General features: G+C 32.7%; 5 protein-coding genes and 1 long non-coding RNA gene across 11 annotated transcripts in view; 4 read left to right on the top strand and 2 right to left on the bottom strand.

The window, feature by feature from the left end:
• Positions 1-1,733, top strand: part of LOC130896557 (uncharacterized) — a 3,577-nt gene extending 1,844 nt beyond the window's left edge. Inside the window, exons 1-3 of the mRNA XM_057804736.1 lie at positions 1-17; positions 76-209; positions 1,680-1,733. The exon at positions 1-17 is cut by the window's left edge and continues 1,844 nt beyond it. Coding sequence (XP_057660719.1) covers positions 1-17; positions 76-209; positions 1,680-1,733 — 205 coding nt within the window. The remainder of the gene's footprint in view (positions 18-75; positions 210-1,679) is intronic.
• A 29,237-nt stretch (positions 1,734-30,970) lies between these two features.
• Positions 30,971-35,359, top strand: LOC130896670 (mesencephalic astrocyte-derived neurotrophic factor homolog). 2 transcript variants are annotated; one of them, XM_057804921.1, is made up of 4 exons: positions 30,971-31,348; positions 31,477-31,573; positions 31,634-31,758; positions 33,219-35,359. In XM_057804921.1, exons 2-4 carry the CDS (start codon positions 31,495-31,497, stop codon positions 33,519-33,521), a joined length of 507 nt encoding a protein of 168 aa, XP_057660904.1. In that variant the 5' UTR covers positions 30,971-31,348; positions 31,477-31,494; the 3' UTR covers positions 33,522-35,359. The 2 variants fall into 2 exon arrangements, with proteins under 2 accessions (XP_057660904.1, XP_057660903.1); XM_057804920.1 differs by having other exon boundaries at positions 31,232-31,348; positions 31,467-31,573.
• A 1,986-nt stretch (positions 35,360-37,345) lies between these two features.
• Positions 37,346-39,501, bottom strand: LOC130896667 (uncharacterized). 2 transcript variants are annotated; one of them, XM_057804917.1, is made up of 2 exons: positions 38,817-39,377; positions 37,346-38,210 (listed from the first exon to the last, which is right to left on the bottom strand). In XM_057804917.1, exons 1-2 carry the CDS (start codon positions 39,031-39,033, stop codon positions 37,396-37,398), a joined length of 1,032 nt encoding a protein of 343 aa, XP_057660900.1. In that variant the 5' UTR covers positions 39,034-39,377; the 3' UTR covers positions 37,346-37,395. The 2 variants fall into 2 exon arrangements, with proteins under 2 accessions (XP_057660900.1, XP_057660898.1); XM_057804915.1 differs by having other exon boundaries at positions 37,346-39,501.
• A 418-nt stretch (positions 39,502-39,919) lies between these two features.
• LOC130896669 (uncharacterized) lies at positions 39,920-53,639 on the top strand. Of its 4 annotated transcripts, none has more exons than XR_009059600.1 (7): positions 39,920-40,129; positions 40,422-40,579; positions 43,528-43,672; positions 43,764-44,050; positions 44,220-46,931; positions 53,184-53,395; positions 53,458-53,639. XR_009059600.1 is itself a non-coding variant. In XM_057804919.1 (5 exons), exons 3-5 carry the CDS (start codon positions 43,880-43,882, stop codon positions 53,274-53,276), a joined length of 543 nt encoding a protein of 180 aa, XP_057660902.1. In that variant the 5' UTR covers positions 39,920-40,129; positions 43,528-43,672; positions 43,764-43,879; the 3' UTR covers positions 53,277-53,542. The 4 variants fall into 4 exon arrangements, 1 of the variants encoding a protein (XP_057660902.1); XR_009059599.1 differs by having other exon boundaries at positions 40,422-40,661; positions 44,220-44,498; positions 53,184-53,400; positions 53,458-53,585; XR_009059601.1 differs by lacking the exon at positions 40,422-40,579.
• A 2-nt stretch (positions 53,640-53,641) lies between these two features.
• Positions 53,642-54,703, bottom strand: LOC130896671 (uncharacterized). The gene is made up of 2 exons (XR_009059602.1): positions 54,242-54,703; positions 53,642-54,146 (listed from the first exon to the last, which is right to left on the bottom strand). It is a non-coding gene; the product is annotated as an uncharacterized LOC130896671 (long non-coding RNA).
• Positions 54,704-54,784: 81 nt separating this feature from the next.
• LOC130896668 (elongator complex protein 5) lies at positions 54,785-64,604 on the top strand. The gene is made up of 5 exons (XM_057804918.1): positions 54,785-54,989; positions 55,040-55,366; positions 57,265-57,440; positions 63,658-63,845; positions 63,907-64,604. Exons 1-5 carry the CDS (start codon positions 54,935-54,937, stop codon positions 64,007-64,009), a joined length of 849 nt encoding a protein of 282 aa, XP_057660901.1. The 5' UTR covers positions 54,785-54,934; the 3' UTR covers positions 64,010-64,604.
• The last annotated feature ends 7,485 nt before the right edge of the window (positions 64,605-72,089 follow it).

Below are 72,089 nucleotides of genomic sequence, written 5' to 3'. Positions count from 1 at the left end.
ATATCTGGAAAAGTTGGGTAAGTGTCATTTTGTTTTGTAGCAATTCTTAAGTTATAGTGTTATACATTTTTTTAGGGATTTCACTACCAACTCTGGAGGAGTTGGCAGTAGTCAAGGATTACATGCGCAATAAACCAAAGTCAGATATTTTTGCTGAATTATATAAACAAAGGGAAGTATTTAAAAATACATACGCCCTGTTTGCGACAGTATATACCCTTGGGTGTAGTACTGCAGTAAATGAATCTTCGTTTTCAACATTAACTGCAATTAACAGACCACAGAGATATTCTATGAGTCAGCCTCGTATGGCCGATTTAATTTACTTGGCTTTTGAAAGTCGAAGAACAGAGTCCCTCGACATGGAGTCATTTTTAATAAAATTTAACAATCGTAAACAAAGAAAATTGCAACTTTTTTAGTTTTAATCATTTTAATTATCTGTCTGAAAATTTATTTTATTTGTATTTGTGTTGTTTTTATGATTTTCTATGTAGATATTCTAACAATAAGTGTTAAATGTTATGAGTTTTAAAAGTGTTCTGTTATTTTTGTTTTTTATCAAAGCATATTTGTTCACATGTAAAATATATATAATATATAATATATATAACTTTATAAATATATAAATTTATTCTTATTTAATAGAACATGTTTAACACTCAATTTGGTTTTATTTCTTAGGGAAAAAACATATTTAATGGCGGTGTATGTTTCGTCCGTAAATCGTCCCTTAAAATTAAAATATCAGTATATTTCAATGTGAAAATATGGGCCCTGGTAAAAAATCTAATAGCCCTGCTAAAATTTTGGTTCTGACTACGGCCCTGGTTAGAGTCAGTAGTGGTTTCTAATAATAAATTATTCAATGCTCGAGTTAGTTCGTTAATAGTTACTTCAGAATTCATAAATTGTACTTACAGAACATAAAGGATGATTTTAAATATGCCTTATTAACTATGAGAACTCACGACAGGATTCTCGCAGATTTTGGACAATATGGGTTCCAGATCTCGTTGAATAGTTGGTAGCGGCTTGAACACATCCTCAGTGGATGGAAGAGACCAAAGATATGGTAACTCACTGCACAAATATCCTCTACAATAATTCAGCAAATGTAGCTAAGTGTTCGATTTATTTCGGTAAATCGTTAAAACGAAATCGCACATACGATATGTTCGACCCGAAAAATCCTACTGACTGCGCCAAATAAATCACCGAAGGTGGAAAATCAATTTTTAAAAAAAACTTTATTTATTACTTTACACTTAAAATATTCCCGACAATAAAATTTACATTTTCTTATATGACAACTGACTGACTGCTAATTAACATGTCTCTTTTATTTATATATAATGTGTATGTTATGATAAGCGAAATTTTATAGTGTCGTCAGCTTCTTCTATATGGGGTTCTTGGAAATAAGTGCCATAACTTGCGAGTGATATTTTATTTTATTAATAGTAACGGTATAAGTATACAATAAATTTATGTTTATTCACTTATAATCATTAATAGTTACAATATATTGTTGAAATTCATGCTAGAAATAACTTTGTCGTTTAATTTTAAATGAAAAACATAGGACTTATAGGACTTTTGGGTTCACCACAAGATTTACCATTGCTATTACAGATAATAAAATGTTTGTTAATTTAGTATGAAAGCTGTTGTTATAGGCAGCTATATTTACTTTCACAATAGAAACTATTCTGTTTAGACCTAATCTTTGATAGTACATTTGCTGCTTTGATTATTCAACTATAATGGAGATAAGTTATGATTTATATACATTTTGTAAATATTGCAAAGTTCAACTGATATACAAAATGATCTAGGAATATTTGTTTTTATGAAAGGTATCTTTACTATAAAAGCTACTTTGTAATCTCTATATTCATAATATAAATAAATTGATTGAGTAGCGGCTTGATGTACGAATATGTTTATCACTAGATATGTATCATCTGGTAATTCTTTAATAAATTTACTGAATTTTTCGGGGTCTGTAGCTTTATATTTCTAAGGAGATAGTTGAATGAATTTTCAATCTACCTCTCAGCATAGAATAATTTGCTCACAATTTTGATTGCTAGATAGACGATGTTTTTGGATCAGTTTCAGATCTATAATGCTTTTTTGAATCCTATCAGCATATTTATGACTTTCACTATTCAGGTAGTGCTAAATATAAAATATTTGGCGCATTACAAAATATATCTTCTAAATAATTCACTAGAAGAAATTTATCCAATAATACCAGATATGAGAATGATACACATCAACCAATAATTTATAAACCACTGAGAGTAGGTAAACCTACAAATACAGTGAAAAATAATTAAAATACTTTTTGTCAAATATGACACAATGATTTAATAATTTAGCTCTGTTTATTAATTAGGAATTTTGAGAAAACAGCTGATTTATGCTAAACTGCCAGAAGAGGGGTAAAAAATTGATTTTACCATACCCATGTTAGCAAGGAAATAAGGGCAGGGAATTTTGTATACGTTAGATAATGATAAGTTTTAGTGAATGATGTTTAATATTGATTGGTAAATTTATTAATTATAACATTAAATTTCAATAGGTTAGGTCGTTATGAATGTAGTTGAATATTCTAGCCATTGGCAACTATTAATGGCAAATTTAATGTTATCCATAAATTTACCAATTAATATTAAACATCATTCACTAAAACTTATCTTTATCTAACCTATAAAAATTCAACGTCATTCATAATCTAACCAATCAAAAATTCCAATAGTAACCAGAATCAATATTTCAATTAATCAATATTTCTATCAACGTCAATTTGAATATTGAGTTTTGAATTCTTTGAGTTTTAAATCCGGAAATGTTAATTAATGATTGTAAGTAAAATAAAAGTGCAAAGATATCGCAATAATTTTGTTTCTACATGAAAGCCTGTACCTTAATCTACTTTTCTACATAATTTCCGTGAATATTGAGGCACTTGTCATAACGTGGCACTAGTTTTTGAATACCTTCCTCATAAAATTCTGCCGCCAGACATGTGTGTGTGTGTGTTTTTTTTATTTATAAGAGGGGGGAATCCTTTTTACGGATTCCAGGCATAGAATTAGCTGCTGCTCTTCCTTCTGGTAGCTAAGATTTTATATCTTCTTTCTTCTAGTGGACGTCATTCGCTCTTCTTCTTTCAATGGAACGCAGTTCCGTAAGGACTTCCGTGACATACGAATTGATAGCGTTCCAGGCAGCTTCTGATGACAGCATTTCTTCTACTATTGTCTCTGGCTGGATTCTCTCCAGCTCATCTCGTTGTGGATAGAATCGTGGGCAGTCAAAGAAAACGTGCTCTGCGTCTTCATTGATTCCTGGGCAGGACGGGCACTCCGGTGAATCATCATGCCTGAAGCGGTGAAGATATGTCCGAAAGCATCCATGTCCTGACAACATCTGCGTCAGATAATAGTTGACCTTGCCATAACTCCGATTCAGCCAAACGTCGATCTTTGGTATGAGCCGGTATGTCCATCTTCCTTTTGTTGCGGCATCCCACTGCGATTGCCATCGTGTGATGCTGTTCTGCCGTTCTTCAGCTCTGAGTTCCTCGGCACTTAGCGTAGTTGACCTCTTTCGTTGGTAAAGGTTCCTTCTTTCCTTAGCTAGAACTCTGAGTGGCAAAGTTCCGGAAATGACACAGACTGCTTCCTCCGATATTGTGCGGAAGGCGCTGGCTACTCTTACAGCATTTAGACGATATACTGGTCCAGCCTTTCTCCATTACTCTTGCAGCTCCAGCGCATCTGCCCAAATGGATATTCCATAAGTGAGCACCGATGTGACAACTGATGATAATAGTAGTCTTCTGCTCTGCTTTGGGCCGCCGACGTTAGGCATCAGTCTTGCGAGACTAGCTCTTACTACCGATGCTTTGACACTGACGTGTTCTACCTGTTGCTTGAAGTTGAGTCGGGCATCAAGCATCACTCCCAGATATCGGATATACGGTTGTGATGTGATTTCTTGTGTACCGACTTTCAGCTTGATGGTCTCTACTGCTTTTCTGCTGTTAATAAGCACTGCCTCAGTCTTGTGCTTCGCCAGTTGGAGATTGGACGACCGCTACATCATCTGTTTGACATCTATCAGTTTGACGTTACTTGGTAGTTTCAGTCTTAACAGTCCGTCGTACATGACATTCCACAGAAGTGGGCCTAGAACAGAGCCCCGAGGTACACCTCCTGTAATATCGTACTCCTTAGGACCATTCTTCGAGTCATATTTGAGAACTCTATCGGTAAAGTAGCTGGCTACTATCCTACACAGATATTCTGGAACGCTTTTCTCTCGTAGAGCTTGCATGATGCAGTTCCAGTTGGCGGAATTGAAGGCGTTTTTGATGTCTAATGTCGCCACCAGGCAATACTTCTTTATGCCGCCTTTCCATCTGGTTCCTGCGATCGCTTCCTTATCGATATTAACAACCAGATTAATCGCGTCCAGTGTTGATCGTCCTTTCCGAAATCCATACTGGTTGTCTGCTAGGAGTTGATCGACTACTTCTTCTATTCGTTGATGAATTATACGCTCTAAAATCTTATCTGCTGTATCTAACATGCAGAGTGGACGGTAAGATGACGGTTCATCCGGCGGCTTTTTTCCTTTCGGAAGCAGTACTAGTCGTTGCTGTTTCCACTTCTTTGAAAAGGTCCCTTCTTTGAGGCAGATGTTGTACACGTCTAGGAACAATGTCGGTGCTACCTTTAAGATGGTTTTCAAGGCAATATTAGGGATTCCGTCCAATCTCGGCGCTTTATTATTTCCTACACGGTTACAGGCCTCCATCAGCTCCTCTTCAGTGACAGATGGTATGTCGTCCAGTTCACTTGGAGCCAACTGGTAATCGAAATTTCTTTGCTGTGGGAACAGCGCAGTTACGATTTTTTGAAGGAGATGAGGACACGTAGGTGATAGCATTTGTTGCTTTTTCAAGTGGGTCATGACCACCTTATAAGGCCTACCTCGTATATAAGTTCTTTCCAGCATCTTCTTTTGCTCTCTTTGATAGCTTTATTCAGCTCATGACGCGCTTTTTTGTACTCCGCGCTGAGAGATTCTTCTCTTCCTGTGACACTCTTTACGAAGGCTGCTGATGTGGTCGTTCCACCAATGCACTGAAGATCTTAATATCATGCCACGTTTACGAGGCATACTTGCATCACAAGCATGTGTTACTCTCCTCATCAGGTCCTTAGTCTGTTCTTCCACACATCCAAAGTTGATCGGATCACTGTCGAGAGCTATTAGCAATAATTCTGGGTCAAAAGACTTTACTTTCCAACCAACGTTGTTAGATAGCTTGATATGCCTCCTGAAGTTCTGGTTGCTTGATATTTCCCAGAATATCGCATGATGGTCGCTGGCGGTGTAGATATCCAATACTTCCCATTTGTCGTTACCTTTAGCAAGGCTACTACTGACAAAAGTGAGATCTACAATCGAGCTTGCGTCGCCCTTGGTGTAGGTCGGCGTGTCACCGCTGTTGAGCAGGACTACATCTAGTGTAATAAAAGCCTCCAGCAGTGCCTTCCCTCGTGCGTTGGTATGTTTGCTACCCCAGTCGACTGCCCAGGAGTTGAAGTATCCGTCTATCGCTACTGGATGGTATTGCTTCGCATCTTCGATTAGTCGATCCAGGAAATCAGTGAAGTCACCAATAGAGAGGCTAGGTGGTGCATAGCAGCTATAGAAGCGGATGCCCTCTACTGATGCTGCTACAAAGCCGGCATTGTTGTTGTCGACTGCGTTCTGGAAAGGGAGCTTGCCACATGACCAGCTGTCCGATTCCCAGGGTTGGGTGCTTAGATGTTTATATGGCTCCGCTATCAGTACCAAGTCAAGCTCTAATTCGCGCACCGTCTGCATGAGCAGGTCATGCGCAGCCTCACAATGATTGAGATTGAGCTGCAGTATCTTCATGCTCTTTTGCTTGTCATCCTCTGAAGCGCCTCTTGGAATACCGGGCATTTGTGACTGCCGGCATTGTGAGCAGCATTCTCTGCGCCTTGGTTCTCGGCGCATAATGCACATTTGGCTGGATTTTTACACCCGGCGATCTTGTGCCCTTCTTGTCCGCACCTGATGCAAAGCTTAGAACGATCTACTTTGCTTTTGCATTGAGATCCATGATGCCCAAAGTGCCAGCACTTGAAGCATTGGATCGGTCTCTTCGTTGCTCTAATTCTGCTGTTTATCCAGCCGATCCGGATTTTATCGCTTCCTTCCAGGATCTACTTCGCTGCAGCTGCTGGTAGAGTCACAACAGCAATCTGAGTACCTCTGTAGGCTTTTCGGATCCTAATTGAGTCCAGTGGTATCTCGCAAGACTCTCCAATTGCCATCTGCAGGGCGGCTTGGATATCCTCCCTGGTTGTGGTATCGTCAAGATCTCGAAATTCGACATCTTCTTGTGGGCCTTTACAGATTACTTTGGTGTCTTCCTGTAGGATATCCACGATAGTTTTCTGCAAGGCTTGGCCTTTGTCGGTACTTTTCCTAGAGAGCGTTATCAGCATATTTCCGGCCCTGGTTTTGTGGATCTTATCCACGGTGGTACGGACCTGCTCTTCGAGGACGTCCTTCTTTATTCGACGCAAAATCTCTGCGTACTTCACCGGCTCAGATGGGCGGATGATTAGTGCATCTGGCTTGATCCGCTGACGCGGTTTACTGCGCTTAGGCTCCGGCCGGGGCTTCTTCGTTGGCTTCTCCTTCCGTAGCTGTTCTTTCTTCTGCTTCTTCAAGTCTTTCTTTGACTGAACAAGCTTCCAAGCCGTTTTGGTCTGATTCTTGTCAGCGTCGAGCGACGCTAGTTTCGCCGACGGACTTTGTTTCGCGTCCAGCTTATTCGTCACTTGCGTGTCCACAGGATCAGGTGAACTCCGTACCCTTTTGTTATTCTTCTTGGGGACATTTTTATTGAGGTCACCAGCAACTGACTCAATGTCAGCTACTGCTCCGGTGTCCATCGCTTCAACAGGTGGTAGTTCCGCTTGTTTTGGCGTCGCCGTCTGCAGTGACTCGCTTGGTTTTAGGGTGACGTGGCCATGCCGCTGTTGCATTTTCTGCCATTGTTGATCCTGATTTTTGAACCTTCTCAGGGCACTGCAGAGGTTCATTAACGTCGTTTTGATTTCCTTGTGGACATTTAGCATCATCATCTATCAGCCATCTTCCATCCACTGCTGGATATAGGCCTCCTCTAGTTTAAACTAGAGGAGGCCTACATTTAGCTTATTTTGAAGGAAATCTTGCAGTCCATTGACTAGCTTTTCCAAATGTTCTAGCGCATCTGTTCTCTTCTTCTTCACACTGAGTAGTCTTGCTGAGCATGAGGCCCATTTCCTCCATTCTTTTATGATTGTTGATTAAGGTTCTCCATAAACTATGATATGACTCCAAAGCAAAAGGTCGTCTCCGAACGCGATGCCTCCGGAAGTGGGGGGAGATCCCTCCTACAGCTACCCCCATTGCTGTGAGAGTTTCTGGCCCTGAAGCGGGAAAATTCAACCGCTTCGACCATGCACCTGCTTCCTTCATCGGCTTCCTCTTGCTTCCATGGGTGCGGCACTTAGATGCCGGGAGTTACCACATTCACCGCGCTATAGGGATCATATCGCACATCTCTTTCGAACAGCGTCACCCGTATCCGCTTGTGTATGTGACCCGCTGGTCAGATGTATTTCTGGCCCTCCTCGGTCCGATGGTGATGACCGACCCTTTTTGTCCACGGGAGCGTATTTTATTTGGCTCCTACCTTCTGCCCTCGTCAGCTATGGAAAATAAGCTTCATCCAAGGACATAGGGCATCCTCCCATCCGCTCGGGGAGACGCGCCTGCTAGCAGTTTCTCCTCTGCTGGAGGTGTGTGTGTGTGTGCGTGTGTGCGTGTGTGTGCGTGTGTGTGCGTGTGTGTGCGTGTGTGTGTGTGTGTATGTATGTATGTATATATATAATTATGTTTCCAAATCTTCTTGATTCCAGGTCTGTTCTGTTTCAAAATTAATTTTTTAATAATTTTTGAAAGATAGATAAAATTGACGTTTCGACTTTAAGTCTTTATCAAAATATAATATTGACACTGACAATTCGCATATTTTTATTGATCAATAGATCACCTTCACCATGAATATCAAAATAAGAATAAAATCAAACTATATTTCAATTAATCAATATTTCAATCAACGTCAATTTGAATATTAAATTTTGACTTAGTATAGATCCTTGTGGAATCCGCCTTTCTTGTTAGTATATGTTTATGTTTGGATATCAAACAAAATGTTGGTATTAATCAATAATGTTTTCATTTTATTAGTTGGTATCAGTTAAAAAGTGTGAAGTATGACATGTTATGTTAATAAAAAGTCGTGTCAGTCTTTTGCTGATTACCAGAAAGTAAACCACGTCGCGTTTTATTCCACTAAAATATTAAATTATTTTAATTTTTCTTGACTCATTATTTGGATGTAACTTTTCTCTCTAAGTATTATAATTGTTATAATATGATGTGGATGAGATATTTTTTTCCTTTAGTTCCCTGAGTAAAATATTCAAGCTCGCCGTGTTTATGTAATGAATAAATTTGTAGGTAATAAGAAATGTTTTTTCATTTGTTATAAATACTTGTAATCAAATTTCTATCTCGGGACACCCTGTGTATATGATTCTTGTATCTACAAAATAACGTTTGGTAATACTAATCGGTGGGTATGAGTATTAAGAAAATAGAATTGGAAGTATTTTAATGGAGGACGTGAGCTCAACAACCAATGGGTCAAGGATTTTTGTAATCGTTTCCTGCAATTATCGAATGGTAATAAAGTTTAATATAAAGCACTTCGATTTTCATTGTAATAATGCTATTATTCACATATTTTACTTCCAGTATAATATACTTCCATGATTTTATGTCTTGATAATGTAATTTTAAAAGACCTTCAATATAGATAAATTATTAAAGAATATTCCACATCTATACGAGAGCTACTGTGAAGAGAAATGATGACTATTTCATAGTGAATATAATTATGTTTTTAATCAATCATCACCAACTAATGCGAGTAAATGACTAATAAAAGTATGAAATTTATTGTTCATTTATAATATGATTTGCACATATAATCAATTTTCTCTCAGAAAAAAGAATCTAACTAAAGAAACAATTTTTACGATATTTGTTATAGAGACCCCCATACTTTGGTGACAAGGAGAAGAGAGACCTAGCAAAATTAAATATCATATGTTCATAGTACACAGTATTTCAATCTGAACACTAAATGAAACCTTGAAATAATTACAACCTAATAAATGTGGCAACAATTAAAATGAAGATCTCGATTGCTAAAGTTTTTCCTCTGCTCGTGGCCTAGTCCCGTTATCACATACATCTTGAAGAAGTGGTTATATTCAGTTTTTTGCTTATGGTTCTAGGCTTAAGATTTTCTTCGAAAATGTCAAAACGTATGTTCTGAAATTTGGTATTTCTAAGACCTACAATGTCGTTTTGGTCTTCCATGCGCCGTTTCGATTTAGCCACTCGCACCGTTATATGCACAGGTCAAAGCAGATGACAAATAAATAGACCAGACACATAATTACACAAATTTAATAAATATAATTTATTGAACAATCAATTTATTTGTGTAGCTAAAAATAATAATAGTTCAATGTAATGTCCATTATAATTCAAGCAAATAACGGAGCAATTCTTGCTTTACTGTAGTCACAAGCAGTCTCCCACTTGTCTCACAGGATTTTTGAGACATTGGTATCATTGGTAGTAGGGAGAGGTGTCTTCATTTGCAATGTGACGGAATCACTTGCTTATCACCGCCGCGCCGTATAAGGTAACAATGAATCGCTATTCGGCAGAAATTAGAACCTTCGGACCAATTTTTCAACACATGTCGCTGTTGATGCATTGCTTTCAGCATTTTTTTAATTTTTCGATCGATATCTCAATGACCATAAACAATTTAGAGGATCTAGATTTTACAATGAAGAAAAGTGACAAAAACCTAAACGTAATGACTGGACTATTCTTGCAAATGACATTCTAGTACTTCGAATGGAAGTGATAAGCGTAGGAGAGCTCTCGGTCATTTTAAAATATATCCTTATGTTTTTATATTGCAATTTTCTGTTCAGTTGTGCTGTATTAACCTAATATATACAAATATTTCTATTATCCAATAACTATTTATTGAAACATTCATTAATTATTTAATTCTTATTCGAATAGAACAATATTTTCATAAACCATTAGATCTCATGTGAACATTTGTTTAACCAATAACTATACACTAAAGAGATCAGGGACATTTCCATAACGCTTGGCACGTCGAAACTAAAGCCGTGTATATTAATATGTGAGAGGGTTTAGAATCTAAACAAAATATAATATTGGAAAATGAACGACATCATCTGGGTCACTGGGTTTATAACTAAACTGAATAGAATTTCTATATATAATTATATATACCCTTCTGTATACGACTACGTACAACTATATACAACTACATACTATATACTTGTATATATATATATATATATATATATATATATATATAATATATTTTCTTTCATGGTCCCTACCTGAGACTTATAGTAAAAGAGTCGCGATTTGTTTAATTATACATATTGTGTTTTATAATTATATATATTAAATCCTAAATGTACAACTATCTTTTAGATGTTTAACCATATTATTAACATAATTTTGATTTCTATTAACCTTGTTCTTTGTGTAAGTCTAACTGACTTCGTATTGGCATAAATATTTAAACCAGAAGCTCTATATAGCCACATCTAAATTATTCATCTTTGAAAATTCTTAAAGTAACAATTAATATGTCAATTCAATAAACTTTCATTTTCTACAAGACAGACCTATTGTTTGCAACAACTGAATACTGGAGCTTAAATTAGCCGGTAGTTCTTACCTCTCGCGAACTTTTGTTAAATTTGTCAGGTCATGTTATAATTCTTCAACAAAGAGGTGCAATCTATACTTTCACTTCAAGACCCTTTGAAAAAACAAAATCTATCATTTGTTCTGAGTGGAATTTAAAACTAATAGGGACGCAGTTTTTAACTATGAAATACGAAGAATTTTATCTATTCACTTAAATTTTGGTAGGTTCTTATGATAAATAGAGAGTGGCAAAATTATTTAAGGAATGTTCCCTTAAGCCGTGCGCTTAAGTCTGCCATAGAGTAGGGATTAAAAAAAATTATTATATTATTATGATTGGTAAAATCACAATATTATGTTGGTATAGTATCGTTATTTGACATTGTTTCACGATAGTTACGGTACACATTCAGTAATGAGTTGAAATAAATAATTATTACGATGGTTAAGGGTTAATTAGAAACGAGTGAAGTGAATCATGATAGTGATACAATGCTAAGGACAAATTTGGAATTTGTCCCTGTTCGCAAACCTTAGGATAAAGTCTGTCGCCGGCGGTAGATTTTCATAAATGACCTTGACATTAAGAGACTACGCTCACACAAGAACAAGTAGCTCCACTCACGTTAGTAACAGATTGGTAATTTAGTCCTCTTAGAGTCATATCTCCTATCAACAATGGAACAGAAGCGGTTGAAAAAGTTGTTGTTTTATTGAAGCCCACCGAGATGTTACTAATAATTATCAACGACTTATTCAGTAACCCAGTCGGTAAGAGAGGCAGTAGAAACAGTGACGACGAGAGAGGGGGGCAAAGGGGGCAGATTGCCCAGGGCCTCAGGTCCAGAGGGACCTCACAAAAGGTCTAATTTTTTTTATTTATGCATTTCCTTAGGTCACAATGAGTTACTTATGAAAAATATGAGAAATTTTAAGCCACATTTACTTCCGTCAGAACTGTACGAGCTCCACAAATCCACGTACAGGTTGATACGCAGAAACCTACTGCGCTTAGACCTCAGTAACATCGTGTGTTTACTCAATTTTACTCAACCTGTTATACAAACCTTGACAGTAAACTTATTTCAAACATAGCTAGAGTAACAAATGATGTGTGAAGGCAATAAAAATTTATATTTTTATTAAAAATGTTCAGACTACATTATATTTTTTTAGTCCTGTAGGTGTATTAACCACGAAATTTTAGACGGATTTTGGAAAAATTTGGAGACATTGGGACAGTTCAAAAACAAGGTTACTTTGAATTCTCGACTTTGTCCATTTTGTCACGGGGGGGGGGCTCGGTACCCACGGCACCAAAAAATTATCTTCAAATTCAATACTTTTGGTACTTAACCAGTCAATAATTTCTTGTTTTCTCCAATATGAAGTTGGAATCTTCTCTAAGCGTCGAGAATGATAACTACTATTGAATCAGCCAGAAGATACCATTTTTGGTACTGTATAATCTTCATTAATCTACGTCTCATCAAGATAAAAGATTTTCTTCTGCTCTGTTCTGTACTGCTTTATCCTTCTTAAGTATTTTCGTCGCCAGCAAACAATATCATCGCTTTCCAGTAAAAATGCTTTACGGCAAAATCCATATTTCTCAAAGTGGTCCATAAAAGTTTTTTAGTTATCAACGGAATACTGTCATCCTGGCCAAACTCCATTAAAATCTTATCTAGGGTGGTATTTCTTTTTTAAAATAAAAAGAGTGAACTTTTCTTCGAATTACACTTTTGGTGTCTTTATCAAGGACTTTTACTGGTCTGCCTAGACTTTTCTTGGGAGGTTCCACTTGGCCTGTTATCTTTTTCCCCCGCAATAATTTAACATCGATCGACAGTTTCTTGTACAGTAAACTTCGGGTAATCGTATTTTATGGAATTGTGTACATTTAAAATAATAAGTTTTTCATTCATCGATAATGGAGAATTATTATAACGTAACATTTTTTCGTTGATGTGAATGTCCTCATTTTATTACTAATCTTATAATACTGTGAACACTATTTACGGCTTAACAACAAATACTGATGCGTTAAACTAGATAAATATACTTATAAAGGTCTAACAATTTTGGGTAAGGCACCATTGACCTTACGGCGCATGGTTAAGCCGAATCTGAAATAGGGTTGAAATTAGGCAGAGGCACTAATAGAAGGTTAAACGGTACCAGTTAAACGCAAAACGTAACTGTATAATCTACTTCCTAAGTAATCCCTACACAATATTTCAAGACCTACACCTATGGCCGACACCGAAATTGATCCAAACTGGACGGAATTCCCCATTTTATTGCTCTATACATTTCTGAAATAGACTATAACAATAAGTTTTAAATAGAGAAAGTCGTGATAATTGTATGATGTCGCCCTTTTATTACCGTTAATATAATACGCCTCTCATACAACTTGAATAATGTAGTCGTTCGAAGGAAAATTTAAATGTACTCACTGTATGAGACTCAATTAGGTATTGAGCTCAGATGTTGACTAATGCGGCATTAACCGAGGCATTGCAATCTGAGCGAAACATATAAACCAATATTTTGTCTCATTTACAAAATGTGTTAACATATAGTGGAATGCTATAGGGAAGCTACGTTCAATATGTGTCTATTAATTTACTCATAAATTTATTCATTCTAATCCTCGGTTCTGATCTCTTCCCAATGTGGGTGAGTAAACAATGAAAGAGGTTTTCTGAGCGAAACGCAAACTTTTTTTTTTATTACAAAATTCGCATCAACCGTATACTGGTAATTAGCGATTTAGTAAAGATTAAGTATTTAATCTATGAATAATTGTTAAATCAATTTTATAATAGAGATCTGTTTAAGGTAATTTTTAAGGTAAGTAATGTTGTATTTTGATCCTAAAATTTCACGTATTGTTCCTAGTGGTAGATTTGTTGATGATCTTTCTGAGTTAAGAGATGGACATTCTGCGATTATGTGTTTTATAGTTAATTTGCAATTGCAGTTGCTACATTTTGGTTCGGGTTTCGCATCAAATAGGTAGCTGTGCGTCAGTCGCGTATGGCCTAGACGCAGACGTGTTAGAAGAACTTCATCTCTGAAACGCAGACTTAGTGCATAGTATGCAAGGGAAATTTCATGTGAGTCGATATGTAATTTTTTTATTATCTTTTTTTATTGGTTTGAGTAAATAAATTCGCAAGATTAAATTTGAGAAATAAAATGTATAGTGTACTCATATGTACAGATTTTATTATATTGAGTAGATAGATTGCAGAAAAAAGAAAATAGTATCTATATTTAAGAGCAGGAAATCGTAGTAAGTGTCTATATATACTTTTGTAAACGTTGAGAAGATAATTCAAATGATAAATTCGAAATATAACGAATTTCTAGTTAGTAAACAAAATAGTTGTGCTGAGTACGAATTTTTCGTTGTTGTTGTTTTCTTGTATAGTATCTTGTACCCAAAGAATTTAAAAATCTGACTCGGCCCAGACAGACGTGAATTTTTCACTTAAACATATTTTGTTGTGTTTTTAGTCTGTTTTATCTCAATTAGTTAGGTTCATTTGAAGTTCAATTTCCCTTTAATTTCTTATTTGTTTCTTTATTTTCTAAATGTTTTTTATTTTATGTATCATAAATTAGTTCATTTCCCCTGGTAAAATACCGTAAAGTAGTGTAACAATCAGCTCTCGACTGTTAATCAGAAAATTAACACAGATCGCTTCAAACACCTATTCGAAAACAAACAACTATTCCGTTCTATGAAAGAATTCGCCAATACAAAAACACCCTTGCACTTGAATTACCAGATTTCTTTCCAACCAACATAAATATTCCTCCTTCTTGGACTATCCCTATTCCCACCATCAACGTCAACATGAACTCCTTTAAAAAAGAAGAAACAACCCGTTCTCTAATAACACAATCGTTCCGCACTCTTACAGAATAAAGCTTCAAAGAATACCATTTTTTGTACACCAACGTTTCCAAAACACCTATTCACCAAACCAAATCAAACATATCAACTATTTGGGTCTCATCACACACAGGGTGGACACAGGACTACAAAGGGACAATAAAAACAAAAGTGCCGTACCTGTTGCAGAGTGGAACAGATCGCACTAGATATTAAAATCTATAAAACCATCCGTCCAATCATGGAAAAACAGCTTCAAATATTGTACGGACCAAATAAAAATCGATCCTTTAAGGCTGGGGCACACGAAAGTGACACACTCACATTTATTTAACCGAGGATACCCACCAATATGTGAAACTTGTAACGAAAATCTAAACGTGAAACACTTTTTGTTGAACTAACAAAAGTACAAAAACGAAAGGCTAATTAACAACTTCCCAAACCGCAAACTTAATCAAATATCTAAAAGACACTCAACTATATCATAAATTGTGAACAACTGACATGTCGCTAATAACCTATATCAAATATCAATAATATCAAAATAAGAATAAAATCAAAACAGAAATTTGTTTTAACAAGAAAGATTAATTTTTCCTTAGTTTTTCTTTTTCGTTCCGTGAATTTTTGAATCTTTATAAAAATATATATAGTTCCTCTGGGAAGCCAAATCATAGATACAATACTGACAGGGCAGCTGATCCTGGCTTCATATTCTATGAAATAGAGAAAGAAAGTACGAAGTCCTCTGCAACTATCAAGCTCTTATTAACGCTTCAAAGCCAGCTATACCCGAACCTAGTCCAATTTGAGCAACTTTCAGGGAAGAGGGAAACTAAGACTAACTAAGGAGAAGAGGGAAACAGCAAAGGATCTACTTGTTTTGACATAATAATTTCCCATTTAAAATTATTTAAATTTAAAAACATTGCACAAATGTAACCCAGACAGAGATACAATCTCTTATGTGTAAATCTGTTAGTCATTTAGTTGAGGGATACAATAATATATACAATATCTTGACCCTCCATTAACGTATCCTCTCGGATTACCAGATTGCTGTCTTATATCAATGTGACTGTGAAGAATCTAAAATTTAGCTACTTGAACTCAAAGTTTATAGTATTCATTAAGATTTATGGTACACGATCTTAATAGGGACCAACATCATAGATTGATTCCGGATTTCCCTTGGACACTTGAGCTACATTAAAGTATCAAATTACGTACTTCACTTTTTATAGATATGACGTAATATCTAACGCATAAACTTACAGATAATTATAACCTTTGATACAATAGGATACTTAGTAAGTAGTTTTGATGTTTTAATACAACGAATATGGTTAACCATCATTGGTTAGCCCAAAGATACATTGTACTACTCATGCTATTAGAACCAACGAGGCCGCCTCATTTCTAGTTAGATACTAACAACGTTGAAGTACAAAATTATTGATACCCATTCAGGCTGATCAGAGACATGATGCAAAAACTTCAGGAGTGAGTAGATGAATTGAAAATTATACTATAACATAAAAAAATTTCTCATACTATTATATGCCTTTAAAGCTGTGAAATCAGAACTTATATTCTAGTATATTTTCTAATCTATACATTATGAATTTTTTATTAGATTATTAGGTGTGTCTATGTAGTGTGTTTGATGGAATGAATAATTCTACATCTGAAGAATCTATCTGAAGGTCAGAGGCGGCTCATGCTCAATGCTTAATAATCCGTAACTTTTACAAGGACAATCTGTACAATCTAAACATAGCAAAAATAAATTTGACAGGAGGTATAAAAACACAATTAAACATTTCTAAATGAACTACATACTGTCGAACATCGTGTTACTTACATTTCCCATAAGAAGAAAATTGAAATGTAGAAAAATTAAGTTGCTTGGCCTACAACTTATCAAATAAAAACAAAAAAACTATTGTAACTGTTCGTAATGGGCAGCTTGCACTTTTACACTTCTACACAGATATTTTTTAAACTTGGAAGAGCATTGCAAGATTCTGCCTTATAGCGTCACAATTCTATGAGCAAGAGCCCACGACCGCCAGACCTTCCTTATTTTATAAAAGCTGAAAATTTGTCTATGTATGTCCCCTATACAGGTAAGAACGATCAGCGGCTATAGGGCTCGGGTCGCGGTTACTTGGGCAGGTAACAGGTAATAAAGGTGTATAAAATAGTATCTTACTTTCCACTAAGTATAAAGCTTAAATTTTTTTTTATTTTCTTCGGGATAGCTGTAGAAAACTCGTCATCCACCGCCGGACACTTATGACAGTTGCTACCCCTACCAGACATCCCTAAACTGTAATAAATTTTAATTATACTTTTGTTATAATAATAAAACTTGTATTTTATATATGTTACTTGGGGTCTATAAAAAAATGTTACCCTAGTAGCCAGACCATTTCAATGGTTTTTACATCTCTCCAGACACATTGAAAATCAGCTGTAGGTGCGAGTGCGAGACACAACGGTTCATGCGGTTGCGAGTGAGATAGAGCGCTTAGTCGACTCCGATCTTTTACTGCGCATCATTTGTCGTTTAGTGATGTATTAAACAGTTATATGTAAATACATCAACGTTTTGTAATACATATTTGTGAATTTTTTTTGTTAAATAAAAGTGTTATATTCATAAAAAATCTTATATGGGAGATCCTTTAATTTTTTTCGTTTGTAAGAAAAGTGGTGATAAAATTATACTGTTCTCAGAGGAAACGTTTATGTGATCTTTGATCAATATTTTATTCCATCTATTAAAGATTACGAGCACTCCCAACGGTTAGAGTCCGCTCAATTGGAGTACTCTATAACTGGGCCTGAACAGATTCGATCAAGTGATTTTGCAAAAGAGTTAAAAAATTTAAACTTCAAAGAAGCTCTGGTTAATTTTTTATCTCACATTGGGCTACTGATGAAGTAGTACCATTTATTGGTGACCAAAAAACAATATACATCAATTTCAGGAACTGTCATTCTATTACAGTTGATAATTCCGGCAAAGTTGTCTCAAGTGTTGATGAGGAGTTATCATGTCCAGGACACGAGGAAGCAGATACAAAGATAGTATACCATGTCTATAACATCAACTATCCAGCAGAAATAGTTATACGAAGTGCTGATACCGATATTGCGGCTATAATGCATGCATCACCTTAAAAGTGATTCTGTTGTTTGTATGCTTACCGGTACTGGCAATAATTTAAGGTATGTTGACCTTACCAAAATACATGAAAAGTTGAGACAGACAATTTCCCAGAGCTTACCTGGATTTCATGCTATCACAGTTTGTGATTTTAATCCTGCTTTCTTCAGAAAAGGAAAATTAAAGCCATACAAAAAATTTAAAAGCAATCCAGACTACCAAGAAGCTTTTAAGGACTTCGGTAACAGCGAATTAATTGAAAATTTAGAACATCAACAAAACATTTTTAATATTATTCAAAGATTTATATGTAATATTTACAATGTACCTAATGTAATTGATGTTGATGCCGCTAGACTCCAAATATTCATCGACTCGTATACAGTCTCTGATGTAAACAAAGCTTTTAACCGAAAAAAGTTGCGAAATTTTGACGTTCGCAATCTACCGAACTATTCCAGCAATTTTTACGAGCAAATTATGTATGTACCATTTGAGACAATGCCCATTTAACTACATATCAATAACGCAATAACGGTTGGAAATTGAAAGATGACCAATATCAGATCAAATGGTTTGAGGGAGATCAACTACCAAGTTATGTTAGTGATTCACTCATAACTCAACCAGGTATGTAATGATCATGATGAATTATTATACATAAATTTTTAATGATTCATAATTGTACAAACTAGGCAATATTGGCAACGATTGTAACATCGACTGTGGAAGTAGTGACGAAGAAGATGAAAATATTGCTGACAATAATGAAATTTATAAAAATGATTAGATTTTTTTTCTCCGTGTTTCCTTACTCTGTTTTGTATTTTTTGATATTAAAATAAAATTTTTCTACTTTTTATCATCCAGAATAAAATTATTTTCTATAGGATATCCTAAGAGATCACAATCGACTAAATACCCGCGCTCGCACCTATAGCTGACTTTCAATGTGTCCGGAAGATGTAAAAACCATTGAAATGGTGTGGCTACTAGGGTAACATTTTTTTATAGACCCCCAAGCAGCATATAAAATTCAAGGTTTATACTATGACAAAAGTATAATTATAATTTATTAGAGTTTAGGGGTGTCCGGCGGTGGATGACGAGTTTTCTACAGCTATTCCCAAGGAAAATAAAAAAAAAATTTAAGCTTTATACTTAGTGGAAAGTAAGATACTATTTTATACACCTATATTACCTGTTACCTGCCCAAGTAACCGCGACCCCAGCCCTATAGCCGCTGGTCGTTCTTACCTGTATAGGGGACACACATAGACAAATTTTCAGCTTTTATAAAATAAGGAAGGTCTGGCGATCGTGAGGAGCTCCTTCTCTATGGTGGAGTATCTTTGTTCTGCTCAGTTTAGATCTCTTAAATAATAGGCGACATGTTGATTGTCTTGTGAAAGTTAGAACAAAGGATTTTGAAAAATCGGGATACTGAAGAACGGGAGCGTTAAATAATAACTGTTTGCATTTTTCAAAACAATCCAAATAGTTGGGTTTGGTGGGGTCGATTATTGCTCGTTTACGAGTGCATCTGGTGAATGGGGATCTGATTTTAGCGAAGAAATATCCTAATATTACTAGAAATGATTTGATCTTTTTAACAGTTTTTGGCAAAGGAAATGTTCGAGCACCAATGTTAACATTTTCGATTCTACACAAAAAAATTCGAAGAAATGTCGAATATTCTGCTGCTATTCACTTGGGTGGTGCAGAGCCTCGACTGATCTTGCATACCGAGAGCAAATCGTACCGAGAACGAATCCTAGCGAGGAATTCGAATGTTTCTATTTGATAACATAGCGTCGGTATGCATGCCAGGGCTCCCAACTTGACACCCACTTCTAAAATGACACAAACATTTGAAGATTTGTCTTCAGTTGTTGTAAGTTTTTTGCGCCACGATTTGGATTAATATTTTACTGCACCAATTTTGTTAAACTTTTTACTAACTTACTGACACTAAAACTGGTTACGAGATTTGTATTAGTACATAAATTATTAAAGAATATTTTAATTAAACGAGTTTATTCAATCGTACCCATCTAAATGTACAATATTTATTATAACTTTGGAGATACTATAAATGTAGCTATAAGTCCGGAAAAAATAATCAGTATTTCTTAAGGATTTCGAAAAGCGAAAAATATACTGGGTGAACCATTTGAAATAACAAAGCTTATTATTTTTCTGAAAAAGGAAAGATCTGACAACAATGTAGATACACCATAATACCGGCCCCAAATTTAGGGTTAAAAGATATTTTAGGGGTGTATTTAAGGATTTAAATATCGATCGTTTCAATCATCCGCAAAAATCTTGCAATTATTTAATGTCAATATATATGATTTTTAAAAAATTAGAATTTAAGGAAAATGATTTGTTACTTGAAGTTTTCGATAATTTATTTTACTGATTACTTGAAATTTATTATTTTTTAATGATATTTCATTATTTTTGATGGTATTTACTTAAAAATAACTTCTATTTTGGTATGGTTTGGTGTGATACCATTCGACGCTTACTAAATGTCCAAGGACAGCAGCCTCTTTCTTAAGAAATTCGGATTTGTCAATTGAATTTTCAAATTATTTTTCTAAAAAGTTCAAAAATAGCTGCAATATGAACGAGATGTTTATTAAACGATTTAGAGAAGATAATTACATCGTCCATGTATACAAAGCAGGATTTATATAGGAAAGTTCTCAAAATATTGTCAATTAATGTTTTGAATGTCACTGGGCTGTTTTTCAATCCCATTGGAAGTTTCGTATATTCGAAATGACCATGTGGTACAGTAAACGCTGTTTTTTCAATAGAATTGAAATAGAGTTCGATTTGATGAAATCCTTGTGCTAAATCAAGGGTTGTGAAATAAGTAGCTTTACCTAGATTATCTAAAATGTCGTCAATTTTTGTTATGGGATATCTATCGTCTACCATATTTTCGTTAAGTTTTCGGTAATTAATTACCATTCGCAATATTTTTTGACCGGACGAATTGGCTTTTTTTGGAACAATCCATACGGGTGCAGAATAAGAATATGTAGAAGGTCTAATAATGTTATTTTCTAACAATTGTTAACTTGTTTAACGATTATTTCCTGCACTGCTTTAGTGTGTCTATAACTTACGTTAAACTCGTTTTATCGTCATATCTTTAAATTTTTTACAGAACTTTAAAATCTTCTCTTTTTCCTCAGAATTCAAAAGTTCTGTGCGAATAACTGACTCTAAAGTTAATGTTTTTGTCGAGTAATCTAAAATTGCGTTAAATCATTCTAAGTCATAATTGTCAAAAAAAAATATCAAAATTTTCACTCCATGAGGCAATTCGAGCGTCAATAAATTCGTTTATGTTATATAAGGTTGTATTGATGTTAGAACTGGATTTACGAGTTTGTTTCATGGAAGTTAATGTAAATGGTTTATGACAAATATGAGATTTGTTAAAATATTTTGCAGCGTCCGGAGAGATTATGCTGTTAGATCCACCTGAATCCGATTAAATCAGTCGAGATCTAACACTACTAGGAGTAAGATCGTTAACATAGTGTTGATGCCAAAAAAAGTGTTTAGTAGTTTCTAATCTAAAAGATAAGTACACCTATCTAATTAGTTTATATTTTTCAATTTTATCAAATAGAATTTTAATTTTTCGAATCAAATAAATGTCCTATCACAAGGGCGACCCGTAGGCCGCCCGATAAAAATTCCAATGATTTTCAACCGATATATGATTTTAACAATAAATATCAAAAACACTGTCAAAGGACCTTATTTCGTGTATCTTGAACATGTGGATAAGAACTTAGACAGGAGTTACGTCAATGAACATTGTTTATTAAGCTTTATTGTATAACGCCGACGAGGCACTTTGTAAAACATATAAATATTGTAAACCTGTAATAAATTCAGATTCTGTTTTGTCAATGTATTGAATAAACGTTTCTCAACGTGTAATTCGTTTTTAAAAACGCCTTCTCGAAGTTCAGTAACGTAATTGGCGCAGTCAGTAGGATATTTCGGAAATTTAACGTATCGCACGGGAAATTTTTCGTTTCAACGATTAACCGAAATATTCGAATTTATGTTCAGAAACTGTGAATTCGAGTGCATATTGAAGAACTGCAGATAGTTCGAGTGGACATCGAGCAATTCCGGCGGTTCCAGTGGACGACACCAGTGAAGAACTTCAGAAGAGCTAGAAAACGAGGACCACGATTTTTCTGGGCTAAGAATTAAATCGTTCCAACCTTTAGGACCCCTAGAATATGATAGCTTTAGTTGTAACGTAAGTGCTCATTATTATTTCCTTTTTCCACATCCAATAATTTAGTAGTTATATAAATATATAATCGTTAGTATATTTTGATGAGCGAATTTGAAGTAGAAAACATAAGTATATTATTTGAAAGCATTTTAAGTTTTCGACCAAGCGAGGATAAAAATTTTGAAAATAGTTCTAGTGAAAATAGTTTAGAAAATATAGATTTAAAAATCACTACATCAGGTACGAATTACCAACTACTTAAATTATATTTAGATTCATTTCCAAATTTTGATGGAAACCCTCATACGCTTAATATATTCATAGGTAATTGTGAAAGTTTTATTTCTGCGTTTGCTAGTATTTCAGATAATGCGTTAAACACATTTTTACTTAGAGCTATTATTGGAAAATTAACAGGTAGAGCTCAAATATTAATTGGTTCGCCCACAGAATTAAAAACATGGGATGAAATCAAACAAGCTTTAAATTTAAGTTTTGGAGATCAACGAGACATTGACAGTTTAGTTCAAGATCTCATTAACCTAAAACCATTTAAGAATGAAACCCCTTATAATTTTGATATGCGATGCCAAGATTCTAGGAGCCTCATTATTTCTAAATTAAACACTTTACATTTAGACTCAAGTTAAAAACGCTTACATCTCAGGAACTACGATAATTTAGCTTTAAAAACTTTTGTTCGTGGTTTACCTTTACCTATACAAACTAACATACGTTTACGATCACCTGACAGTCTAGAAAAGGCAATGAGCTTAGTTGTAGAAGAAGAAAACTTTTTGTACTCTACCCAAAGATCAAGTAATTTGAATTCAAATGTGTCATTCAACCCTAGTTTGAGAGTTACACCTACTAGAACACAAAATATCAACCATTATCCCACAAATCATAACAATGTACAACCATTTCAACCACGCCGTCCAATAATTCCACCTAATTTAATAACTCATCCTCCAGCATCATACCCAAGGTATACACAACATTCTCCTACAAATCCGTCTTACAGTAATTGGCGTCCAAATAACAATTATCCAACTCAACGTCATCCATTTTTCACAAACCAAAACTACAACCCGATACAAAGACCCTCACAACCTCCACAGAATTTCAATCAACCTCAAAATATTCGTCCTAATAATCCGCAATATAATCATCCAAATAATTCACAAGCTTTCAAACCAGAACCAATGGATATCTCTTCTGGAAATACTGTACTTAAATCCCATTCGAGACCCAAATTCACATCTGCAGAACTTTTTAATCAATCTGTAGATAATTCTGATTCTCATGATCAATTTTATTCGGAAAATCCAAACTATTATGAAAATATCGACGACGCTGATGTAAACAATTATTATACACGTAGATAATCCGACGAATTTACATCCTTGGATTTAGCTAGTGGCTTACACCAAATCGAAGTTGATCCAGAAGACGTACCCAAAACTGCCTTTAGTACCCCACAAGGTCACTTTCAATTCAAGAGAATGCCTTTTGGACTCAAGAATGTCCCATCCACATTTCAAAGCGTAATTGACAATGTATTACGAGGACTTACTGACGAAACCTATATTGTTTACCTTGACGACATCCTAATTTACAGTACTTCTCTTCAAGAACACATACAAAGAGTTAAACAAGTATTTGACAGACTGAGAAAATTTAACTTAAAGATACAACTTGACAAATCCGAATTCCTTCAAAAATCAATAGTATACTTAGGTCATATAATTACCCCCGAAGGTATAAAACCTAATCCTGAGAAGATTTCTGTAATCAAAAACTTCCCGATTCCCAAAACCCAAACCGAAATCAAAAGTTTCCTTGGACTTCTTGGATATTACCGCCGTTTCATACCAAATTTTGCCAAACTGACCAAACCCATGACTAAATGCTTGAAAAAAGGAATGCGAATAATTCATGACAAGGAATTCATAGACTCTTTTCAAAATTGGAAAGAAATTTTAACAAACGATCCTATATTACAATATCCAGACTTTTCCAAACCAATGATTCTAACAACCGATAGTAGTAACTATTCCCTTGGAGCAGTATTATCACAAGGTACCGTTCCAAATGACAAACCTATAGCTTACGCCTCACGAACCCTGCACGATTCAGAAATCAATTACTCTACGATTGAAAAGGAATTACTTGCAATCGCGTGGGCTTGCAAACACTTTCGACCCTATTTGTACGGACGACAATTTCACATATATACTCACCACAAACCCCTTACCTGGCTTTTCAAGTTAAAAGAACCCAACTCAAAATTAGTGAGATGGCGTTCGAAATTAGAAGAATACGACTATAAGATATTTTACAAACGCGGATCTTCAAATGTTGTTCTGACTGTCTAAGTAGAATACAAATTAACGCTTTAGAAACTGATTCAATTATTAATAACCCCGGTGACACGAATGACGAAATTTTAGAATTCTTACGAGACTTCGAAAACTCTTTAGAACAAGAAAACAATTCTATCAATGAACGAAATCAATCAAAAGTAAATAATATCTCAGATGTACAAATACCGCCTCCTAAAAATACCACTAATATACCTCCAAATTTACGAGATGAACTCAATACACCTGAACCTAACTGGACGAAACCTTCTACCCCTAAATCTAATTCCTCAACTATTCACTCAGCTTTTGAAACCACTAACCAAGGAATTCCTATATTAGATGAAATTATTAATAACAAAGTTCACCAAATTTTAGTATATCCAAATTTATATCAAAAACTAGACATCTCTCACGATACATACGAAAATCACAAGATTACGAAAGTTAAAATACCAGAAAATGACAACGAACGTTTTATATTCGAATTTTTAGTAGAAAACACAGATCTTAACAACACATTCTATCTCTATTTTAACAAAGACAACATGTATCATGATTTTATTAATAGAGTTTATTTGAAACATTTCTCTTCAAATCAACCAAGACTTATCAAATGCACTAAATTAGTTAATACGGTATCAGATAAAGAAGAACAGATCCTTTTACTCAGAAATTACCACGAAAGCAAAACCACACACAGAGGAATTCAAGAAACCTTCGAAAAATTAAAAATAAAATACTATTGGAAAAATATGAAAAAATCGATTACTAATTACATTAATTCTTGCGCAATTTGTCAGAAAAATAAATATGCTAGAGAAAAACCTTATGTTCCGCTAATGTTAACCGAAACTGCATCAAAACCATTTCAAATTATACACATCGACGTTTTAGTTTACAACGGAAAATCTTATCTAACCTTAACAGATGCATTCACAAAATTCGCACAAGCAATGCACATTCCTTCTAAAACAACTGTTATTATAAGTAAAGCTCTAATAAAATATTTTACATCATTCGGAGTACCACAATTAATTGTTTTAGATAAAGGTACAGAATTCCATAACGATACTATTAAAGAACTTTGGCATTACACAAAATTAAAATACATTTCACCACAACTGGTCATCATGAATCCAACTCCATAGCTGAAAGAGTTCATTCAACCTTGATTGAACATCTTAGAATACTACGAGAACTTTACCCCGACGAAGATGATTTAATGGATTACGCAATAATAGGGTACAATAATTCTATTCAAAGTTCTACAGGTTTCACCCCTTTTCAACTTACCTTTGGTCATATAGATTCTAGAAACCCAAACGAAATTTTTATACCCCAAACTTTCTATAATGACTATGTAGACAATCATAGACATGTTTTTAAAGATGTACAAGAAAAATTAAAAACAAATAAGAAAAAAATTTTACAAAAAACGAAATACTAACGGTGATTCGAATAGTGAATTCAAAATTGGTCAAATTGTATACAAGCATAATCCCAAAAAACGAAATAAAAAAGACAAACGTTTCCTAGGTCCTTTCGAAATTACTCAAATACTTGACAGAAATCGTGTTGAAATTTCTGGAAAATTACTTAAACATAAAAAACTTAAAGCACATAAAGAAATTGTTCACATAAATGAACTAAAAAAACCTCCCATTTCAGTTTCCTCTTTTGGACCGCTGAAGGAAGATTAGATGCACCCAAATTCCATAACCTAAACAATAATCCTAGCCTCCTACCCTTACGACTAGGCACTGCTCATATACAAACCGACTTTTGGACTTTCATACATGTGTATGACATTACAAATATAACTGACCACTTTCTAAATTTAAAGGACCAATATGATAACCTATACGACTATTTTTCAAATCATCCTAGCGTGTTCAACTTCACAGAGTACTTTGATAACTCTTACCATAATTCGAATAATAGAAAATAAAATCACTTTACAAATAGAACAATTAAACCCATTATGGGGAAAACATGCGAAACGATCTCTTTTTGACGGAATTGGCTCAGCAATAAAATTTATAACAGGTAATTTAGATCAAGAAGATGCAATCCGATATGACGAAGCTATTGAAACCTTATCTAATAATCAGAATAATATCAAAACATTACTTACACATCAAATTACATTACTAGAATCATCTATTAAATCATTCGAAAATAATTCCAGAATACTATCCCGCAATCAAGAAATATTGAGCTCACGTATTAATGATTTACAAAAAGAATTAAGGAATATGAGAACAAAAATGATAGAAACTTACCATTTCTTTTCAATTGAACAAATTGTTTCCCAATTTTCGACCAGTTTTCAAATCATTTATGACATACTCGACAGAATATATTACATATATATATATATATATATATATATATATATATATATATATATATATATATATATATATATATCTGTTCTAAACCAAACATTTTTTCTTTAAATGACAACTTCCCAATGTAGGTACGGAAACATTTATGTGAAATTTGTAGGTACATCTAAGCTCTCTAGCTTATTGTACGTTAAAGGAGAAATTTTTATTCTACTGAACAAAACTTCGTAGTATGATACAATTTCTCTCAATTCTATTAAATTTTGCATATCCTTTCTTGTTTTAAATGGAGTAACAATCTTTGGTTATAAAACTTTAATTTTTGTCAAGTATTTCCTATACCTGAAGTTCATTAAAACAGCTATTTCGTAATGATTATTGTGAACCATAATTAATATTGATCTATAATATTTTTTTCAGTAAGCTTTAATAAAATTTAACATGAGCGTCAGTCGTTTACATATGTCATTTTCGCCTGCATTTTATAGTTTTTTTTTTTGTATATAGTAAGAAATAGTTAAGATGAATATTGTAGTTTTCTCCTCAAGGCTCCTCCCAAAAAGCATTACTCGAGGAATCTTAGAACATTTATTATGAATGGGCTCAATTTAAAATCAATCTCCAGAGTAGTTTTGCTTAGCTTAAAATAAATTGTTTATTAAAATTTATTCTTGTTACTTGAAAATATCGAGAAATTCTGGTAGGTTTACAATAAATATTAGAAAATATCTCTATTTGTGCTATAAAATAGAGGAAGTTATATTTAGAAAAAAGAAGAAAATGAAAGTTCTACTTTCCTTCCACTCTGTATACAAAAAAGAAAATTATGAAAATTCAATTGCAAAGCGAGATAATGTATCAGATTACAAAACTTTTTTGGATAATTTTTTTTGCGACGTACGATTTTCCCATAAACATGCCTATAGCTCATAAATGACTGTATAACGTAACAAAAACGTCATATCACAAACTTCAAAAAGCCATCCGAATTCGGTATAATATATCTTATTTAAAAAAATCATATGTTTGGTTTGTAATAGAGTTATACAGCACTTTATATAGTTCGAAATAATTTAAAAATATGGACCTTAAATATCTATTACTTTTCTTAAAAAAATCGATAGTGTGGGGAAAATATCGTTAAGTTGCTGTACCAAACAAAACATTTGTATTGCGTGAAAAGGTTTAAAACCTGATGGTATGTCGTAGTCATGGAGAGAACGATTAATCCGTATTGAAAACGATATTCCTCTTACAATTTTCCAGAAACATACGATGGTTTTTCTTTTAGGAACTCAGAGTGTTTTCATAGTATAAGCTTCAATCGAAATATAGTGAGAATGATAGTTTCATTTATATTCTTTTATTTTTACATTGAAGTTGTATGTAAATTAATCTTGATTTAGTGTTTGAAAGGCGCCAGACTTCCCGAGGAATTTTTCGAAATATGTTGTATATTTAGTTATGCACCATCAGAAAGCAAGCTTTGTCTATACAAAAGGATATATTTCTTCTTAAAGTATTCATCGATTAATATTAGACAGTGGAAAATTATTTTTATTGAATATTAATAAATCAATAAACATTGAATAATCTTCGAATTAATTCATAATTTTAACCTCGTGTGAATTGAGTTTAGCTATGAAATGATACATTTAATGATTTCTTTCTTGAACAGCTCAGAATTTAGATCCTTTTCTATGTAAGTTTTTATTGCAAATAAGGATATTCAATTGTATAGAACAAAATGTTTTGTAATTTCTACAGGTTAAACTGAGTATAATAGGTAATAAATGCTGTATTTCAAAAACCGTTTAATTCTGTTGGAATCTATCTTTGAAATATCATGTTGTTGGTGAACTATACGAACTAGTACGCAAAATAAATTCAATTTTGATTTCCTTCTCTATGTTTATTGATCAATCTTTGCCAACTTCTTCGCCGTGTTTACATGGCTTCACCATAACCAGTCTCTGTGCACGAGGAATGGTATCTTCTTGCACAGCTGTCAACATCATCCTGCCTTCATATGCACAAATAATTACTTCATCGGAATCCACATTAATTGTTCTATTTCCAAAGTTTAACTGGACACCACATATATTAATTTCGTCCATTCCCAGAAGGTGCGATTATCGTATGCGTGAACTTTTCTAAACAAATTCCAGTTCACGTATAAATTTACAAGATCTAGTCTCCTTCTTTGCCTTTCTTTCTAATGAAAATATCCTCTGCGTATCTCAGACACGAAAATTGTATATAAAGGCCTTGATATTCAAAAATTCCAATCACTTCTCTGGCGCTGGGTTAGGCGGGTAATAACCGCATATCTTCATTTGATTTTGTTACATTTCTGTTTTCTTTTATTCTGCAGAGAAAGCGTTCTTTAGAGTTGAATACTCTTGCCCATATTAGCAAAATAGTTGAAATAATATAAATATCATTCTTCATAGATGATATCCATATTAGTAGAAATGGTTGAAATCTTTTCGCCATGTTAATAATTGACGAGATAAGGATAAGAACCTTGTTGGAGGGATTTTCAAGTCTACTCTTAGTTCTGTCACTTTTCATGTCACTAAGTATTTTAGCCAGTTTACGTACATACTTATTCAAACTATTTACATACAAGTACTTACTTGTTTATCCTAACATGTGGGATGAATTTCAAATACACGCTTTATATTCTCGAGAAAATTTTGTTTAACCTATATAATCAAATGTCGAATACATTGTGTCTTTAATCGTTCGTTACTTTTCATACACCGATAATATTTACAGTGTACAAATAATTATAACTATACACGAGATGATTGTCTCATTAGCAAACACTTCAGCTGCAAGGCTATTTTTGATACTGACTATTAATAAAAACATTTATAATGAAGGCCTGCTAATTCAAATTACATATTGATTTATATTCTTTTGATCTAGACAGTTAAGGCCTCGTAGACTTGATAAAAAATGTACTTCCTGATATTATTATTAGTATCAGAAACATTTATGCGTTTCCTCGGTTCATAGGCTACGATTGGTTCAAAGCGGTGCCATATACTAAATGAAAATATTTGTTGTTGAATATTTATTCAGTTGTTGTTTTTTGCTAGAAATGGCCTTTTTCACCACGCGTGCACAGAAGATATTTAGCAGTTGATCCGCCCTTAAAAATCATTTTCTATCGGTTTTTAGAGAGTTGCAAATAAACAATTTGACAGAATTATATGGTACAAAATAATATGAAGCTATTTTCTTGATTTAATCAAAAGCTTCCATTTTTTCTGCCAGAATACTTTTTTTGAGAACATGGTATTTTTTTCGCTTTTTTGGCGGTTCAAATTATTTAATATTATTTTTCTGGTAGTACAAATAAAAGTGAGGCTAACCTTGTGCTGTTTTTAAATACAATTAATCATTATTCTCCTAAGATCTTCACGATGTACCACGGTAGACAAAATCTTATCATATGACTACAACTTGATTAACTCGATCAATTTTTGGGACAACAGTGAACTTTTTCGGGTTAGTTACCGTACATAAACGGGTTGAAAAGATCATAGTTTCCAAAAAGTCCTTATCTTACAGAAACAATAATCATATGATTCACAAGACTTTTTTCCTCCACAAGGAATTTCATTTTTACTTTTCAAATTTGTTTTGTAACGTTCATGGGTGCTTTGATAATGTAAAGACAAATTGGAGTAATATAATTATGAAAAGAAGTACTAAGCTAATTTCTAAAGAGAAATGCTCAAATTCTACAAAATAATAAAAAGTTCATTTCAAAGATAAATATACTGGTCGAAGTGTTGAACAGACTTCACTATTGCCAAAATGTTTATTCGCGTAACACAGTAGTTTAGTTCTAGACTGGGACCTCATAGAAACATTTTAAATGCCATTTGGTAGTTTTAAAATCCGTTTGACAGTCTTCATCCCAATGTCTATTCTGTGATTACCTATAAAGTTGACTTGGTTTCAAAATATTTGAGATTTCTTCGGATTTAGCATGAGCTGGAAATAAATTCATTATCCTACCCTCTTTCAGGAGAATAATTAAAATTACTTAAACTTTATTCGAATTTCACAGCTGATAGTTATGCCACATAACATACAAGAAAACGTTTAATATGTTTTATAATTTTTAAATAATTTAGATTGCATAATTTGTACGTGGACCAATAAGAAAACGCCACCAAGCTGTCACTGACAGATCCTATACCAATATTTTTCACATATAGCGGATTTATTTTATTAGGTGTTTTTTAAAACGTGGTAGGAATTTATAAGTAGAATAATTTACACGTAAGTATACTGAAATATATTTTAACGTAAAGATAAATATTTTAACGCATTGTATGGAGCAATATAATATGATTTTCATAGAACATTATTAATTTATATCTTCTAACCTAACCCTCAGCATATTTTAGAACCAAAGGTACAAGAAAATGGAACTGCAAGCTGTTATTTTAGTAGTTATTATGTCAGTTATAGCTGTAAGCTCCCTAAAACCAAATGAATGTGAAGGTAAGTTCGTTTCACAAAAGACGGCTTTGCTTAGTTTACAACTGTATCAATTGTTTTTAGTTTGTATCAAAACGTTAACAAAGTTTTCCGATACATTAGATGACAGTACTAGAAAAGATCCTAAAAAAATTGAAAACGAGTTTAGAGAGTTCTGTAAAGGCTTGAAAAATAAAGAAAATCGATTTGTAAGTATCTCACTGATATTTATGTTAAAAATAGCATAAGCACCTATTAAGTATTTATTTCAATATTTCTTTCAACGTCACTCTGAATTTTGAATCCTATAAATTTAAAATTTTACAAGAATTTATACAAGCTAAAGACACTACAACTCTCAATTAATTATTTCCCAGACAGTGAATAAGATGAATACATATTCAAAAGCTCGAAAAACATATTAAAGTTAGTCTATTTTGGTGTTTCATTGCCTTTTAACCAATAAGAAACCTCTCTCTATGCTTAGAAAATTTTTTCTGTATATATAACTTCTTGACCACTTATCACAAGAATGGTTCAAAATTACATTTAAAAGATATCTCTTCAGAATTTAATTGATAGTTACTTGCAAGCTTCGTTAAATCCCTCTTCCAATTTACATAAGATACATTTTAAAAATGAAAATAAGGTTGGAAACTTGACCCTGTTAAATTATAATTGATATCAGAGGAGGCAATATACAAAATTTAAATAGGCCCTTCATTTTTAAGTCTTTTTTTATACATTTGCTGCTTTCATACAAAAGTAGATAGAAGTAAAAAAATATATTTATCCTATATTTGTGGAGTTTCAATTTGATTCATAATAGTAATGTTTTTCTCAAATAAATTATATGACATAGACATAACATTTTTATAGAAGGAAATCAACAAGTATTGAAACAAGAAGTGGATTTGTGTTGAACAATGTCATAAGTAATCAAATAATAAAGAAAATGATAATGATTCAAATAATTTTCTACATTCAGCTTAATCTATCACACAGAAATCTCTATATTTTTCACCTACGCAACTTTAATTCTACCAAATATTTTTCCCTTAATTCTTTGAAATTTGTAGCTCTTTTACAGCCATGGTAATGAACATTTTGTTTTAAATAACCCTAAAGAAAAAAACCACTTTTATAAATGTAGAAAAATAATTTTATTATTGAAGTATTTTCCAAATAACTTCAAACCTCATGGTTATTGTGATTTTGGATCATAATTTCACAAAACTGCAACCATTTCATACATTTAATAGTGTCATCGGAAAATAGTTTTCTGGATACTTCCAACCATTCCTTTTTTTTTATATACATTTTTTAGTTTAAAATTTTTTCAAGTTATGGCACTAAAAGTAATCATCATTAGAAGTAAATGCGAGTAAAAAATAAATCCTCACTCACATATGCTAACTACACTTTGGTAAAGTAAGTCAAGGTGTGCCATTGAAATTTAAACTGATAGATTATTTATAGTTAAGCTGATTAGTGTGATGTTTTCCAATATGGTATCTGAATTTGAACTAATTTCATGAAAAATCATACCTTATTAGAACTATATGGAGTTGTACCTAATGTATAATGATAAGGAAAAGATATATTATATACATTATTTTTAGAATAAAATTGATAAATACATATTTGAATAATATCTTTTAAATTGTAGTGTTACTACTTGGGTGGTTTAGAGGAAAGTGCTACTGGAATTCTTGGTGAAATGTCAAAGCCCATGTCGTGGTCGATGCCCGCTGAAAAAATTTGTGAAAAATTGAAGAAAAAAGATGCTCAAATTTGTGAACTTCATTATGATGTAGAAATTGATTTAAAAAATGTTGATCTCAAAAAACTCAAAGTACGGGATCTCAAAAAAATTCTTAACGACTGGGGTGAGAATTGTGAGGGGTGTATTGAAAAAAGTGAATATTTAAGTAGGATAGAAGAGCTAAAACCACGACACATAGAATTGTAAATAAAGTGATAATCTAGGATATTTTGAGTAGCATCAACAGACTGATAATTTTTTTGAGAGTTGATGTGTATATTCGTTTTATCCAAGAAGGGCATATGTTTGAATAATAAATAGATTTGTTCAGAAATATATTGACACTTGTATTGTTACTTATCCAATTTTTACATCATTTATAATACAAATAAATTGGTAATTTTCACATATTTTTTCTTTAGTTGAATTTTCACTAAATTATATTTTATTACACAGAAAAAATTCCACTAATAAACTTCAACCTCAAGCAGATGAAAGTTTGAATCCACTCCATTTTTTACTTAACTCTCATTCTTTATTTGGCAATAAAATGACATATACAGGGTCTTCAAAATATCTGCTGTCAAATATAAACTACAGATAATTAATGGGATTTTATGTTTATCTAACTTTATTCACCTTTATCTGAAACGTCCTACCATAGCCCTCTAGGATTCCGCTGTTTATAAAATATTTCTCCAAAAATCTCAACTTAAGCTTGCACGTTATATAATCTTGCATCAATAAATTGTTTACCAAAAAGCTACGTTTTTAATGGCCATCACGACTATCTAAGAGTGGAAAGGAAAAATCTTGCAAATTTATTTTTCAAAAAATTTTCCAAAAAAGGCATCAGTTGTCCCTTTCATATTGATCTTTTGAGACGGCGATATATAACGCAAATTTATAATAAATAATTTATCACCACAGGATTATACAAATCACAAGTTTAAAGATTCTAGGTAGAGGGTTTTTTGGAGATATAATTAAATAACTCACTTAACAGTGAGTTATTTAACGTCATCTTAAAAGCGCACTAACTGTCTTATGAGAAACTTTTTACACTTTGTTTGCCTAAAGATGTCTGAACTATATTCTAAATATTATTTCTTAGAAATACACACATAGTTTCAAGAGGAACAGGGATGCAACACTGAATTCTATGCATAACTATCGATAATTGACTATTTAATATGTTTAAAATTAATTTGTAACAAAACTGAACATTTTTAACAGTTGAGTTTTTTCAATTGATAAACAATATTATAAGTTTTCAGTAAATTGTATTAGGAGTAAAATGAAGTCCAATGAGTAGATTAATTTTTTAATGAAATTGTAAAAGATGTCAAATTTTTTAGCAAAATAACTGATCCACTCAAAAAATTGCGGATGCTACATAATTTTTGTATTTAAAATTTGATTCCCTTATGATTTTATTTTATTAAATGCACCAAATTCTCTGTGAACTGTATGTACATCTTGAAAGTCCCACTACTCTAGCCACACAATAGGCACAAAAAGATTAATATTTTGAATTACTATTTGACAGAAACTATAATTGGTTTTTTGGTTGTACAAATAATACTACATCTTTCTGTAACCCTCATTTTGATAAGTTTAATTGCTAAACTTATTACTTAAGAAACAAGTCTGCCTTTCTTAGACCCTTGTATCTTTTACAACCATTAAGCTAATGTAAACAAAACAAGTGCAGAATTTCACATATATACAATTTAAAAAATATATTGTAATCTATACTATAATAACAAATTTAAAATGAACAAACTTCATCAATTTTTTTGAATGGATCGATTATTATGCAGATCAGTAATGAAATCATTCCATATCAAATTTCATTTATTCAAACAAATGGTTTAACAACTCTACGATTATTAAATATTGATCAGTTTAAATAAACGTATTTACTTCATTAAATGAAACTATCAGTATTTAAAATATTGTGTATTTGTAAACTTTTTTCTATTTATTTCTGGTAGAAACTACGACATTGTATTCAGTTTTTGAAATAAAATATTTTCGTTTAACTGTATTTCATTATTGTTTCAAGATATCTTGATATATGAATAAAAGTTACATGATGAAAAAAATTATTAAAGTGGAACAAACATAAAAATAACTAAATAAACATACAAATAAAATAAAATTTCAATATACAGAAGAAATCCACAATAAATAAGAAAATTATAGGTAGTAATAAGTCTATAGCAAAATTAAACCAGTATGCCCGGAATTGAATATCACCATTAGAATAGAAGTAGTTTACAGAGTAAAATGCACTTTCCAGTAAATATGCCCTCAAATTAATGCGAGATGCGGGAAAAGATGATATTGAATTGATTTCAATTGACAAATGATTGTGCATTTTTTACATTAAAAAATATTGAGCCCTAAACTAATTCTGAATGTAGAGCAAGTAGGTAAAGGTCGTGCAACGTCCTTTATGAAATTGAAGAAGCGTGCTTACGAATTAGGCAAACGGATTCAAAGATGAATAAGGAAGGAAGAGTCAAACTTTTTAATCTTTTAATGAAGTCCCTGCGGTGAGCCCTGATATTTAGTCCGGGTAAATATATAACAGCTCTTTTTGTAGTTTGAAGATTCCCTCAAAATGAGTCGTACCACAAGTACCCCAGAAGGGAAGTGCATTTTGGAGACACTAGATATGGTCCTATGAAGTGCCGTGAGACCAGGGTTGCTTCAAAAGAAAATAGTATAGTCTGCATAGACATATTTTACCACTGATGTCTAGATAGGCAATGTTTAAAACAAAAGAAAAAAATAGGGCCTAGTACTGAGCCTTAGGACACTCCACATTCTATTGGCTTGCAAGGAGACATAATTGTATTAACCCTTACAAACTGACTTCTGTTGGTAGAGTATGACTTAAACCATGCGTACTGCAATTTGTTAATTGAAATTTTATGATTAACACAATCGAAAGGCCTAGAAAAATCACAAAAAGTAGTTGCAGTGGAGTGGAGGTGTTTAAGATGGTGTAGACATAAGAGCTCTCTTTAGTAGTTTGAAAATTCGCTCAAATTGCAAAGGGGGGATTTTAATTTTTGAGGAAAGGCGGTTATATTAACTCCCATTTCAAGAAATTCTTCACAACAAGCACTAAGAATTTTACAGATTCAACGACGTCAATGGTGGTGTTATGTAATAAAAAGGCTACAATGTATATTTATATGATAAAACTTCAGTTTTAAAAACGTTGAGACACAGAAGCACCATGATTTAAGGGTGATTATTACAAAGAAAATTACTTTTTTTGGATGGTGTCTCAATATTTTTCAAATTTGTTTATTCTAAAGTAAATTTGCCATTAAGTGATAACTAAATTTTTATTTATTTTACTTATAACTGATAAGCTTAATTAATCAGTCGAACTATTTCTGTTAAAAAAATCTGTACAATAAATGCTCCATATTTTTAGATTATATTAGTACCTAAATAATGTATTTCTACATTGACTTGATTAAAGCGCTATAATTTTAAGTTTTGCGGTTTTCACAACATACCACAATTTTGAATAACATTTGACTACTTTTGGAATCAATATTAATTATGGCCTCTTTGAGCTGTACACTTTACTGCACCCGTAGGAAACTATTTTTGCAAATACAAATGTATTAACGCATTGGGCAACCTTTTTTATGATACATTTTTAATATAAATTATTACTATAAAAAAAATATAGTACCTCCTATATGTTATATTTATTGAGATAACTATTGAATTCTACATACATAAAACCTAAGCTGTTCATTATTGAAAAATGATACAAGTGAAGTGATTCCAAATTTACTATGTATTAAAAATAATGTAATACATTTTAAAAGAGTAACTAAAATTTGTCTAATTAAACATAAATGATGAAAATTGGGAACTGTTATATTTTTCTTTACAGTGTGATATTTAAAATCACAAAATATGTTTTTTCCTACTAACCTAACCTAATCTAACCAAACAATCAACCACTTTGTTTTCTACAAAAATAAAACAAAAGAGAACAAGAATATTTATATTTATGTATTTTATTACAATAAAATCACGTTCACTACAACTTGGACTTATATTGCACAGCCCTTTCTCTTAATACCCTTCTTAAAATCTTTCCTGTTGGATTCCTAGGTATTTCATTTAAAAATATAACACCTCCCCTTAACCTTTTCTGAGGTGACACATTATCTTCCACAAATTTTTCTACCTCTTGTTCTGTAATTTTTTTATTTGGTTTCTGAACGATAAATGCCAATGGTAGTTCTCCAGCTTCTTCATTTGGCAAACCTATTACAGCAGAATCTTGAATGGCAGGATGGGTAAGCAGTAATGCTTCTAATTCTGCAGGAGCAACTTGGTAAGCTTTATACTTTATCAATTCTTTAATCCTATCCACTATGAAGAAATAACCATCGCTGTCATAGTATGCTACATCACCAGTGTGTAGCCAACCATCTTTATCTATTGTACTTTCTGTTGATTTTGGATCACCTACATAGCCTTTCATAATTAAAGGACCCTTGAAGCATATTTCCCCTTCTTTATAGGCAGGCAATGGGTTCCCAAAATCATCTATTACTTTTGCCATCATACCTGGAACAATTTTACCACAAGATCCTATTTTACTTTTCCCTGGTGGAGAAACTAGAACTCCTAATGTTGTTTCTGTCATTCCATACCCTTGTGACACATGATGAACATTAAACTTTTCTTTTAGTTCTCTTTCCATATCTTTACCCATGGGAGCAGCACCACTTCTCATTTCCTTAATAGATGATAGATCATAATTTTTAACCATAGGACTCTTCAATAAAAATAACAAAACAGGCGGTGGAACTATCATTCTAGCAACTTTAAATTTCTCGATTGATTCTAAAAATATTTTTGGTTTAAATTTTCCCAGAACTACCATTTTCTTACCTCGTAAGAGGTTCAAGAACATCAACATAAATCCAAATGAGTGGAAAAAGGGAATAAGACCCATCATAGCATCACTTGGGTCATCGTTTTCAACTATATCACCCATTATTGAACGGGATATATCTACATATGCTGCCATATTGTCATGAGTACACATAACACCTTTTGGAAAGCCTGTTGTACCAGAAGAACATAAAATTGTTGCAACTGTGTTCTTAATATCCAATGGTACACTTTTGTAATTGTCATCAATTTCTTCTGAATCAGCATTTTTAATGATATCCTGAAATTTTGTAACATTTTGCTGTTTACTTTCTACATTTCCAAATAAAACTAATTTATCAATGTAAGGATGGTCAGGCAAGATTGATACCATTTTATCAATGGTTTTGTTTGAACAAAAAATAAGTTTGGGCTTTGACAGGTTAAGTACATGTTTCAATTCAAGTGGAGTATAATCAGGATTTAATGGGGCGAATATAGCACCCACAAATAGCGTTGCAACTGGCACTAGACAAAATTCTAATCTATTTTCACTGTTAATTGAAATACTATCACCTTTCTGAATTCCTATACTGGTGAACCATCTTGCTAATTTTATACTTCTTTTTAATATCAACGCAGCAGATAATTCTTCTCCAGTTTCTGCTTCAACTTGAAGTACATTATCTTCAAAAGTTTTTAAAACTAACAGTAGCAGATCTCCTAAAGATGAATCAATTATTCTTTCTAATTCAGGTCCAACCACAATGTTTTCTAAATTTTCTGATGCCATTTCTTAATACTGCGTAAAATCAATACTTCTGGTTTGGGTGCACTTCAATAAAGAACAATAAATTCTATAATATTTATGATAAGCAAATTATTGATATTGCAAATCCTTGAACTTTTTACTCCCAGTCTGAAGTATGTAGTGGGTATTACATATTAATATGTTATTAAATATAATTTTATAACATGACAAATGTTTCATATTTTATACTTTGCAATTATCACATATTCAACTTAAAAATGAACAATATTGCGCATGTTATGTCGCCCATGTGCGAGAAATCAACTAACTTAAATTTGTTGAGTAACAAATCATTCAACCATTTTTTAAATTAAGAACTGTCTATTATTGTGAAGTGCGCCCGAATAAGTCTTACGTTATAGAAAGGGTTTCACCATAACCAGTGATTTGTTCACAGGACTTTTTAAATCGTCCTAAGTGTGATATGTTAAAAGTTAGCTCCAAATCAGTTACTCCGAACCACTTGTGGTGTATTCCACTAAGCAATCACGTTTAAGACCAAGGGGTCTCCATAGGCTCTCTTTTAATGTCCTCGCCGCGATCAAAACTATCGCAGTGACTAGGAGAATATTTCAGATGCTGTAAACGCTTAGTGGAATGCATCATTTGATGTTGAAGCATCATTAAAAACGGCTGGTTCAAATATTTCAAATGAGGACCATAAACCACCTATTTCGAAGATGATCTGAGATTGCACACTGTTTACGGCTGGTTTCTCAATCCCAACCTAGTTGGCACTTTAACTAAAGGCTCCTTTAAATTAAAATGTCCTTTAATCTGACCGTTTAAGTGAAGTGGTCACATAAACGATTTGTAAGGGTCTATTAAGAGAGGCTCCTTTAAGACGTTAAAAGAAGGTTGGCAAGTCTGGCCGTAGTTTAAAAGTTTTTGACAGGTACTAGGGACAATATTCTCTACTATTCCGATATATGTCGTTAGAAAGAAACAAAATGAAACGTAGAAGGGTGCTAAAGAGTGTTTATTTTGTCACTAACATATATTTAAGCTCAATCTATGGTAGACTGATTTTGTGATTGTTTTTTGCGAATTTAATTCTTCTATTAAATTATTTTTAATCGTAAGTATTAAACGTTTCACATGATTGATGCACAATTATTATTTTTAAGTGTAATCATTTTTTTTATTAAGATTTATTCTTGACAATACAATTTTGGGAAAAAAGAATAACTCATATTGATTGAGGAAGTGAAGAAATAAAAGAATATTATTGAAAATAAAGTAACAAACAAATTTTATTCCAATGAAAAGGTTAGACTTTAAATAATATTATTTGTGGGCATGGTTATATGTTAACATAATAATTTATTTATCATTCTGGAAAGATATTTAATAGGACATATATCTTTTAGATTTCATCCATATCATATAGTACTGCATCAACAATTGGTTGATCGTGATTACGAGAGAAGCTTGGATTATTGCATCTGGTTACTATATATGGTATATGACGACCCTCAATTACTGCCACGTATTTTGTGCTCAGACGAAGCTACATTTAGTAGTGATGGTACGGTTAACTGGCATAATATGCACTATTGGTCATAAAATAATCCATGCTGGATGGAAGAAGTTCACTATCAGGGGCTATGGTCGGTGAATGTATGGTATTGTAGATGGTCAGATAATTGGACCTTTTATTTTTGACAATGCTGTTAATGGGGAACGCTACCTTAATTTTGTAAAGGATGAATTAGCACTTCTTTTAGAAGATATAGCTAGTAACTCGTAGGTCTATGTTGTTTCAGCACAATGGGTGTCTGGCGCATTTCTCCAGACAAGTTAGAGAATTTTTAGATAATGCTTACCCTGATAGGTGGATAGGTCGTGGAGGCCTAATTTTTGGGCCAGCTAGGTCACCAGACTTAACCGTCTTAGATTTCTATCTCTGGGGCCAGATTAAAGACCTTTTTTGTGCAATTAGACTCACTACTAGAGATAAAATGATCGAGAGAATATGAAATGCCATTCAATTTCCTCTCACCAAATAATAGTACGAATTGCTCTGCTTACCTCAAATGGATGTACATTTTGCCATCTCAGCAGCTGCATAACCCCGCGCCTTTGTTTTTGCTTCTCTTGTTGTTTTAAGCAAGCAAGCACACGTTGATAAGTTGAACTTGATTTTAATACTGTATTACATAATAATGTGTTCAAATGATATGGAGTTACCCCAATCTTTTAAATACAAAATGAAAGAAGTGACTAATAATAGCCATATTATAACAATTTACCCAAATTTACACAATCTAGAAGAATGTGATATGTGAATTCAAGAATATTCTAGATTAAATAACAAGAAATGGATTGTTAGTGATAGCGCCCCCAACTTAAAATATTTGTTTGTTCATAAGTATACAGCTAGATCATTTAATATTTCATTACCTTATTACTTATCATATACCTATACTACAACTGTGTTGAAGTTAAAGTGCTGCGTCATCATGCACTATGAATATTATATTTTAAAATATAAACCACCACATATATTACAACCCTTATATTTAGCACTTATTAATAGTATCTATCCCTGTAAAGTACGAATCAACTTAGAAAATGCCACAGGCGTCATCAACTAGTTATCGTCTGCCTCACTTTAAAATATTCCCTCTCTGTCGCTTCAGACTGATACCAGTGGCGTGGTTCTTATTTAAATAAAAATTAATGCAGTTTGCAACAAAACATTTATAAGATTAAAAAATACAAAAAAAAATATATTTTAAAGATTTAAACATAGCAACTGTTTATTGCATAGAGGTTTGGTGTGCATGGTATGTTTATAATAAACACAGTTTTTGCACATGTTGAGTGTAATATTTTATCTATGTCGTTAATTAAAAAAAACATTATTCGCTATCAGAAACTAGAGACGAACATCCTAGTTCATCCTCTAATGAACTATCAGTCTCCTCGCTGTTTTTGCCTTCACTTTCTTCCGATGAACCCGTATTTACTGTAAATATTAAGTGATCTAGAGTGTGGTCTAAGATGTGCTCTTTTTGTATAAGGTCATTCTCATATTTTTTAACATGTTGGCAAATATTATACCACTCTTGTTTCGATACCTCCTCAAATTTTTGCTTAGCGAGTGCCTCCGTATCGGACAGTTTAAATGTTGTATTGTGCGCAGCTACCCAATTTTTTACTAATGCCCAGATTTTTTCGATCGGGTTTAGTTCTGGATGATAAGGAGGTAAACGTAGTACACGGTGCCCATGTAGTTGTAACAGTTTGTCTAGTTTGTACTTTATGGGGAAGGGAAATTTATTGGCTGCTGTGTATGTAAGTTTCATCAGTATAACATACATCGCGGCCTTCGTTACGGTATTCTATCAGCTTCTTTAGGTAATTTATTCGTTTCAGGCGAATGTCTTGTGATTCAAACAAAATTTTTCTTCGGTCTGGCATTTTCTGCCATCTACAAAAAAAAATCTCTGTGATAGACATCAAGGTTTTAATTATCGTAATAATGGACAACTTAAAATCAAAATTATTACCTGAAACCAATTTTTTTAAGGAGCCGATTCAAGATGCTTACACTTATTGCTTCTGTCAAGATTTGCCGGTCATTAATTTTCTGCAAAACACCTGTAATTTCATCATAATTTAGCATTGCACGTTTGCTCTTTTAAATTGAATAGTAACAACGGTAAACCTTAAACTAAGTAGGTACATGACTTTATAATATGTGTAAATATGTATAAAAATGTGTAAACTCCGCATTTCTTCAACCTACTTTTCGAATTAAATCTTGCTACATACCTGTAATTTTTCAAAGGAATAGTAACTCCTTCATCTGCCTCTTTTTTCATGAAATTAATAATATTGCTTATAATTTCTCGTCCTTGGCTGCGTATAACAAGACCTTGCTTTCCAACTTTTTTTGCGGACATTATTTAAAACGATTTTGCCCCTAATGTTCAAAAACAGCGCTATCTGTAGAAAAAACTATGGCACAGACTAAAAATAACACCGAACACAATAAATCACACTATCTACTGATCAACGAACAATACTAAATGCTGAATGTCCGATGTTCGGTCGGTTATGCATCTGACCATAAGCTCAAATTATTCATTATATTACCGTACCTAAGTAAAGGCTTGGCAACATCGAAGAGGGACTCGCAATGGTAAGAGATCCATGGATACGCGACAACTTCCCTTCGAATTCTGATTTGGACCATGCGGCAGACGTGCAGCGTTGCCAGACTATTTAGCACTTGCATTTCTATATTAAAAATACCGAACAATCGTAAAAAAACGCCACTGTCACATAAATGGGATGGGCCTAAGAGAGAAGGAAATTATTGCGGCCTTTGTCAGTTATGACGCGTCTGGCGTTTTCTTAGCTGATTTGTACTTTAAATAATAACAAAGATAGATATGTTACCGTGTCACACTATATTGCGTCACCATGTATTTATGACTAACATTGTATAATAAATATCTTTTACAGAAAGAAATATGTGTGCCATCATAGCTCATTTAAAAAGAAAACCAACACAAACAAGAAATCAAAAAATTGCGAATGTATGGCTAACATTTCAATAGTGGTTAGAGTAACTACAAAAAATATAATTGCAAAGCATCTCCATGTTAAGGTAAGAGAAGAGATTATTATCGAATTGATTTTGTTGCTTTAATATTTGAGTTGATAAAAAATATGGTCAATCTCAATTTTGAATATTTTAGGAACGTCTGCCGGCAGTAATTACTATAAATAATAAACAGACACTGAAGATGCTTTGTCCGCATTGCCAGCTTCATCAGAAACCAGATAATTGTTTGAAACGTACTTTAATAATGGCATGGGTATAACCGAATCTATTAATTACCATCTAAACAAACTTGAATTAGAAGTGGATGAAGAAGATCTGGCCAATGGTTCCATAAACCCAAAATATCGTACAGTACGATATTGGTACGACAAATGGCGAAGTGTTAATTTAGGATCGCGTTTTGGCAAAGGAATGCTAGAGGTAAGTGATATAGTTATATTTTTTACTATATTGAACTATTTTTACGTATTAGTGGGGTACCTGTTTTACTGACTGCAAATTTTGATATTTTTTGTCTAATTGATTACTCTCGATAATTTTTTTTGTTAAATTGTTTTTAACTACAAAGCTATGATTTTATTATTTCTAGAAAATTCAAGACAAGCAGCCACAGTATACAGGAAAAGGTGTTACTATAAAGGTCGAAGAAGACCCTTTTACAGCTGTGATAGTTACACAAATCATGAGAAGAGCGCATATTTTATATTGTGCTGGGGATATAGTATTTGTAGAGAGCACGGAGTCCTGTGACGCGGAAAATCATTCTATAACTTTTATGTTAACAGTATGCTCTGCAGGTGCTGTACCACTAGCAGTAATTATAAACAAGGGTCAATCAAAACGCGACTACATAGCAGGCTTTAAAATGGTAATAGAAGCTGTTGGCTATTCGACTTTTAGGGGAAAAGGGTTTCCTGGGTGTTTTATGACAGATGATAGCGAAGCAGAGAGACAAGCCCTCAATACAGTTTTTCCACAAACACGTTTATTACGTTGTTCTTTTTACATCGCGCAATCAGTTTGGAGATGGCTAATTGGAGAAAAAAACATAACATACCAAAAGAAAATAGGGAAAAGTTGTATTATTGATTTAGAAATATATTAAACTTCATCTCCAGAAAATGCTTCCGATGCTTTTCATAATGCATCAAATAACGACCTATCACAAAAATATACTCACTGGGTAGAATATGTTAATAACTATTGGACCCGACGCGAAGACTGGTGTTAAGCTTATCATGATGGCTATACTCATGGTCATCAAACGAATAACTTTTTGGAAGTATATGTACGCCTATATAAAGACATAGTACTTTCTCGATGTAAAGCTTACAACGTAGTTGCCCTAGTGGACTTTACTTGTACGACTATGGAACAATATTACATTCGACGTCTAAGAAATTTTGCTAATAGAGGGTACAGTGAAGGAAACCATCTTTTAAAATCACAACTGAAGAAAGTAAGCTATCTAAAAAAGGATAGCATACAAAAAATAGATGAGTTCACATACAAAGTTCCAAGTGAAAAAATTATCAAATGCTACAGTATGTAAAATCAAGCAGGAGTTTATTTATATTATTACGGCCCAGAAGCAAATGATTCCGAAATTCGTTACCAAATCGTATGCTTGGCATGTCTATAAAGTTAGCACAGCCAAATGAGCACAATCGATTTTAATTAACACAACAATTTAGTGCTTTTTCTGTGCTAATTAATTGCGTAATTTTTAATTTTTGTGCTTTTACCATTTCGCTGAAATCGATGGCTGTGTCAGCTTCCAAAAAAGCTAGCACAGCCATACAAGAAAAATTGTTTCTGGCACATCGATTTATTGCTAATTATGTGCTTTCAGTATATGCTATAAAAAACCAATTTCGGATCACGATTGGTCAAAAAACCAATCCCAGCCCGATGAGGTGTAAGAGTAAAGTCCTTGAAATTTTCAGTATAATCGAACCTAAATAGTCGATTTCTAACGAATTAATAATTTGCTTTCAAAATATTTATGCAGAGTTTTTGTTGCTCTCAACCCTTTATTGCAAAAATTCACCCCCAGCCCGACGTGGTGCAAGAGTAAAGTCCTCGAAATTCTCAGTACAATCGAACCTAAATACTAGATGTAGAGTTTTTGTTGCTCAACCCTTCATGGCAAAAAACCACTTCTAGCCCGACGAGGTGCAAGACTAAAGTCCCCGAAATTATTAACATAATCGAACTTGAATTGTCGATTTTGAATGCATTAATAAATAATTGCTCAATTCTTCATGTTAAAAAACGATCTTCAGCTTGATGACACTTTCGATTGCTCGTTAAAACGGGCATATACAATGATACTTTCTTTAAAAACTATAAAAAAAACTAATTTTAAACGCTATGCTTATATACATGAACTTCAATGTTCATCTACTCGAGAATTGGTTAGAAGAAGAATCTGAAAATATTTGTATAGAGCTATGTAACACTAAAGAATATATTAACCAAATTTTATTGAATTTTAAGCATTTTTAAATTTTTTAAGTTTTTAACATAGTTTACCATAGCAACATTGTATTGACGGTCACCAAGCTCCTTGATTTTTTGTTTGTCGCTCGTTTTTAAATTCAACAATACAATTAATTATTAGTTACCGATCATTCCTTCTTCCTATCGAGCAATCCCATCACATCCCTATGTTTGGCATTGACGAGGAGGGGATATGATACTCACGTTTAAATTGAGATCTAACGAAAAAGACATCGGTATAAATATTTTGGAATTACAAATAAGTTAATGAGAACTCCATACGAATAGAACTATATTTGCATTGTATATATTGGGTAATGCCGCCAATGATGACAATAAAGTTAAAAAAATGAGTAATATTCTAAAATGTTGGGGCTCACTGATAGGTAGTTTTCGTAAGGGTCTTTCTAAAAATTGTGTAGAGAGAATTAATTTTCTTGATAACATAACGTCACAAAAGTATTTTAACTCAGTATATAGAAAATAGATACGATGGATTATCCCCTGACCCATTCATAAATAACTATAACTATAAATAACACATTATTGATCAATACGTCACATAGTCTTAGAGAGTCACATCACAAAATGAGTTGGGCCAAGCAACGCTTGGTGATTGAAAACTTGCGTTTAAATGAGTTGACTTCGGCGTAAATTCAAAGATTTGGTGTATAAATTAGGGGAATCTATATACCTTAACTAGTAAAATTCTGATGTCCTGCATTTGAATGAGGTAGACAGTCGTGTTTAGAGGAAGAAGCAGGTGGAGCACCTATAATCGGCACCACGCAAGAAAATAGTAAGTCCATGGTATCGTGTGAGTGACTTGGACAATTGTATCGCAATTGATTGTAGTATTTTAGCATATCAACCTAAGTGAAAGTCTTATTAATTCATTCAGTTTTCACTGCAATATACATTATTGCCCCTCGTAATAAGATCAATGAACGGTGCGGTGGTCGAGATTGCTAAAAGTGAATTGTTAAAGCTCTGTTTGCCATTCTCTTATCTATCTTTGTAACAAATTGGTATTTATGTATATCGTGATTGTTAATCGATCGTAATCAGTTACTTTCTCATTAGTTTCGATATTGATGAATAAAATTATTAATTTTCCATTAGTAACGATGATAACATAACAGATAAATACGAGTATCACCTGTTATGTGTCTCTGGGTCTTTAGAATAAGCAAACTTAAGCACATGTCTAAATGTTTCCGGTAGTTCACTTTGTACACTCATAGATTTTTCTGTAATAATATGAACCTCCAAGCTATTACACTTGATTACAGAGATTTCAGGGGCATGTCTTGGGCATGAAAATAAAACGGTTTCTACACTTTTGTGTCTGTTTATGTATTAAAAATTTGACAATTTGATATTTGTTATGGTGAAGAGTGTATTTAATTGATTTAATATAAATTTTCAATTCGTTAGCCTTTAAAAGTGTATAAGTCACGTATAAATTTTATGTGTGCTTTTGGATTCCACATAAGTTATACGTAGTTTCGCATATAAAAATCAGACCAATGGAATTAGTTATGAAATAGCTTTGGAAAAATAACGACTTTTGAATAAATTCGCAAAAAACGTCGAAAATAAAAGAACGTGCTTATGACATCTAAAAAGTGGAAATGAAATAAAGATCATGTTTTAATAACTTTTTAAAAGAGGAAAATAAATATGTTTTTTTTAATTTACATAAATTTCCATATCTGATGAAAATTTAAAAATATACAACCGGATTGTGACAGCACAAAGCATCGAAGGTTACTGTGAATTCAAAAATAATGTTTTTCTGCAACCATCAAAAAATGTTGACATTTTTGTACTATTTTCAGTTGCAAAAGCCATCAATTCCCTTACCGTTCAAAAATGTGCTCGTTGCTTAGCAACACTTTTAATCCTAGTATTAAAAACGCTACTTTTAATCCTAGGACTAAAAGTAATTGCATTTGAGGTCTCTAATTGAAATTTGAAGAAAAAAACATTGTCTCTTACAAACTTAGTAAAACAAACTAATTGGGCAACTATATATTTTCATCGTGTTCGGGATTCATTTTGAAAGCAGCGTAAAAACTACTACAAAAATTATATGATTGACAATCGATATTTACCAACAATACCAGATATCCCGACTACCGACTTGCTATCGCTGTTATAATTAATAGGTGTTCAAATTTTGCATTCACTCGGCTGCGCTGCGCTGCGCTCTGCCTCGCAACTGCAAATATTGCTCGTAAAAAAATATGCACTTTTAATCCTTATAATATACTATTTCAGAAAACATATACTAGTATCCAAAAGTATACACAATTTTTTGTGCGTTGTCCGAATGTATAGGGCGGATGGTTGACATGTGCTATACTTATAGTATACAAGAAACACGCATCGCAGTCGAAGACGTAGTAGGCCAATAAACAACTGAAAAGGTAGAACTCTTTCCGTCTTAACTGGAAACTTATATCTATACATACCGGCGTATACACGCGGGATTTTTAAATCAAATAGTTATGGCGCGCCGTTTTGCTATTTATTATTAACGATTTTGAACCTTGAATAACAAAAACACTATTTTGTTATTCAGAAACTAATAGTTCCTGAAATCGTTTTTATTTAGTCAAGAGTAAAAACAATGAATTAATTTAATGTCTAGACATAACATTGGATTATTGAATGGAAGTTAGAATATGAAATGTTTCTTATATTTGCGTTCACGAAGTTTTATTCTTTTTTGGTACGAGGAAGGCACGACCGTTTACAAGAGCTTCTTAAAGACTAAAGAATATTTTCTATATAAAGAAAGGAAAAACGAACGGCTTCATTTGAGTCTAGAGGATACAGCGATTCTACAATAACCACATCTGTTTAGGATCTGTGTACTCTTGATGACGGGGAAAATCTATCATAAAGTGGCGCTTCACCCAAACTGAGATATTGCTGTGTCCTGCTCATAAAGCAAGGTTTTACGACCTGTTTTGTTTTGTTTTGTTTGTTTTGATTTTTTCTTGGCATATCGATTTAGTGCTAATTATGTACTTTCAGAATATGTCATGAAAAACCAATTTCCGATCACGATTGATCAAAAATCACCCCCAGCTCAACGAGGTGCAAGAGTACAGTCCCCGAAATTATCAGCACAATCGAACCTTAATAGTCGATTTCTAACGCATTAATAATGGGCTTTCAAAATACTTATGTAGAGTTTTTGATGCTCAACCCTTAATTGCACAGAGTATGTAAAGCACGTTTTTTTAGAGAATCGATATGAATTTTTTTAAAAAGAAAATGCTATACAATCTTTTCAATATTTGTACACGTCATTACTGACATCTTATACTATACAAATAGGCAATTTTGAAGTCAATCTCACAATGATTTGCCATTAATTTATACGAAGTGGAGCATCAGAAAAAATGAGGGGTGGTATGGCTAGAGGCTGTTATATATATAGTGATCCAAAACAAAAAAAAAACCAATTGATTACACAGGCACTCAAAAAAAATGGTCTGTAACGGCACCTTTACTATCATATTCCTATGTATTTTGACGCGCTGAACACGAATCCGGGATCAGATTACCTCCATCACCCACTAGTTTTGAGTAAATGACCATAAATGACCAAACTACGGTATGAAGGATAAAAATGTGTTCTCTCTAAGTTTTCCCACGTTCAAAATACGAATTGGAAGTTTATGTCCCTTCATCATCGATCAGTTTAAGTAAATTACTGCAAATATGGTGTCAAGGGTAAAATGTGTTCCCGTGTTTTCTTATGTTTTAAGCACGAATTTGAGGTTCAGATATATACATTACTCACTGGTTCGAGTAATGGTGATAAGAATAAATTACCGTAAATGACCACAATTTGCCGAAATACGGTGTAAATTTACTCTAATTTACTCAAACTGATCGGTGATAAAGGGACATAAACTTCCAATTCGTATTTTGAACGTGGGAAAACTTAGAGAGAACACATTTTTATCCTTCATACCGTAGTTTGGTCATTTATGGTCATTTACTCAAAACTAGTGGGTGATGGAGGTAATCTGACCCCGGATTCGTGTTCAGCGCGTCAAAATACATAGGAATATGATAGTAAAGGTGCCGTTACAGACCATTTTTTTTGAGTGCCTGTGTAATCAATTGGTTTTTTTTTTTGTTTTGGATCACTATATATATAACAGCCTCTAGCCATACCACCCCTCATTTTTTCTGATGCTCCACTTCGTATAAATTAATGGCAAATCATTGTGAGATTGACTTCAAAATTGCCTATTTGTATAGTAAAAGATGTCAGTAATGACGTGTACAAATATTGAAAAGATTGTATAGCATTTTCTTTTTAAAAAAATTCATATCGATTCTCTAAAAAAACGTGCTTTACATACTCTGTGCAATTAAGGGTTGAGCATCAAAAACTCTACATAAGTATTTTGAAAGCCCATAATTAATGCGTTAGAAATCGGAATATTAAGGTTCGATTGTGCTGATAATTTCGGGGACTTTACTCTTGCGCCTCGTTGAGCTGGGGGTGATTTTTGATCAATCGTGATCGGAAATTGGTTTTTCATGACATATTCTGAAAGTACATAATTAGCACTAAATCGATATGCCAAGAAAAAATCAAAACAAACAATTTTTCATGTATGGCTGTGCTAGATTTTCAGCGAAATGGTAAAAGTACAAAAATTAAAAATTGCGCAATTAATTAGCACAGAAAAAGCACTAAATCGTTGTGTTAATTAAAATCGATTGTCCTCATTTGGTTGTGTCGACTTTATAGACGTATGTTTGGTACTGGGTGCAAAAGATAAAGGGCGAGAATATTACAGACCTCTTGTTAGTTCGCAACAAATGCAGGCATCTACTTCGGTGTCGAAAAATTATTCAAGTGAACGACAAACTCACGCAGAACTACATAATGAAAATAGTAATAAAAATGAAAATTACTCTATATCCATAACTCAAACGCCATACAATAACTCTGAGTCATCATCATTTGAAGAACTGTTGAAAGTTATGCAGGATTGCCACACAAGATTCGGCACTAGTTAAGTTTCTATACAAAGAAGTTTAGCTCGACTCCAGAAGGTCACCACCAGAAATGCTGTAATATTCTCGCCCTATCCAAAAAAGCTAGCACAGCCATATAACAAAAAATTGTTTATTATATGCTTTCAGAATATGTCATAAAAAACCAATTTCGGATCACGATTGGTCTTAAATCACCCCCAGCCCAACGAGGCGCAAGAGTAAAGTCCCCGAAATTATCAGCACAATCGAACCTTAATAGTCGATTTCTCACGCATTAATAATGGGCTTTCAAAATACTTATGTAAAGTTTTTGTTGCTCAACCCTTTATGGCAAAAAACCACCCCTAGCCCAACGAAGTGCAAGAGTAAAGTCCCCGAAATTATCAGCACAATCGAACCTTAATAGTCGATTTCTAACGCATTAATAATGGGCTTTCAAAATACTTATGTAGAGTTTTTGTTTCTCAACCCTTTATTGCAAACCCCCCCCCCTGCCCGACGAGGCGCAAGAGTAAAGTCCCCGAAATTATCAGCACAATCGAACCTTAATATTCCGATTTCTAACGCATTAATAATGGGCTTTCAAAATACTTATGTAGAATTTTTGTTGCTCAACCCTTTATGGCAAAAAATCACCCCCAGCCCAACGAAGTGCAAGAGTAAAGTCCCCGAAATTATCAGCACAATCGAACTTGAATAGTCAATTTCTAGCGCATTAATAATGAGCTTTTAAAATAATAATGTAGAGTTTTTGTTGCTCAACCCTTCATGGCAAAAAACCTCCCCCAACCCGACGAGGTGCAAGAGGAAAGGCTCCCAAATTTATCAGCACAATCGAACCTCAATAGTCGATTTCTAACGCATTAATAATGGGCTTTCAAAATACTTATGTAGAGTTTTTGTTGCTTAACCCTTAATTGCAAAAAACCACCCCCAGCCCGACGAGGCGCAAGAGTAAAGTCCCCGAAATTCTTAGCCAATCGAACCTAAATAGTCTAGCAAAAGCAAAATCGCATGGCAGTGGACACTAGCAACTAATAAATTATACTTAGTCTCTTAGGTCCTACTTCTTTAAATATATTCTTATGTGCTTTTAATCTACTGGCATAACGTATAATATGTACCGTTATCTGGTTTATACATCTATTTTAAACTCACTTGGAAAACGTACATTACTCTGACTTTACGATGGTAGAACGTACTGCTACCTGTCCGCAACCAATCAGAAAGCGTAGATACCGGCCGTTTGCCAAAATCATGTACGTTGTGCTTATATGCTTCCCGGTGACAACATAAGTAATATTGACATAATAATTGGAACTATTATTAATAGAACAAGGAAAGACAATTGTGAGGAGTAAAAAAATGTTAAAATCCTTTCAGTCAAATCGGAGTAATTTATGTTTAAAGGAAAATGCTTGAAATTTACATATTTCTTAAGATATCTCTTAATACCGAAAAGATATCGACATGCGGTTTTCGCTATTCTGTTACTAGTTTGGTCTACTTTTATATTCCTTAATTAATTAATAGCGTCCTCTAGCGTATCTTTATTCATTAGGTTGTTTCGAAATTATAACTCTTACATTGATAGAAAGGAGCTCTCTACAAAAAGACTAAGTTTGCATAGATAGTTAAGTAGAACTGGACTTACAGGCGTTTTTCATAATAAAGTTCCCGCTTCCCCCCACCTCATATTTGAAGAGAGACTAAAACTTGTAAAATCAAATATACGCTTAATTTCTTGAAGAATACGATAATCATAGTTTAAATGCATCTTAATTAGGCAAAATTTGTAAATTATTCATTTTATAATTTTTGGTATTTAATTACGCCCTCTACAACTCTGTAAATAATTTCCAGGTTTTTCTTGAGGTCACTTTTGTTATATTTTTTTTTCCCGAAGCTGTACTATAAACGTTCCCGAGATACGGCCGAGAGCCATTCTTATAGGGACACCCAGTACATTGATACAAGTGGGACATATATCCAATTTAAATTTATTAACTTTTAGAAAGAAGCCTGGAAAACTGTTGACAATGGATTCAACGCGAAAGTGTCTGTAGGGGGAAGTATTCTGCAGCTCCAAGATAAATACAAAAACTAGAAAGATGCAAAGACTATTTGATTTATTTGATGTTTTGCATGTGATCCGTTGTGTTATCTTCTGTAGTGTCGAGCAGAAAAAGTAAGCAAAAGCTACAATCATAAAAAGGTCTTGGTCAGGTAATGTTAGTACTTTAGTGAATACAGTAGTAATTGACGATTCAATGAATTTTTGATTGCAGTGACGTAAATATACCTCGTAAACTAAAGAATGCTGTTAACCAACAACTTTGATCAATAACTAATCTGCTGATAGAAGTAAAAAATAAATCTAAAAAAATATATTACTGGAGAAGGAAACTAAAATTATGGAAAGAAACGGAGCAAGAGAGTTAGACGAGCACAAAAAAATTACAAGATGATGTAAATTCTAAATTGATTGTTTTATTTATATAAAATATTATTTAATATACATTACTATATCACTTTTCTTCAACTTTTCATTACTTAGACCTTTTTATATTTTTCTTCATGAGCTCTTTCTCTATTTCTTCGTTTTTTTGCTCTCCTTTGTTATGTGTGGACCTGTTATAGTTCTTATTATCTTTCTCTCTGTTCTTTTAAGTTCTTAGACTGAAACCAGATTTACACATTCTCTTTGTTTTAATGGTAAGTTAATATTTCTAAATCAAAAGCGTTTGTGCCCTTGAGTGGATGCGAATGGACTAACTGGCTTGGTGCGAAATGGGCCTTAGGGTCTTGTACATTTTTTTTGTTTGGTTATGTTTGTTCCACAGGCTTGATACCATTTTTGTATCCTTTCCATTGTCCGGTCTCTTGCTGTTTGTTATTCCTATAGTTAAAGGTCGATACTGTCTAAAATTATATTTGTTAGTTTTCAGTTGGTTTGCTATCTCATTTTGTTTTCCACCTAAGTGAAAATAAATATGTTAATAATTGGAATATTGTCTTTTATTTAAACTAGAGTTTTGGAAGTATATCTTTACAATAATAAGGACTACTTACAATAATTCAATATTCTAGGTCTGTGTTTTATATTATGACTGGAAAACCCTTGTTTTTACTTTTAGGAAATTTTTAGGAAATATATATATATCGTTTTCAGACAATAATATTTTCCTCTTCGGATGAGCTTGAACTTAATGTAGCACGAAAACTAGCAGTTGTGTCACAAGCCTTTTATTTTTTAAGACTTATTAAAAAGATGCCTGGGTCAGCTTAAAATTCAAACATAACCTAAATTTGCATTTGACGTTTGACGCTAAAAAAAATTTTGATTTGAATCTGTCTCAAGCATTTTTGAATTATTAAATGCATTCCAACAATAAGCCCTGGACTGTGCTAGACTAATAAGAGATTTTGAAATATTTGAATTCTTTAACCATTCCGGATTTCAGCTTTTTATGAGAACGAGTAGTTCAAGTTCGTTAGTTAGAGCAAATAACTTTATCGTGATCCTTCTAAATCATATATGATTACATTTATACGTATTACATCTATATGTTCTAAATATAGGTGATATGTGGGCACAGAACAAGGATATGTTTTGTGTTTGTGGGTATTACTTTCAAAATATTGACGTTGTCATGCTTGAACAGAATTTAACCTTTAAGTTAACTTGAGGAAAAACGTGATAATGCTTTGAATATTTTGATTACTACTTATGGTTTTCATTTTTTTTGTGTAATTTTCAGCGGGATGCTGAGTAATTATCTAACATCCATTCCTTGTACAAAATTTGTTTTAATAGAAGGTTTGGTTCCATTAATATTTTGTTTTCTCTTAGTTATATTTAATTTTTAGATACTGTACATGAAAAAGGCAAACCTATTTTTGATTTTCTCCTAAAAAGTCACTTGGAACGACCAAATAACAGGATACATTATTTTGTTTTTCAAGAACCGTTTGTAAGAGTTAAAAACCGGATGGAGAATGAAAATTTAGTGCTACATGATTTTGTTAGTAACAATTTAGGATGGGACCAATTGCCTGAAATGTGTTTTTTGGAGGACATGATTAAGGATGTAGGAGTTGATGATGTTATTTTCATTGATTCTCTAGCACATACTATATATGAATACGGTCTAGCAGAAACATACAGGATTTTGAACCTACTTAAAAACAATGCAGGTAAGTACCTATAAATATATTAAATATTTTCTTGTTGATCATGTTTTTATACAAGTTTTGTGAAATGCTGGAGTAGAAATTCTCCATTTATTTATTAATTTGTAACTTAATACTATTCCAAAGAGCAAAATAAACATGAATCGATATAATCTATATCCAAGTATGTTATGTTAACTACAGCTAAAGCATAAATTAAACAAGTCATATCATTTCTATTTAAATACATATTTCACTTGTAATTCTCAAATATATGAACAAACTTTACTACCAGAGGAGCTACAATTGCTAGAATTATAAAATGTTTGATTTGTTAAATTTATTCATATTAATATAATTTTTGATTCAATTGTCATAAAAATAAGTTGACAATATTATTCCAGATTCACCAGAAATAATTGAGTTGAAGTTCTTTTTCTACTGACAGCTGTTATCCATATATTAGACTTAAGATGGGAATATAAGACAATCTACAAAGTATACCATATATCATTGACTATTCAAGAACTATTAGTTCCATCATAAATATGAAAACTAATTTGGGCTGCCAACTCTGTGATGAGAGAAATGTGGGACATTACATCAATAAATAACATTTTATAAACATAGAAAATTAACAAACTACCCAAAAAAATTGAATGAAGTGGCTTGAATACCCTTGTTAGCATATCCAAATTTGCTTGGCACTACAAAAATCTGACTCTATTTCTCATGAACTGTCAAAATTGAATGTTTGTTAGGTAACAGAAAAAACTGGTCTGCAATAGAATGAATATCAAGTAGATGATCTACAGAGATTTTTTCCTTAAGGGACAGTGCAGTGGTAGCTTCTAAAATGCCTTCAAAAGAGATATCCTCCGTCACGGATAGACAGGATATTTTCTTTAAAGGGTTATGTAGAGGCTGAAGTAAAAATGATTATCTAAATAGTGGCAAATGTTGACATGAAAATTTTGGAAATTGGAAACTGGAATTTGAAAAACATATACATCTGTTTTGTAACAATAATGTGTTCTATTAAACATTTAATAGTTGCAAAGAGTTAAGTTGCGCTTGTTTTCCTGAAGAAGTCTATTTGGTTTTTTTATGGTGGCACATATATTAGCAGAAAATGAAGGTATACAGTGGTTTGGAGTGATCAAATGTTTCTGGTTGATCATGATCCAAATCTTCTAAGCTCAGCAGTTAGTACATGTTTGACAAGTTTTTGCCATTGTATTTCAGCTTCCCCTATGAACTCTTCCAAACTCTCCCTTCTGATGGCAGATTGTTGAAAGAAAATTCTGAGATCCTCAATTATTATTATTATTATTTTTATCATATAATCTTTGTATTTGTTGGTGAAATAAAAGCTGTTCTTCCCAAGATGATATAAGATTATTATTATTTCATTAGCCTGAAATGTACACCGAATAATGGAAAAAGTTATGAGGTTCCTTGAAGGACAGACATTTCAATATCTAAAAAATAGATTAAGAAGTCATCAATACTATAAAAAATAAAACTGCATAAAAAACAATGGAGCAGCAACAAACATTCATTTAATTAGATAAATTCAAAGATTAAGAAAAAAATTATTAGGAGTTGATACACATAAAAATCAGATATCTATCAATTATAAAAAAGATGTAAACAATTTGAGTAAAATTAGTAATTCAGTTTTATAACTTTTAGTTTAACTATAAACTTAACTGATAGTTACTTCTTTTTTGTGTATTAAAAATTGATAATGACTTGATAAACTTTGTACAGTTCAAACAGATTTGATTTTGATGTTTATGTAGTAGGTGATCCATTGATTCATATAATTAGTAGCTGTCAACGTGTGATTATATTCGATAGACTGAATTTATGTTTGGGAATATATAGATAGATTAACTAACTTTACCATTAATTTACAGGTGTTCAGCAAATCATAGCTTTGCTGCATCAAGACTTATTGGAAGAAAAATTCAAAATTCTGCAATCATTTGAGCATTTAAGCACTCTTAATTTAATCTTGCAAGACAGAAGTGGGTCATCAAAAAAAAGAATTCAATATACATATAAAAAAGTTGGTGGAAAAGTTATTAAAGAGGTAAATTAATATCAAAGAACCTAGTTTGTTTATATTTATACATGTGTGCATCTGTGTTCATTTATTCACATATGATAATCAAATATTTGCTCAGATTTTTTATTTCTACATGGAAATTCGTGTCAAATATTTGACATGCTTTTAACCATGAAAACATCCTTCTGGCGTCAAATAAAAATTATCCTACAAAAGACTTAGTTGAAGTTTTGAGAATATTGAGTAAAACTTGATAAAATACACTATTTTTAGTATTATGAGTTTGATACATTTAGAATGGTTAGGGATATATAGAGGGAAACCTATGTATTATGAAAAAATTGACATTGACAATATACCATTTGAAATAATAAAGTAATTGATGTCTGAATTGGCCAATAGTGATTTTTAATTTTTAAAGACCCCATTATACAACAATGGTACAGCAAATATGACAATAAGAGTTTAAGGCAGAATTGAATGCTCCACAATGCAATTACCATTTTTTCAATAACCCCACGACAAATCACAAGTCTCATATTTAATGATGAATGGAAACAAATTTAAACTAACTGCGTTTTCATTGTCTGAATTCCCACACTATATTCATATATGTGCTGTTGGATATACTCATATCCTTCAACACACAAGGCAATTAAGTGGAGGGATTATATTGCAAACAAAAGCAACATTCGTTGTATAACATTTCAATGTTCAGAAGAAAAATATTAATACAAACATAATTCAATTCATAATTTATAAATAATACAAATACATACTTATGAAATATCTGCATAATAAACAAGTATATATTGCCAGTTTTCGTCATTAATCATCTCTGCTAATTTGGTATTATGGTCTAAAAGTAAAACTAGGATTTCTAAACATGATTCATATAATCGATAGAGTGCAATTCCGCGTGATGGCCATATCCCTTCTGTGTGGAGAAGTAGATAATCATGAAGGCTTCCCATATCTTCACACAGATGTTTACACATGTCGGCTGATAATATAAAAAATGTTCTCAAACACCTGAACGGAAATAATGTGGGAACTGTCCTGTCAGCACTTACAATAATATTATCTTATAATTATGTCATCATCTCTATATGACTCCTTCCCAGTTTGTTGAAGGTACGACCTCGTAGCTTCGGCTTTAAATTTAAACGTTTCGCTAATGAATTCTCTTGCATTGTCGCAAGTCATTTGTGAAGGGTAATTATGGTGAGAAAAATAATGTCGTAATTTATTGAGTATACGTAGTGACAGAATTTGAATCATTAATTTCACAAGCTTGGAGATATCTGGAAAATAAATCAATTATTGTTAAAAATTGTTTATTTTCTATAGAGAATACGTCAAAGTGAATATTTTCGAATGGTCTTTTAGAAATAACGGAACGGAAAATGGAATTTTTCGAGAATTTCCATCATATTTTGAAGTGAGACAAAGTTCACAATTACTAATGTGTTTTCTCGATTTTTTGGAAAGTAATAAAAAGATTATATATGTTTGACAGCTTCTGTGATACCGTTTAAGGAATGATTTTCATAATTAATAAGTGCTCTTAATTTCTCGAAATCTTGACTACCTATTAATGCATGCCAAGGTACGATAAACATATGGAACATCTATCTAATGCCAAATTCTGTTAAAAAAGGGTACTTACAATTAAAATTACCAAAGTTAGTTGTTTTAATGGATTTCCCAAAAAATTGGATTTATAAATTGAATCTGAAAATAGTCTAGGCTCTGGATTTATAGTTGAATTGCTTGCACCGGGATCAATCAGTATTTTCAAGTCTAAATTCGAAGAGTAAATAAATGGAAGTTTTGGGGCGGAATTAATATTTTTAATATCGATCCCCATATATTCTGTAATTGACATTTTTGAGTTTTTTCGAATTGTTCGTGTTGAAAATTCGTATAAGATGTGAGTGATAAGCGTTGATTTCTTCAATATTGAATAATTCTTCAAAAATTGCATTACTGTTTGTACGAAAGAATTTAGTTGAGGTCTGTAAATATTTGTGGCAAATATACTCATCAGGGTTGGTTTATAATTACTCATGGAAGGTTGAGAGGAACGATTAAAATTTTGTTTACCAGTGGGTTGCGTTTGTCTATAATTTGAACGATTATTTGGTCTCTGGCGATTATTTTGATACTTAGATCTTTGATTATCATTATATCTATTAAATTGTCTAATATGAGAATTTTGGGATATTTGTGGTCATGAGGACTAATTATTCAATGAAGGCTGGTTTCTCGGAGATTGAGTAAACAAAGATGATTTCTTTGAGATCTACGAAAGTTAGCAAATTCAATTTGAGATCTTTCATTATATAACTTTTACATTTGTGTAGGGCTTATTCACGAGATGATATTGATATATGAAGAAGGTGGTCTCTGTAGGGATTCAAGAGACCTGTTTTAAATACCATAAGGGCTTGACCAGTATACATAATTTCTTTAGAAGCTCTAACTTCCCTGTTATTAGAATTTATAGATAGATGTTCTTTGAGAATTTGTGATTTTTGTGATATTTTGTCGTGAAATTCGGAAAATGATTGAGAATGTTTTTGAATAGAAGCATCTAAATCATGTGCTAATATTTCTTCGGACCTGGGATCACCAAAATGAGTGATAAGAGCTATTTTTAATTCGGGCCAATTGTCGAAAGATTTGTTTATAATTATATCTCTATCTGGACCTGATAACTAGAAATCTCGGTAATAATATTTGAATTTTGAATATTTGAATTGATAGTTCTACAGATAAAGGAGATCACGATTTCTTGACATATGATAAATATATTTCGTTTTATATGTAATGAAAGTTCATATGCAAATTGTATTCCAAATTAATCTTATATTATGAAAAAAAAAAAATATGATCTACAATTTAAGAATAATTGCTATCCGATAAATTAAAATTAAAAGAAAAGACTTACAGAAAGATACATTTCCTTGTTTCGAATTCTCTGAAGGAACTATTCTCGAATACTGTCAAATTTCTTGATAGAAAATGTAGCTATTTACAACACAGAAGGTGTACTTAACTACCGACAGTATCATGTTCGCAGCGCCAGTTGAATTTCGAAAGTAAAAAATTACTTTTTTAAAAAGATTTTATTTAAAACTTAGTGATTCTTAACAGTTGGTGATTTGAACATTGAATCTTTTTCTAGAATTGTTTAACAAATAAAAATGAGACAAGATTGCTGAATACAGTAAAATAAAATATATTATTGGATATTTATTGTGTTAACAGGATGTCTATATATGTCTGCAGATAATATAAAAAAATGTTCTCAAACAGCTGAACACAAATATTGTCAACAGTAGCTGTCTCTAAATTTAGATGGTTCTTAATTATTCTGGATCTGGTTAGATGATTCTAGTCTCTTAAATATTGGTTGGTTGGCGAATATTGGCACTTGATGACAGTTAGAAGTAGCTTTAAGGTTTTTATTATTAACTTTTGAATTTCTTCAAGGTTTTCGAATAATATTTCTACGAGTCTTAATAAATCTTTCGTTTTGATTATACTTAGGCGCACAATACCCACTTTTGCAAAAGATATAGAATTTTGTACATCTTGTAATATCAAATTTAAAATTTCGTACCTGATTGAGTACGTCTTAATGAAAATATTACTATTGTTATAATAATTTCGAATAAATGATTTTATGGTATTAATTTTGTTTTCCAACAGTTTTTCGTTTTTGTTTATTTGTAGAATAGTTGAATTAAAATCGTCAATTAAAGAAATAGCTAAATTATTTTGTATTTTGATCGTTTGTGATAAGGAATTTTTATTTTGTTGAAGTTCTTCAATACGTTTGCCATCGTTAGCATCTAAATTTCCGTTGATAACTTTAAAAATTGAACTAGGCCCATTGACTAATCCACATTTTGTTCTCAGATGATGAGCTAATAATTCGCTTAATTTATTTTCTATATGATTTCATATAAAATTAACTGTATTTAAATTATTCGAGAGCTCTGCTATTTTTAGTTTATTGGTTTTAATTAAATCGATTGATTTTAGAGTTTTAGACAATTTTGAAATTGGATGTTTAAAGGTTAAGATCATAGTAGTACAAAATCGATGATGATATTGAATTAGTTTTGCGCTGTCGAGTTTAACTGGTAGAAGACCGGGGCTATCTTGTAGTCCAAAAGCTGGAGTCGGATTTTTCTCGGGATCGGGAATATGGACAAACTATACGAGGATATGTTGGATTAGTCGTGTACATGACTTTCGGGGTAGACAGCTGAGGGGGGGGACGAGGGTAGTTATAAGGGGTGAAAGTCGCGGCTTTTTTTTGTAACGCTCGTGATCGAGATAGTGCAACAAAATTTGGAAATAAGTAGTTCATGACGTAACTAAGCAAAATCTTCACGGGCGGACAGCTCCGTAGGGGACAAAGGGGTGGCGGTCAGGGGTGAATATGTAAAATTTTTGGCTGATGCTCGTCATCGAGAATATGTCCGCAACTTGCACAGGTTGTTCAATTAAATTTATAGAATCAAAATCCAAAAGAGCGGACAGCTAGGTGGAGTAATTTTTTTTATAAACGGGGTAAATTGAAATTCAGGGGTGGAGCTCCTCGTCAAGAACTCGGTCGAGAATATGTCCGCCACTTGCACCGTTTGTTCGTCTCAGAGTGCAGAATCCAAATCCGAATTGGCGGACAGTTAGGTGGGGTCGTTTTTTAAAAAATAGGTCAACTTTGACCAAAAAGGGCGAATTTTTTTTAATGCATACTATAATTGAAATTTAAAATTGAGGAAACGTTTTAAAGAGGCGTAAAAAGCTAATTACATGTAATAAAGTTAAAAACGTAATACACCTAAAACTTAAAATTTTTAAGTAGAAGAGAAAAGAAATACTTTGAAATAGCGCGCGCTTCTAAAGAGTGGTTCTACTATTTGGGTTGCTATCAAAATCTGGAATACAGTTAATGTATTCCCATTTGAATTATTCCCGTGCCTTTTCTGATTTTAATAATTGATTATTACTGTCTTCGGTATGTAATTTAGGAATATTTGCCTTTTTTGATTTATGTTTAGAGTTTGAACTAATACAAAGAGAACCAACCCTAAATTTACTAAAAACAGTTTGAATTTCTTCTAAAAGATTGTCTGAACTTCGATTGTCTCGGTAAATCGTTAAAACGAATATCGGACATTCAATACGCAACCTGAACAATCCTACTGACTGCGCCTAATAAGTAATTGATAAGGGAGAAGTTCTTTTTTTAAAATTATATTTACTGAGTCAAACTACAAATTAACTATCCCGACAATGTTTGTTCGGTACAACAGTATTACAGTTACTATATTACAGCAGAAAACATGTTATTTTTTATTATATTAATTGTTCTTATGGGTGGAAATGACATAATTCGCTCAAACCTCGATATTTACGTATAGCCCAGAAAATTTCAATACTTTGCTATTTTGTATATAGAATATAAAGATTTTCTCTTGTATTCATTCGTTCTAAGATTTAAAGCAAAACCACATAACATTCGTATCAATAGATTATCCGATTTACAATTCGATTACTTGAAGATTTTTCAACATAAACACTATACAAGGATTGCTATTCAAGTTTTGATATATGGCAACATTGATATAAATTCTCTTTCAGCTATTGGTATATTTGAAGAAATTAAAAGTAAGCAGCTAACAAATGAACAGCTCATTTATTAGTAGAAGACAAAAAAAAATCAAATTACAATCAACATACAAAATAGACATTTCGCCGTTTCCAATCAGTAGCAAACAAGTTATAGCTTCCAAATCACATTTATATTTTACTTCTAACAATATAACTTCATATTCGAAATAAATATTTGTCGGATCCAATATTTTAATTTCTATAATTATTTTCTCATTAATTTTCAAAATAATGTGTGTCCTCACATATAATTGTGTTGTACTTTGCGTATTGTTATGAAGTTTTTTGAAAAAAATAATGATTATGATTAAAAAATCCATACGACGATCGAAGTAAGAACTGCAGATACTTAGTTTTCAGCACGTAAAATCAGTATTTCAATGTACTTTTACCCTCACAATTTTACTTGAGATTTGGAGGATAAAGTGCTAAACAAGTGAAATCACTCTCACAGTAACAATTTTTACCAAAAGGTAGAGCAATTTCTGCGGTACAGCCGTTTACTTCATTTATTTGTCTACCTAATGTAGAGAAATTACCTTTTTTTTAGACCGAGGAATTTTGGTTTGAAGGAGAAAAACTGATAACAAAGAAAATTGAAAAACTTGATGCAAAACAAATTCTGGAAAAATCTGTATCTTCAGAAATTAATCCTGAAAAACTATCTACATTTAAAATTGGACTTAGTGATGCAGATAAAAAATCCAGAGATGAACTAGTTTTGCCGTATTTACCAAAGTAATCATTGAAATAAAAATTTGTTTTAGGCGATTTTACTAAATTTCTAAATATGTTACAGACACGAATCTGAAGAGAACCAACAATCGGGAAATATATTCTACAAATTTGACGATGTAGACGACTGGGATGAGGAAGACCCCGACGATGACTTGGATATTTAACAAAATGAATCTAGATCAAGTACAATACTGGTGCAACAATGTGTTCATTTTAATGAATATAAGCTTTATTTTTAACAAATTTTGCATGTTGAAAGCTTTTAAAATTTATTTCAAAGTTTGTTAAATTAGAATAAGGGTAGTTGGTGGCAATTGCAATAGGTTGGATTATGATCCTAATATTTTTGAACAGTTTTAAACAAATACGTGATTGCATTCTCGTAGCCTATTGTATGTTAGTCATTGATATTATAACACCAATGGATCGATTTTCTAACGTTCACTTGCTTGTTAAAAAAGGAAGCCTAAATATAGAACTAGTCTTGTTCCAGATTTTACATAGTAATTTTTTTATGAATCAACAAGTGGTATTTAGTCGATATCAAAAATAAGTGACAAAGGTGAAAACATAGTACTGTGTACTGATTTCAAGAAGTCTATAATTAGATAAAATAATGTGCAAATATAAATTCTATAAGTTGATGAATATATGTAGTTTTAATCTGGGTAATGTACAAATATTGGTTATTGATCGATTTTGTTCATTTTTGTCTAATAAAATTAACAATTTAGTTCTGAACAATTGTTGAAAATGTAAGATTTTTATTTATTAATTTTTTAACATCCATTGTTTGTAAAAATCCTCTTATTTTTATTTTCCAGTCGACTGATATAACTTGACATAGTTACTACTTAATTATTGAAATTGATTGGTTCTATTCCTTTTAAATGATGTTTGTATGCTTGATAATAAGAGCAATTGAAAATATTGTGCTCTCTGATGAAATCAGCTTCTTCAATAAAATATGTTCCTGTATATCTTTATATAAGTTATTCAGACTATTTTTTATTTCGGTTTTTGATGTTCTATTCAAAATCGGTTTCATATTGTATCAAACAAATGGCATTAAGAGAAGTTACCACATTATACACCAATAAACTCTAGCCTATTATCTATGCACATTCAAGAAATTCAATTAGTAGTAACTTATCTTTCTTTTTTTTATTAATATTCTCTTGATTTTCTATGTTATTTTCAAAATACATATTTTTATCTTTATCATGTCAACCATTTAACGCGCACCGTTAGATGTAGGCCTCCCAAAAAGAATGCCACAACGATCGGCCTAGCGCTATTATTTCTGCCTTTTTTTTTAAATATTCATACATGTATGGGTAGAACATATATTTCCATTACACATATTAAAAATTGAAATAAAAAATAACATTTTCTAACAAAAATTTGAAAGGGCTCATGATTACTCAATATTACAGAATGATTTTCATTAAAAAATTCTCTCCATGTATGAAAGCACAGGATAAGGTCTGAAATAAAATATAAAAATCAAAATCATCTATTTATTGTATTGCACATTGAAATTACAATTTTACTTTCCGAGCTTTTTGTTCTGCGAACAAATATATGACCTTGTTATAATTAATTTCATTTTCCATGCGATTTTGTATCGCTAATATTGCGTTTCTGGCTCATAGAGGATCGCAAATAATTTTTAATAAGTTTTAATTTGCTAAAACTGCGTTCACAGCTTGCGGATGTAGTAGGAAGCGTGCAGTAAATTCGCAGAGCAATACCAATATTAGGAAAGGCATTCTGTAAATCATGCGTATAAATCTGTTGCAAAAGTTAGAAGCTATTAGCCTTTTTTATGTCACCGAAAAGTGGAGTTTGCTCTTTAAAAACGTCGACTTTTTGGGAGAATTCAGCGGTGTTTAAATCTCGCTCGTATTTTCGAGCCAGATCTGCTCACTCCTTGCTTTTGCAGTTCTTCAGTTGGAATATTCAAGGTTTTAGCACGTTTTTATTTCTGATATGATTCGATCTAATATCATCATGATTTCTTTAAAAAACAATTGAAAACGTTGATATGTTCGTGATTCGTCATCACACATCTCATCAAATTGTGTTTGTTTTGAAATTCGCTTATTTGGCGGAATAGGCTCAACGCCAATTTTTTATATTCAATTGAATGTTCTCTCATTTTTTGAAAAGTCTTGAACAGGCCATCCATTAAAGCGATCGGACGCGCAAAGATTATATCTTTCTTTTGAAATTAGATATTGACTCGATTGATTTCGCAGAGAATATTTGCCCAAATCGTCAAATTCGGAATAAATTCAAAATTCAGTATTGCAATTGAGAGATTACCACCCTCGTACTTAGCTTCCCGAGCATGGGAATTTTGCTTAACTTCTAAGGCTTCCACTACTTCTGGTAAATTATTCAACAGGGCATTCACAGCGACATATTTAGCTGACCATCTTGTCTGCTAGCTTTTTTTTTCATAATATCCCACCGAGTAGTGGAGCCGACAAAAAAGCAACATATTTTTAGAATTAGTCTAAATAGGTTTATAGATTCCTGGCATGATCAGGCAGAATGGACACCCTACAAGATTCAAAGAATGTTACGGTACGAATCGACCAGTTCATTTTTTGCAATCCTGGCTTGTACTCCTATTGGGCTCATTATCATAAGATTGGCCACGACACTGTCCAATATTTAAACCATCAACTGTCAATTTTTCTATAACCTGTTGACAAATGTACTCTCCTGTCTCTCCAGCAACGTCCATGAAATCAATAAAACTTTCAAACACATTGCCAGTTTTTTTTACATTTCAAATTACCTGACTCATTTGTTCTGTATGGGACACATCTGGAGTGCAGTCGAACATTATCGTGTAGTATTTGGCTTTTTTAATGTCATTCAAAATGTTATTCTGAATGTTGAATTGTGTTTGGCGAATAAAAAAATTAAATTCAAGAAGTTTCCTTCACAAGGTTGAGGACATTGTGTGATGAGGTCGCTAGGAGTTTCGCGGGACCTACGAAAAGAAAGACAGTTTGTTAATAGATACAATACAGCATCCATAAAAATACGCAGGATGTCTCCATTTTTCTTTCTGTTTGAATTACCACTACCCTGGCATAATTTATTATACTCGAGTTTCCTACTTACTTATACATTCTATTGAGAATTGAAGCCGCTCCAAATTGATCTCTTTTGACCCTGTATTTTTGTGGGTGGTATTTTACCCTATTTAATTACAGTTTATCACATATTTTTGCAGCTTCGACTATTGTTCTACATTTTTCTCTGTCCTGCATCTGTTTTTTCCAGTCACGTACTCCCAGATTTTCCATATCTTGCACAATCTGATCTTCCTATCTATTTTTTGGTCTACCTGGCAATCTTTCCTCGCTTGGTCTCCAATACCATTGTATTCTTTTTGCTGTAATTGTATTTACTATATCCTCAATTTCTAATATATTCTTAATTTCATAGTTCATTAGTCTTCTATTGTCATTATTTCCAACTTTTACTAGTCCATGAATTTTCCTAATTATTCTCCTCTCATATATCCTTAGTTGTTCTTTGTCTATATTTGTTAGCCTCATTGTTTCAGCGACGTATGTCTGGTCTTATCGCAGTCTTGTAGACTCTCAATTTGATTGCTCTACATTACAGATTTGTACTTACATGCCCCATATCCTGCACGAATTCTTTATTTTGTCTCGTTTTCTGTGCCATTTTGGTTGCTTATCATTGTTCCTAAGTATTTAAAGGTTTCTGATTTATTTTCAATCCTCTTTTTCCTGCCTCTTTTACAATTTTGTCTGTGTTCTCTAGACTTTTTCGGTCTCTTGCTATTAGTGTCAAATTATCACCATATGCTATTACTCGTATTGATTTATTAATGATACTTCCATTGATATTACATTCTCTATTAAGACTACAACTGTAATGTTAAACAATACCGCTGAGAGTCCGTCACCCTGTCTTACCCCAGCATTTATTTCAAATTCCTCAGCTGGTCCGTTTTTTGTTATTACCCTTGCCCTAGAATTTAGCATAGTCATTTTCACCAATCGTATCAACTTTTGGGGTACTTGCAGTTTTTCTATGTCCTTTATAATCGTCCTCATTGTCAGACTGTCGAATGCTTTTTTGAAGTCAATGAATAGCATTTGCATATTAATGTTGTGCACATAGCTTTTTTCGACCACTTGCTTTATAGTATGTATGGCATCTACTGTAGATATTTCCTTGCCTAAAACCTTTTTGATATTCACCTATTTATGGTTCCACTACCTTTTTCAGTCTATCATTTATTAATGTTGTAAGTATTTTGTATACGGTATTAAGCAAACTAATACCTCTATAATCACTATATAAGCTGGGATTTCCTCCCTTCAGTATTGGTATAATCAATCCATTAGACCACTCTCTTGGCATTGCTTTTGTTTCCCATATTCTTGAATATGTTGTACCTTAGTTTATCTCCTCCATATTTTATTAGTTTATTCACTATTTCGTCTGGTCCTCTTGTTTTATTGTGTTTCAATTTGTTTATTATGTCATTACATTCTGCTTCCGTCGGCTTTTCTTCATTCTCTAATATGGTACCATTGTCACTTATATCATCTTCTTCGTATTCGCTGTCTTCTTCCGTTAATAATTTTTTGAAATACTGATTCCATATATCGATGTTCTTTTCTTTAATTACTAGTTTTTTTACTTCTTCTCTTTATTCCCCTTTCCATTTTCTGGGTAAAGATTGCGTGCTGCACGTTTCTTGTCGTCATTTTTTGTCGACTTTTCCTCCATATATTTTGTTATTTACAATGAGTTTGTTATATTTGAGCCTTGCGGTGTGTCCTTGTTCTTTGAGTAATTTCAACTTAGGTAACATTATTGCGCCTCATTTATATTTCTACATTTTCCAGTCTTTCCTCTTGTTCGGCTATTATTTGATTAAGCCTTTGATTTTCTTATTTTAATTCATCTATAATATATGCATTTCTGTTTATTTTTTCTTCCATGCTCTTGAGACTACCTTTTATCTGTAAGAACATTCCTTTTATCGTTTCCATATCGTCCTTTTCATTTTTATCATTCATTTTCTTTTATTTGGCTTAACGCACCCTAACAAGTTTCACGTCCCGTTCAGTTTCGCTAGGCACCAACTCAATTCAGCCCCTAACGCGGGCAGGTAAAACTTGTATAGCTACATGATTGTGGTTTAATTTTGCTATTCTATTTGTATTTAGTCCAGGTCTGTATTTTTATCAGTTTGGAATTCTATTTTTATTGGTTTTTAGCGATATTTGTTAATATATATGATAATTTGCACTTACACAAGATATTTCTGAGCTTTATGGTAATTATAGATTATTACTTTATTCTCAATTTTGTTTTATCACTCCCACGATTTAACTGTATACTTCTCACATTAGATGCAGGACCGTATTTGAGATGCCTCATGTTCGCTTAATCTCTCATAAGTTTTTTTCCACTTTATAAACCCTGTAGAACACAACGCGGATATTGTGCCAGAGAACGATTTCTGGTAAATCCTGCAGCACACACAAAAATTGCAATTTTTATATTTTAGAATATAAAAGCCAATTCTTTGAAGTCTTCGTGATTAGTCAACGTTTTGTACCATATAGAAGACGTTAAATGTCTGCCAGCGCATTCAGTTGATCAAAATACAATGTTTTCTGATGGATGATTTTCTGCTACTAATACAGCCTGACTGTTAAACAAAGATCGTTGCTGGTCGGTCATCTTGATCCACTTGGTCGAGCAAAATGCAAGAAATATCTTCTGACTCAATATTTTTTTCAGGAGTTGTGGCAGATACTGATGGGCCACCTCCTCCGCTAAGCCAATTTTTCATCTTTTCCATAAATAGTTTTCCTTGTAAGACTTTAAATTTAGCTTTTTTCCTATATTCTGCTTCAGATAGTTTTTTTTGGTGCGCTTATAATTTCAACCTGTAAAAAAAAAGAAAAAACTGTTATCCTTAATCAACTTTGGAACATTACTGGGAGGGGAGAACTTAATTGCATATAAATGTCTTTGAAAATTAAAAATAATTTCACGTTGCTCACACAAGACAGTCAAAGCACTACGTTATATACACAAAACCCACTTTTTTAATGATCATCTTAATACCACGAAACAATGAGTAAGAAACTAGTGAATATTCAGCGGGTGGATAAGGTTCCATGTTGTTGACAATACTATATTTAACGTAATGGAATTAAAATATAGATCAAAATTAGTAAATCCCTTGATTTTTTTCTTAATCCGGCAATAACTGACTAAGATATAGAGATATAATGATCGAAGGCGGATATTAATATTTGTTATATATGTTTATCTCAGCCATCATGTAATAAAAAAACCACAGCACGAAAGGCGTGAGTGATTGCATGTATTACATTGGATTAAAAAAATAAATATGGTTTTTTAAACAACACAAGATATATAAAATACTTACCTAGTAAGTTGTGTGTTGATGAGTTGTGACTGATTCAGATTCATGCCGCACTAATAATACAGACAGAATTTACTCTATGCTTTCTTGATTGACAAGAACTGAACAGTAAATAGTAAACGCAAGTTGAATATTTGAAACAAAATACGGTCACGGAGATCAATCAATTTCACTTATCCACTGCACCGGGCGTCACGTGCGCGCGCTGTGAATTCCGCAAACACGCGCGATTGTTAACCTACATCTGCGCGCTCCACGAAAAATATTTTCTGTGCATAAAGTACGAATTTGCCGCCCTCTGAATTAGCCCGGGGCAGGCCCCCTAGATCCGGGGCTGACATTCTCATTCGTTTTTAAACTTTCCCGTTACTTTGTGGTGATTTTCAAATGAGAAGGAAAATAAAAGCATAATGAAAAGCTTATTTCTATTGCCATGGATATTCATTAAATAGTCTAGTGTTTTACAAGAGTCACTGCTCTATTGGATGAATCAAAATGAGAATGTATGTCTTATTAACAGTCAGATTCCAATGTATTAATAATAATAAAAAATTTTCAATTACAAAACACTAGGAAATAAGCCCAAATACACTATACTTATTTAAAACAACGATTAACTCATATGGCGAAATCTCAATGTTTGGCCAGTACTAGTTTCATCTTTGTTAGCAAACTAATCCATCAATGCCCGCGTATAGAACTGAGTGCATTGGTATTGAAATATCAATAATATTAGTTTAAATTTGTTTTGGCATATCGCCGCATTTATGTTATTTTTTTCTAATAAACAGGTTAGCATGCATTTTCTTTAATAATAAGTAAATAACTGTGGCGATTAAAAATTAATATGTGAGTTAAAGTTCCACACCATATCACCAGTAGAAATCGGGAACTCTCCAGTGCCGTAGTAAAAACAACTTAATTCGCATGGTCCTCAAGACTCTTGACCCCTCCTACACTTTTAACATTGTAGTCTTGGCATCCAGGACTACCCACAAAAATGACTACTATAAACAACCAAAACCCAACCCGAAAAATATTACATTTGCATCAAGAATTTCATGTATCTGTATATACTTATCTTCAACCGCAATTATAGACGAACTCGTTAGAAAGAACCAAAACATATATATCAATTCCAATAAATTCCATCGAAGACTCATTTCGACAGCTAAATGTATTCTAATTTCGAATGTATTCCCTACCATCCCCCATTCTGTTCTGAAAATGCGCTCAACGACATCAAACTGTAAATAGGTTCTCGCATTTCATTTGTAAAATGTAGTGCTCATGGGGATGAATATGCCCATGTTATGACTTTCCGCAGAATTATTAATGTTATTCCTGATAACTACAATTTCAGTATAGAAACCTCACTCTTAATTATTCATGAAAACATTCAATACCGTATATTTATTTCTACCGATAGACTGGTGTCTCCTATGTAAACAGAGTGGACACACGGCCGAATCCTGTACAACCCCCACTTCCTCTCAATTACAGAATGATATACTTCCCCACTCCATTACCGCAATCCCTAGCTACTACTCCTCTTTTGCGGAACTTTGCCAACCCCTAACGAATAACCTATCAACAGATGCACAAACTCACGCTGAGCAGTTACCATACCTTATGCTGCTCCCTCCTTTCCATGGCCAAAAAAGAGGAATATCCTCTGACAGCAATATGGATACTCCATGTCAATCACCTCTCACAGAATCCCCCTTACTATCAGGCAATCAAATACTCCGTTCTCCATTATTAACTTCCCATAA

Source organism: Diorhabda carinulata, chromosome 7, assembly GCF_026250575.1.
Source record: "Diorhabda carinulata isolate Delta chromosome 7, icDioCari1.1, whole genome shotgun sequence".
Taxonomy (NCBI): Eukaryota; Metazoa; Arthropoda; class Insecta; order Coleoptera; family Chrysomelidae; genus Diorhabda; species Diorhabda carinulata.
The sequence above is the reverse complement of the archived record's forward strand: the minus strand, read 5'-3'. Positions and strand labels throughout refer to the sequence as shown.

Bases quoted from the DNA above. Each gene is read 5' to 3' on its own strand.
- LOC130896670 (XM_057804921.1), top strand. From the start codon at position 31,495: ATGGAACTGCAAGCTGTTATTTTAGTAGTTATTATGTCAGTTATAGCT. The intron at 31,574-31,633 runs GTAAGTTCGTTT...AATTGTTTTTAG, and splicing joins AAAACCAAATGAATGTGAAG to TTTGTATCAAAACGTTAACA. The intron at 31,759-33,218 runs GTAAGTATCTCA...TTTAAATTGTAG, and splicing joins AAAATAAAGAAAATCGATTT to TGTTACTACTTGGGTGGTTT.
- LOC130896667 (XM_057804915.1), bottom strand. From the start codon at position 39,033: ATGGCATCAGAAAATTTAGAAAACATTGTGGTTGGACCTGAATTAGAA.
- LOC130896669 (XM_057804919.1), top strand. From the start codon at position 43,880: ATGGGTATAACCGAATCTATTAATTACCATCTAAACAAACTTGAATTA. The intron at 44,051-44,219 runs GTAAGTGATATA...TATTATTTCTAG, and splicing joins TTGGCAAAGGAATGCTAGAG to AAAATTCAAGACAAGCAGCC. The intron at 44,499-53,183 runs GTAATAGAAGCT...ATTAACTTTTAG, and splicing joins ACATAGCAGGCTTTAAAATG to AAAGAAGCCTGGAAAACTGT.
- LOC130896668 (XM_057804918.1), top strand. From the start codon at position 54,935: ATGCTGAGTAATTATCTAACATCCATTCCTTGTACAAAATTTGTTTTA. The intron at 54,990-55,039 runs GTTTGGTTCCAT...TTTAATTTTTAG, and splicing joins AAAATTTGTTTTAATAGAAG to ATACTGTACATGAAAAAGGC. The intron at 63,846-63,906 runs GTAATCATTGAA...AATATGTTACAG, and splicing joins GTTTTGCCGTATTTACCAAA to ACACGAATCTGAAGAGAACC.